A 72,089-nucleotide genomic window follows, 5' to 3' on the forward strand; every position below is an offset into this window, starting at 1 on the left:
ATTCTCGGCACCGCTGTAATAGTTGCAAGACGAAGTTCAGAGACGAAGAGCGCCTTTCACCTTTTGTTGAATTACAAGCTTTATTTCACCGTAAAATTTTAAATGAAATACTCGAATTGATTTAGAAAAGTTTAGGAAAGAATTCAATATTATAAACATGTATTTCTAGTTTCTTCGTAAGGCGCAAATCAAAATGTAATGAAAATTAGGCCATCTTAAAAACCTAATATTTTTCTATAATACGCACATTTCCGCATGTTAGTTTTCTGTCTGGTATGTTTTGATCCTTCAAATAAAGTACTCCACTAAAGCGTGTTCCAGCGTGCTTTTAAACTATTTGCTGTTAAAATTGTTAGTTTTACACTGCATTTTGATTCGCTCTCTGCTCCAATTCAAGGTACACAAATTCATTGTTGCCATCACATTGAAAGGGAGAGAACGAATTGCAGTAGGGGCAAGTATTTCTAGATGTGAGAGCGCTAGTCCCGATTATTGATGCTCTCTTTTGTCAAAGCACATGGGTAACACGTGTAGTTGAACGCACTTCTCGGCGGTGCCGCGCATGTAAAGGAGAGCAGTAGTTGTCTCTCCTTCTCTAGCACCTCCCTGCTCTGCTCAAGGACAACAATAAATTCCACATATCTATACATGGGGCTGTTGATTTATGTACTACATGATGTGAAATTATGAAAATCTTCCGGAATGACCCTTAATTGTATTGCATGTTTGATACCGTAAATACCTTTCAAATACACTTATGGGATGCTTTAGTTTGCTTTGCTTTCTTTTGTTTCTTTTGTTAAGTTCTTGACTTGAGTGTTCTGGGATTGGATGAATGCAAAAAAAAAAAAAAAATTGTACACACATCCCCACCCAAGTTGAGTAATTAGTCTGGTCGAGAACAACGAAATACTCAGCATAATGTAGCAACAGTGTATACTCAGTATACCATCGGACAAGCACTTACGTTTGGCTAATGAGGTGTCCACTGCGCGGATACTGAAAAGTCGGGAAAAGAAAAACCTGAGAGGGCATAAGTTCCATAATACTATCATAATTGAGACAGTAGATATCGAAAGATGCCGAGTGGTGTAGAAGCGTTCGACCTTGGGTCTTCGTCAGTTTTATTGTCTGTTTCCACAAAAGGAAATAGAAGTTTTGAGCAATTAAAATATTGAAACTGCATATGAGTGCACGGAGTTTCAGCACATCGATTTAATGACTTCGGGACATACTCGGCAAAATGATTATAAGGCAATAAACAAGCATTGCATAATATTCTTTAAATAAACATAATGAACATATTAAACAGAAATATCGTACAATGAAAAATAACAAAACAGAAATAAACATATCATAACTAAACTTCCGTATAGTGAAGTAACCTGCGATAGGCAGACGTGTATGTTCCTCGGGTTGTGTTGTGGATGTCCGTGTGGGGGGATGAGAGCCAGGGGCTTCAACGTTATTCAAAATCGTTTCCTTTTTTCTTCCTTCGGATTCTTCTAGATTACATTCATTTGTTGTATTAACTGACAAGCTTTAGCAATAAGATTTGCTTTTAGTGATGTAAGTATCACCGACCGGTATCTAACATGAATAATTAGTTACTGGAGGCTGTATATTCAGCTTTCCGTATACAGCTGTACTAGTATATTTTTTACTCCTTTCCATTCACCCAAAGCTGTCATTGCAAAATCGTCATAAAAACATATGGTGTTTGTTTGTTTGTTTGTTTGGTTTTTTTTTTTATAGTTAGTATTGAACTATTCTCCAGCGAAATACACATTGGGTGAAGTGATTTTGTGTTCGTGCGTGCGAATACGTACGCACATACTCGGTAGCAAACAAAGAGATTTTTCTCCTCCATAGTCACTGGGGAAAATCTCTTTGGTAGCAAAGAGTACAGAAGCGCACACAGTGCGCAAAGAGGGTCTAATCTCCCGATTTTACACGTACACAGGTGTAATACGCCATGGAGCCCAACGACGGCCATTACAGGAAGCAAATCGCGGAATTATCGCGAGCGCATACCGTGACCTAAACAAGGAGTGGATTCTGTCTCCATTTCATTTTCTCCATTTTAAGGGGGCAAACAGCGGTATAGTTTTATTCAAAACCTCAAATTTCCATTTAGAAACATCTTTTGGCCTAAAAATGAAAAAAAAAATGAAGAAATGCCTATTATTTTCGAATCTGTAGTCCCTAAACGAGCCATTGACACTACTAAACCGGCCTTCTCTCTCCACTCCTCCCTCATTCCCTCTCTTTCTCTCTTCTGCTCTTGATCTTTTGGCCTTATCACGCCTTGGGGGGGGGGGGGGGGGCGTGATCCCCTGGAATTTTTCAGGGGATCGTTCCCCTTGGTTTTCAACTTAGTATTCTTATTTTTCTTTTTTTAACACTACACTATATAGCACTTGTATTTGAAATGCGATCATGTTCAAAAGATTACAAATTTTGGATTGAAAATTCTCAAATATTCCATCAAAGGTGTACATCAAATCGTTGAATTTTAATTCTGAAAATGCATAGGCTCCCTCCCCGGTCCCTTCGGTCCACCTCTAATAAACTTACACATTGAAGACGCGCATACTATGTCCATCCATGCATAAAGAGGTCACGATCACATTTTCCCTACATTTCCTCTTATTTTATCAAAAATTACAAACATTCCACCAAAGCGTGCACAAAATCGTCAAGTCTGAGATTACAAAAGCTCCCTCGTGTGGGAGGGATCTCGACATCATCTAAGTCCCCCTCCCCCCCCCCCCCCGCCCCACAAAAACTCGACGTCCAATACAGAGTGCACCGTGAAGACCGACAACGTGGATGAAGAGGTGACAGACTGATCTGCCAAATCACGCATTGTCTCAGAATATTTCTCTTTGATAATAAACATTTCAACTATCATTCCACCAAAGTGGGCGCTCAGATGCTTGAATTTCTATAATATGAAAAAAAGACCTCGGATCAGACCTGGAGGTATTAAAATTTCTGGCCAAGAGAGACGATCTGACATGTGTATTGCGGCCAAGAAAGGCGATTAATGTACGTTTCACCGCCCCCCCCCCCCCACACACACACATGGCCACTTTACTCAGTAATATATTCTATTAGGGCAAGAATAATCAGCATTTTGTTGTAATTAACAAGATAATCAATTATGTTGTTTTTAGGCGGGGATCAGTAATGTGAAAATGGAAAGTGACGGCGACAAAATCACGATTTTGCCGATAGGTAAGATAATGATAACACTCACAATGTTGATGATAATACACTTTCATTTAATTTCATTTCATTTACTCCAGGTTCTACCCCGATGATATCTGCCCATATTAGGCAATACATACTAAAAATAATACCACTCATCCGTTTGGTCATGTTAGTTCAAATTCAAATTTATTTTCATTTTTTCAACAGAATGTAAAAAAGAAAATGTGGAATTTGACATGCGTGTAATTGAAACGTACACAGCGACCCAAGGATAACAACATCATGTCTATTTCCAGTACAAAAAAAGAGAGACATTTATACAATAACATTCATAAAATGAATTTTAAACTGGTGTCAACACAGTGAAAAGCTCACAAAGCGTATCAAGAAGTCTACATTACCCGATCCACGGTACTCCCCCTCACCAAAATAATAATAATAATAATAATACTAAAATAAATGAAATAATAAATCAATCAATCAATAAATAAATAAGATATATAGATAGAAAATAACCTAAAAGAAGAAATAAATGTTCTGCAGCTTTTCTGTAGAAGATCATTACAGAAATAATAATTTTATTGACCGCCTACAATGATTTCTATTGATCGTTCTAGGGAAAATCATTATAGAGTTGACGGAGAAAGAGAGAGAGAGAGAGAGAGAGAGAGAGGGAGAGAGGGAGAGAGGGAAGGGGATAGGGTTCTGAAGCTATGCGACAATCTCATGCATATCAAATACAGTGTACCATGGTTTAGATATCATATAAACTTCTATATAGGCTCGAATTTTGAGGGACTACAGATTGGATAATAAAGGGAATTTCTTCATTTATATTTCGTTCTGAGGAGGGAATGATACTTTTAAATGCCGCAATGAGGTCCGAAGTACTTCTTTTACCCTGTACGCCTCCATTAAAAGGGAGAAAATGAAAGGAAGGCAGGTACAAATTTGTACATGTAAGAGGGTCACGTAAGAATTAGCCTTTTGTCAAGGCCCTCTCGCTGTAACGTACGTGCGAACGGACGAGCGAAGCGAGTCCATCCGAGCGCGTCTCGCGAACCCACTCGGTTGGGCTCGCTACACCATACAGCGAGAGGGCCTTGACAAAAGGCTACGTAAGAATCCGCCCGCTATCGCTCGATTTGCTTCCTAAAATGGCGCGCGCCGGAACCTGCCCATGAGCGTGCTACAGAAATTCGAGAGTAGACCCTCTCGACCCTCTTAGCGCACGCTCTTTGCTCGGTAGTTTGTACACGCAGGGAGGTGACACGTACGTATTACACTGTGACTACACTGGCCTACACTATCCGGAATACATGTGAGTGGTCGCCCACCGCTAAGCTCCTCCTTCGATGTGACGTACCACCTATCCTCGGTTGGTGATTGGCTATTCATTCATTTTTTGAAGCGGACGTTTTAATTCTCGCACGTTTTGTGTTTACCATCGCCAGTGCTGCGACAGATGTCACCACGTCGTGATTTTATCATAATTTCTCAGGCTAAATTTCTCGGCAGTTTTCAAGATGGTGAAAGGAAATATCAAAGCGCCGCAGGAAAAGAATATCCAAGTAGTTGTGAGATGCAGGTAACGTATTCCATGTGTATTGTACACTGATTTCTTGTAGAAATATCTAGTTGTAACGAATGAGTGACGGCGTGATGTCGGCTCAGGCATTGTTGCCACATTCTACTAACTGTTGTAACTGTTGTGTACAGTGTATCATAATGGTTTACGCAACGCAGCTCCGTCGCTGGATACAACTTGAATACAAGTGTCTGAGTAGGGCTGATTCAGCTCAGTATAACTCACTAACTGCTTTAACTGTGTGCATCTGCCTTCGTGCAGGGCTTCGAGACTCGGTTGACTGTCGGTAGATGCTTATTTTTCATTCAAGTTAAGAAACTGTTCGTCACTCGTCAACATTGTTTGATTTGAATTTAATCGTAAATACCCTAACCCGAGAACCTACATTGCTAGACAGAAAGATCCGTCTGTCCGGAGGACTCTTTTATATTTTGCCATTAACGCTGTCCTCCGTAGGTGTATACGGAGGGGATCCGTGAAGCCAGACGTAGTCTCCGCGGAACATTCCCCGACGGACAGATACAGACCGATCTTTCGGTCAACTACATTGCTTGCTAAGGCGACGCACGGGTGCACGCGCACTGCGGTGGGGCCTATTTCACGATTTTGCCTTCTAATTGCTTGAAGTTGAAGTTGCACTTGCACTTGCACTAACTTGCTTGGCGATTGCAAATTGAACATTGTTCTAACGTTTAACGTAAACATTTTAGACCATCATCTACTAATTTATAATTGGTAGGCCTAGCCCTATAACATTTTTTTTTTTTCTTCTAGTTCTTGACTCTAGCTAGGCCTACCCCCCTGTGTCAGTGTGTTAGACAGAAAATTCGTTTGACGTCTGTCCGGAGTTTTTTTTTTTTGTAATTTTTCATTTCGACTCTCATGCAACAGCAAAGTAATAAAAAAGAGGGGATTCCGTGAAGCCAGACATAGACACCTAAGTTAAGTTATATGTTTTTGGGTCTTTGTGGAACATGTCCCGATGTAGCCCGACCAGACGCTGTTACGCTATGCGAAAACAGCGTCTGACGAGCGCGGCATGCAGCCTCAAAGTGAAGAACCTCAACACAACTAGCACTACAAAACTTAGGAAAATGTATACTTTTCTCCTTTAAACAGAATACTTTACTCACGTTAAATGCATGTTTCTATTACAGAAGAATAGTTCGCCACACTGGGTCCATGGAGACCACTTGCGATAAGTCCGTGGAACAAATAAATGACACTTTCTGGCGCAATTCCTGACCGTCGGTACGTCGCGACGTACCATGTACAGCGACTGGGCTGTGTATAGTTAGGCCTGGCGTGAAAAATTGTGTACCATGTGGACATGCTGGATATGATGATCAATTTCGGTAAGTTTCATTGCGTACATTTGAATACTGATAGCATCAGATGTAGAGTAAATATTGATAAGTATACTCGTTGAGTTTGAGGTGACGAAAATGATGTTAAGTACCAAAATTCAAAGCTATCGTAATACGATTACGTCGCTCTCCTAGTGGTTGGTGGTCGCGCGCGTACAGCCCTGTCGCGACGTACCATGTACAGCGACTGGGCTGTGTATAGTTAGTCCCGATGTTGACTGAAAGATCGATCTGTACAGTGGTCAGTGTATATCTGGTCGCCAGGGAAATGTTCCACGGAGACTACTACGTCTGGCTTCACGGATCCCCTCTTAAAGTTATAGTATACGGAGGAGAGCGATAACGTCAAAAAATAAAAGTCTTCTCCGGACAGATGGATCTTTCTATCTAACCATTAATCCCGATGACAAGATGAGATGTTACTTCTACACTGTACAGTCCAGACCAATCTTTCGGTCAAGTTTTACCACCACTGACTACCTACGGACTGTTGTAACCCCGGGCCGGGGTGCTCCCTTGTGTAGGCCTACAGTTCGCATTCGCAGATTCGGGCAGACAGATCTGTGCGTCTGTCCCGAGGAATCTTTTATTTTTTTTATGTTATCACTCTCCTCCATGAACTGTGAAGCCAGATTACAGTCTGATTGTGACCACTGTTGTTTTTTCCCAGCATCCACCAATTTACAGAAAATTTTGTGTATATATAACACTTGATGTACAATTGTATCTGTATTAAAGATGACAACTGGAGTTATCAAGTTGACAGACAAATGAGTATGATGAGCATCAACTTTGTTTCTTGCAACTCTGTCAGGCCCATAAATTCAGGAGAGAGGAAGCAGGGGTCCTACTCCGTCCTAGATGTCAAACCAGTGAAGAAGGAGATTTCTGTCGGCACAGAGGTTGCAGAGAAGATTACTTCCAAGACCTACACATTTGACAAGGTAAAGTATGTGTAGTCAGAAAGTTTCTACAAGTGCAATAAACATGCTCGCTTGTAGTACTTGTACCAGCTAACTCTGTTGTCTAGTTGTGATAAATGGTTACATCGTGATGTGGCAGATCTAGTGCTAGGAGCAATCTATATTGCTAAAGCATACTTTGTAGCTGCGGTAGTTTTTGTTCTGATCTGATTGGTAAAACTTGCTCAATAGTCCTATTTCCCAATGCAATAAAACCCACAGTTGGCCAAATAGACTGATTTAGCCCTTGGTACATTGTTAAGAATATTGGCCTTCATCAGGATGCCAGTTTGGACAAGTAGGAGTGTAATGCCCTGCCAATTCAACATTGGTACAACTGTATGTAATGCATGATTCAACCGCTATCCATCTTTTGAACTGCAGGTGTTTGGGCCCAAGTCAACTCAGATTGAGGTCTACAAGTCAGTGGTTGTACCCATTCTGGATGAAGTGCTCACAGGATATAACTGTACAGTCTTTGCGTGAGTAGCTACTTGTCTTATCATGTAAATGCTTTGATAATATGCAAAATGGAACTACCGGTAGTTCTGAAGAATTCCAGTGTAGAGTTGCAATAGGCCTCTTTGCAAGTCGCCATGCTATTTTCATTTTCTGCGTTCATGAAATTTCAGATCTTTAATTTTGTCCACAGTCTTTATGGAAAGATTTGTAAAATTGAACCATCATTTTCCAACAAATTCATGGCAGTTCTACAATTGCGTTTTTTCTCATGCAAAAAAAAAAAAAAAAAAAAAATCATGTTGTTGCCCAGTTTCAAGATGCCAGAGCAAGGTTGCTGTTTAACATTAGTGACCACAACTTACTTTTCATCAGATCAGGCATCTTTTTTTGATGCTCCATGTCATTTAGTGAGCTCAGTATCAAAATGTCGCATGATGAGTCACATGAAGCGCTGCAAGGTCCTGTATGAACAGACAACCGGGCCCTGAAGAGCTCTGAAGGTATGCCCCTGACTCTTGAGGCTGGGGTCAGGAGTGCTCTTGTATCGAACTATATGTCAAAAGGTGAGTTTTCTGAGCAGCCACAGAATAATTGTTTGAATCCATTCATCAATTTGTTCTGTTTTTTGTTGTTGTTGTTTTTTTCCCCAGCTACGGGCAAACTGGCACAGGCAAGACTTTCACAATGGAAGGAGAGAGGACCCCAGATCCTGATTTATCTTGGGAAGCGGTTGGTATTCAATAGATCAAATATCAACAAATCGAACCTGCTACTTTCCCTCCACCCCCCCCCCCCCCCTTACCCACACACACTGGTATACAATGTGTATGCCGAAAACACCATAGAATATCAGAATACCATTTGTGCAACAAATAAGAATTTAATCATGAGAGCTGTGTGGTAATTGTTTTGTAAACATCTCATACTGTGCTGGAGGTGATTTCAGCTATTTTTCGTTGTTGCTTTTTAAAAAAAAAGAAACTGGTCATCACCACTTGCTGCCTAATGGCTTTTTTCTTTTTTTTTGGCTTCAGATTCTAAAGAAACTGAAAAATTAAGTGATTTTGCCCACATATATGCCAACATATTCAAGTGGAACCAGTTTCCATGGATTATTTATTCACACCATCATTTGATAGAGTATGGACAATAGAAACTTTTATTTGAATTTATGTGGATTTTAATGCACCATTATATTTCTTGACACCTAGGATCCACTGGCTGGTATCATCCCCCGTGCCATGCACCAGATCTTTGAGAAGCTGCGCGGGTCGGAGGCGGAGTTCTCCGTGCGAGTGTCCTACCTCGAGCTGTATAATGAGGAGCTCTTCGATCTTCTCTCATCTCAGGAGGATGCCATGAGGCTGCGTATCTTTGAAGACTCAGCCAGAAAGGTTGGGACGTAAACCTTGATCATGTTGACCCGCACATCATGCAATGTATAGGCCGCTCCTGTTCAGGGGATATTTAAAACAGTCTTCAGGACTGGCAGTTATATCTTTTCGAACGAGCCAGACAAATGCATTGTCGAGTTTATAAAAATGTAGATGATGATGATTTTGACACAGATCTGCATTCTACCTTTGTTGGATCCGAAATTTCTTTTTTTCACTGTGTTCATTATACCTGGAATGCAATGTAGATTATGTGAAATTTACCAAGGGGTGCAGAATGCTTTTTAGAGTTGAGGTTTTTCAGGGGTAGTGCTTGTAGTTTGGTCAAGGGTCAATGCAGTGGATTTTGCAAATTTGATGAATCCTTTCTTTGCTACACTGTTAGAATTTCCCATTTAAGTCATTATAGCCCCGACATAGGCACAGAATATATAGCAAACATTAGTGTTACTCGACTACATTGCTATGATTTTTTCATTCTTCGGTATTTTTCACAAGCAGGAAATGCAGGACTCTGATAATGATAGCAGATGTCTAACTGTAGTTGCAGAGACATACTATCTGTCTATCTATCTATCTATCTATCTATCCATCAATATCTGATGCAGGGTTCTGTTGTCATCCAAGGACTGGAGGAAGTGACAGTCCACAACAAGGATGAGGTTTACGCTATTCTTGGAAAGGGCGCCGCCAAGAGGCAGACTGCAGCAACACTCATGAACGCTCATTCCAGGTATGTAGGTTTTATCTCCATTGTATTGTGTAATTTACTGAAAGGAAAATTCAAACAGCATTAGAAACACAATGATTGCCTCTCACAATGACTCTCTTTGACATATTTAACTCATCTTTGAATGCAATTGTGTCATTGACCTGAGGCATATCTGCTGCAGCACATTATCTGCTCACAAAATATTGCATTCCACATGCCTTACAGTACGTCTCCAGGGAGATTGAGTGGAGTCCAACCACTTACATTTGGAACAATTCTGTAGGAACATCTTGGTTTTTGAAAGTTATGCAATTGCAAGAAACAGTATTGAATAAACAACAAACAGCTAAGATTCTTTTAAATCTAAGCTATCAAACACCACAATGAATAGTAACAATTATGATAAAATTAAAAATACTTTACATGTACCAAACTTACATAGAAATCAGGTTTTAGAACTTAAAACGTAAATGTAACGAAACAGAAAATCGTTATGGTACAAGTATATATCTTATTTTGTTTTTGTGTATATGTGTGTGTGTTCCATTAGCAGTTATTCATAAAAGAAAAGAAAAAACAACAAACAGGATGGGAAACCTAAAATTCATATGACTCATGTATTGCTGTTGTGTCTTCCAGTCGTTCACACTCAGTGTTTTCAGTCACCATCCACATCAAGGAGAACTCCATTGATGGGGAAGAGTTGCTGAAGACCGGCAAGCTTCACCTGGTGGATTTAGCTGGGAGTGAGAACATTGGCCGGTCAGGGGCCGTGGACAAGCGAGCCAGGGAAGCTGGTAAGACCATCATGTTCTCTTGTTGTTCAGTGTTGAATGATGGAATTCTGTGTTCTTAATTCTCTGTTTTGGATAGTGAGGAGATCGTAATGCTCGTAACTTCATAATTTACGCCCCAACAATCCTTTTACACATTATGATAGCACATAACACATAATACTTCAGCAAACTGTAGTGTACATCATAAGATGTGGTACCGTAATGTATTTGTATTATTTTTGTGTTATTTATTTTCCATCACAGTAATGTGATGGCACTTACCCTGCGTTACCATTAGTCCCCACATCGCAGGGAAAGTCCCATGCGGTAAGACTTTCTCTTCCAAAACCATAGGGTTAATGCTTACTGGGAATTGTCCCCCATCCCTGCGAAGCCAGTCGAGCCCGGGGACAAAATTTTGAGAGGAGAGTGACCTTTGGCCATAATTGATAATGCCAAGCTGTGATCATCAAATGTGTGCATGCTCAAAGTCTAGTTTCAAATGGCAGGGCTCGCCCCAAGTCCCATTGCCCCAGCAGTTCGGGGACAATCGAGATATCAGTGTGGACGGTCAGTTGTTAAAAAAAGAAGAAGATAAGATCTCTAGTGACTATCCCTTCAACGTGGGGTCTAATATGAACGTAGTGTTATTGACACCTAATGAACCTGTAAGTCCACAGTTATTGAAATATCTGACCCTACCCCTTTCAATATCCTGTTACAATCCATGAAAAGTTAGCATCAAGTTACCATCATACCCTCGTAGAATCATGCTCATACTCTTGTGTAGTTCAGGATTTCCATGTGTCAGCTAGGGCCACTAATTAGATGACCCTGACTCTATTTCACTTTTATTCATTTTTCAATGTGTTCACAGGCAACATCAACCAGAGTTTGCTGACCCTGGGCAGAGTCATCACTGCACTTGTTGAGCATGCACCTCATGTCCCATATAGGTATAAACATTTGTTTCTCCTTCCCGGTCTCTGTGCCTTTTGTGAGCTGATCTTCTTCTGTTTTACATAGGTCTTGAATCAGCCAATGTTGTACGAGGTCATGCTACAGCACTTTGAAATTTCATAAATCCCTTTGACCATGTTTTTAGTTTGATAAATGGCACATGACATCGAAGGAAAATGTATCGGTCTGTGTATAATTGTTTTCTTTTTCCTCTCCTTAAGCCAGTTTGTACCACACACCCAAAGCTGAATAATATGGATGTTACTTTCCATCATGTTCCTAAAGCTTATTCTCATCTGATATTATTGTAATCCCCTTAAGTGTATTTATTGCTACTCCTCTATCCCCTATATCTCCCAAGCATGTGGCTATGAATTTCCATGCCATTTGATCAGCATTGATGATTTTGTGAATTCCCCATTCCCCCCTCCCCCCTCTATTAGGCCTTGATATAAAATTAGACCAGCAGTTCAAGCGGAATGATGTCTAAATCCCAAATGAAACCAAGAAAAAGACATTATGGGTGACAGGAATTATGTTACCCTGTTCACTGACAGGTACAAGTGTAGTTAGAAGACATCTGTCCCTGTACTGGACTGTGTTGATTGGTATCTCAGTAACTTTTACATACCTTTTTTCCCTTGCTGTTCCTCTCACTGCTCAGGGAAAGCAAATTGACGAGGATCCTACAGGATTCTCTTGGAGGCAGGACCAAGACATCGATCATTGCCACTGTGTCTCCAGCTTCCATCAATGTAGAGGTATTTCCACACTCGTTCCCATTTCTGTTGCAAGTAACACTTAGACAATGTGAAGATATCCATGATCCTTTCCTTCATGTTTATAGAGTTAAGGTATTGCCAATAGTTGTGCTTATGCAGCATTTATAATCAATTGAAGAGAGCAAGATGTTAATGTTTTGTAAAGGCCTGTATTGCCCAAGGTCACATCCTTCTGCAAGTATTCTTAAAAAAGAAAGAAAGAAAAAAACATACACAAATCATTATGTTGGTGTGTTTGTCCCAGATTTGACATGCAGCATCTCACATCTTCTTTGGTGGGAGCAGAAACCTGTGTTTCATCATTAGAATATGAAGTTTGCTTTTGCAAGTCTTGTCTATGATGTTGTGGTAGCATAAAAACCAAAGCAACCAGACTTAAGTAGAAATGCACGACTTAACAAGACATTCTTGTATTTTCCAATGTAACAACTGGGTGTTACTGATAGTGCATATAAAATTATTGTCCTTCACCATATTTTTGTGTTTTCTATGTTAACCTATGTACCATACAGGAAACACTCAGCACACTGGACTATGCACACAGAGCCAAGCACATCACAAATAGACCCGAAGTCAACCAGAAGCTCACCAAGAAATCTCTCATCAAGGTGTGTACTGCATGCATGCATGCATATCATCACAGGTCACACGAACCGATGAATCACTCGATTTTGGGTCAAATTTTCGATTTTGAGATTTTCAATCATTTCGATAGTAGATTAAGATATTCCATACTACATATTCTGAAATTCTCAGTGTGTAATTCGGTGTAATTTTTACGTAGTTATCACTTTCGTAGGAGTATGTAATTCCATTTGTGAAAATTATTTGTTTTCCCCATAGACGCGTGTGTTAAACAATCAGGCGATTCGACGGTTCGGTGCGCATTGACTTGCATGTCTAGCTGTAGTTTTTGAGATTCAACAGTTCATTGACCGCGCGCACAGTGCGCGTATTATGTAATACATGCGTTGACAATGACAATTGTCGCGATTTTCTCGAATTGTCATTCTTACGCAAACCTGAGGGATTCGTCGGTTCGTGTGACCGGCGACGATATATAGAAACTGATCCTAGATCATGACGATTGTGATGTACATGTATCTTACACTTACAACAACATGGAGCTGATAGTTGTCTTTCTAACACAATTTGTTGCACAGGAAATGAGCCACAAAATGCCTACAACATGCTTTAACCCTAACTAGGCCAGGCTATTTAGGTAGATGATAGAGCCGGGTTGGGGGGGGGGGGGGGGGGGGGGTAAACAAAATGGGGTAAACATAGCAATTAATATCATACTGTAAAAGTGGAAATTTTCATGGTGTTCAAACCAGCAACCAGAAACTAGAGCGAAAATAAAAGCATGCGAATTTTTTGCTTGCCATATGTTCCAGTACATTCTCTCTTGATTCTGCAGAATTAAAATCACACAAACACAAAACTCTTCTTACCGGGCCAATAGGGAAAAATTAGTTGCATGAAAATTTCCACTTTTACAGTATGGCACAGTCAGTGATACTGATAGTTATTTCAATTTGCTGAGGGATGAACTTTAGACTTTCATATGGAAATATATTCCATGTGCATGTGCGTTTTTTTAAAAATCAGTGCCAAAATGGTGTTTTTCAGTGATATCCAAGCATATCTGTAATATTTTGTACTGCCGGTAGTCTGTGTGTATGTGAATGTAACAAACAGTGGAAGAAACTTTCACTTTTTTATGTTATCCTGAAATTGTTGCTATCTAATGCTAAGCACATTTAGGACCTTTCCTTTATGCTATTAATCCAGCAGGACCACGGTTTCAATCCATTTATGAAGCTTTTTTATCAAGCTCATAAATGAAAGTGATATGTTTTATCACTTCCCCTCTCTCTATCATTAACCAGGAATACACAGAAGAGATTGAACGGCTGCGGAGAGACCTATTTGCAGCCAGAGAAAAGAATGGCATTTTCCTTTCAGAGGAAAACTACAGGTATGTAGCAATACATCTTCTTTGTCTTCTTCTTTTTTTCCTCTTCTGTTTTCATCTCCTTTTTCTTTTTCATTTTCTTCTTTTGCTTCTTTTAGCCTTCCCATATGTCATTTCTATCTAGGATCGTAGTGGATAAGATAAGACCATGTTGTGTATTTCATAAAATTGCACAAGCCAAACCAAAGAAGCTTGTTGTGAAACCAGTAAATGTAGATGTTTTACATCCATCATTGTGTTCTTCTAGATCTGAATGCGAAACTTCTTTCGTCCATTTCTCAGTTTGAGTGAGTGATGCATTCTTTGTGTTGCGTTTGTTTGGCATTGGCTATCTGTTGTGATGTCACAGGTCCATGGAGACATCCATCGTTTCACAGAAAGCCCTCATCAAGGACTTGGAGGAGAAGATTGAAGGGCTGACAGCAGAGATGGCCAAGGTAAGAAGCCACGAGTTTTATGACCCACCTGATGCAATCAGCAGTGTGGCAAAGGTGGAGGCCAGAGCCCCGTTTCATAGAACTTGTCATCAGTGACAAGTTGTCGTAGTTGTTATAGGCTACTGAAATCCTTGCAGCTGATTGGCTGAGAGCAAATTTGTAATAGAAATCTGGCAGTTATCACTGATAACAAGTTTTATGAAATGGGACCCTGGTGTCCACTCAGTGCTGTCACATGTCAAAGCTGAGCAATTGTCATAGCAACTTCTTCTGTTTTCCAGAATGATGTGTTCTATTGAAATTGGCCTCTTTATGTTTGCCCCATGTCACCAGGTGATCTCGGGTAATTTTTGTACGGGATTGTAGGAAACATGTCGGGAGAAATTAAGGAGAATGAGTTTACTTATTTTGCCAAAAGTATGTGAAATCGAACTCAATCCTCGCTGGAAAATTAATTCAGTTGCTTTCACACCCCCCCCCAAAAGCCTGCATTTTGTAATTATCTTCCCCCTTTGTTTTTGTTTTTGTTTTTTCTTCTTTTACTATTGACAGATTTTTTATGGAGTATTGATGTACATTCTTGTCAAAAGTATGCAAACTGTACATGCAATCTGTGTGTATCTTTGTGGTACTTTATTATCATATCACATAAAATGTCACAAAGTACTCCACTTTGATGGTATTGTCCCACCTATACATATCTGTGTGTAGGCATATCGTATGTTAATCTGGAGCAATGGTGGTGCTTCAAACCTTTACGGGGGTAAGGTGTGATGTCAAATTATTCGGCAAATAGCTTCCAACATGGGCTTTCTCATAGGTCTCAGGGAGTCTAGGCCAATCACCTCCTGGGCAATAATCCGAACCCTTCCCCTCACCCTAAACCTAATCCTGAACCTAAACCTAACCCTAACCCTAACTCTATGCTCTAAACCTAACCTTAATCTTTACTCTAACCTTATCACTAACAAGTATTTAGCCAGGAAGTAATTGAACTCAGGGGGTAGTTGCCCTGATACCCTCTCAGGGTGTGGCCATGCCCAATACATTCCTTTTTTCCCCAAATACCTTACTTTATTTTAATTAGTCCGTCAGCATTTTGTTCATAACTTGCACTATAAACTCCAAACTTAACATGCCTCATTGTGTTTGAAGATCAATGAACTCTTTGAGTTCACCAGGAAGGAGCTTGAAGAGCGGACAGAAGAACTTGAGGTCACCACCAAGAACCTTGAAGAAACAACAGACACCCTCCATAAAACAGAAAAGGTAATGCTTCAAAGACATAGCCATTTATTTACCCCCTCATTTTCTCTTTTCAATGATTTACATTTCTTTTTTTTTCTACTATATCACATTTAGTGAATGAAGAATCAAAGTATTTATTATTTTCAATGGAAATAAGATTGACCAGTACTCAAAAATTGTTCGATACAGGAGTTTCCATTTTTGATTCAGTGGACTCCTGTTATAATGAAGTCCTCGAGACTGGCAGATTTCTTTTGTTATAACCAAACAGATAAACAATAAAAATACTTAGCTTGGATGATGTTGCAGCCTGAATTTTTACTTTGTTGCAACTGGAATTTCGTTATAAGCGTGTTCCTTATAACGGGAGTGCACTGTATATTACTGATGTTCACTTTTCTCTGCAGGACTTGGAGGTCACAACCCAAGATCGCGATGAACAGTGCCACCTGGTGTCCAAGCATGTCACATCTGAAGTGCAGCTCATGAACCAGGCCAAGGAGGTGAGGTTGATAACTGTGTGGGCATTCTTATTCAATACTGCATGTCATGTTTTGTTGTTGTTGTTGTTGTTGTTGTTGTTTTTTTTTTTTTTTTTTGGTGTGTGTGTGTGTGTAATATGCATGTCTCTGTTCACCAATGGATGTTTATTATAAAGTCATTGCATCTTTCCAAATGTTGACAGGGTTATTTAAATGCCCAGCATAGTCAAAGGGAAACAACACTTTCAACTTTATCTGATCACAGCTCAAACTAATGCTTCAAGGAAACACCAAGAGCTTTTAGCTCAGACCTTGCATGATTCTAATTTTCTTGCAGTGTCTAATGTCTACTCATCTGCAGATGAAAGTAAATTGACTCATGTGCATTGACCCTCCATGGACCTTGTTCAGTAAATTCATGCACACTCTCACTGTAATTGGTCCTTCCCTGTAAGTATATTTTTCAAACTCTCCCCTACTTCATTTGTCTTTCATTCGTATTTCCCCAGCTCCTGTCCACGGCAGACAGCAGTGTGGCCGATGTCGGCGGCCTTCACGCCAAACTCGACCGGAAGAGGAGCGTCGAGTCCCACAATGTCTCGGTGAAGGACGTTTTCCGACAGGACTTTCAGTCGCACACCCAGGGCATCAAGAAGGCCCTTCAGCAGTTCCAAGGAGAGCAGCAGGGGAAATGCAGAGACATGGAACAGCAGTTTGGTATGCCAGTTCTCTTTTGTTTTTTGTTTTTTTGGTCTTCATTATACCCATGAAGGTTAGCAGAGGTCTCATGCTTTCAAAATGTCCAGGTGTTTGTCTGGATATCGAATTTTAATAATTCAGCGTTATGTAGTTCAATTTCAAGTTTCAGCAATATCTGCGATGTTGAAGTATGACGGTGATTGCTATACTACCAGTATAACATATTCAAATGTCATAGCATTTTCACAGGTCAAGGTCAAGTCAAATACAAAATGCAGTTGTTTTCTCTAGGAGTCTGACTTTTTTTCATCAAATGTGGAACGGATTGAGTGAAACACAATGCACTGAATTGATCAGATTTGAGGCACAAATTGTAGAGTTTTCACAATGGCCATCTATTTGTGACTCTCACTAAATTTTGGTGGTATAAGGTGTCCAAAATTTCTTACTAAAAGCAATGTCAAAAGCTATGATGGTGAAGGAGGTCTTCTTGGTTAATACTAAGGCCACTGCTTCTTTTGTGTTGGCAGCATTAACATCACTTTATCAGTCATGCAATATGCTTACTGAATAACCTGCTCTTAAACAATGCACCTCAAAATCATAAATTTTCTTGTGATTCTGTGCTTTTCATGATAAAGCATTAGACTTCTTTACCTTTTCTCCACTCATTTTAAAAAGAAAAAATAATATTACTGGTATTTTGATATTGCTGTGTCTCACCCTGCAGAATTTATGATAAGCCAGCGGACCAAGGAGGTCAGTGACCTGCGGTCTGACCTGGCCGAGATGGTGAGGTCACTGCAGGGTCGGACGGGGGCCATACTGTCCTCCAGTGAGAAGCAGCAGGAGGCGTGGCAGAGCTGGTCAGACAAGACCTGTGCAGAGCACAGCAGGTTCAAGGTAAGCCATCACACTTAGGATGCATTTTACAGACACTTCATTGGGAAGGCAGCAGGTTTTGGATTCACCTGCCTAAAAAGGTTCACACTCAAATCTCCCTCCTTTCGTCATGGTCAGAAATATTCTAGAAACTTGCAAATTTGACAAGGGCTGAAGAAGTGAGGATGAAGAAAAGCACCTGGACTGATATATGTTACACAGGGCATGCTAAGTTGGTAGTGGTATCATCTTTGCTTTGCAGTGATCTACCTACAATCATTGCAATGACTTTAGAATGCTCTTGCAGTTTATGAATCCCAAAGGGGTATTTATTTTAAAGAGGAGTAGTTTGGAGTCAACCGAGAGATCAATGAAATTGTGGGCAAAATGTTTCACCTGTGAAGAAAATGACAGTGACACTGCTGCTATTGAAATAAAAATTCAGGCCACAACATTATCCCTTTTTGCTTTTATTGTAAAATTGTTTGGGTATAACGAAATTTCGACATAACGAAAGAAAACTGCCAGGACTTTGTTACTATTGTAAACAAGTGATGCTTCAATTTCAGTCATGCAGCAACTACTTCCACTGATCTCTTCGGTTGACGCAATAACATCTGATTGATGACTGAGTCGTCCTGCTTTTGTTTGTTCCAGGAAGAGGAAATCGCCACCATCAAACATTTCCATGGCGACCGTTTCCTAATGGCAATGAAGGATCTGGAGGAGAAACTCACTGCTCACACAGAGGCTCTCAATGAGTGCAGACGGGACATCCAGTCCCAGGTATGTTCGCCTTGGGGTGCTCTTCTGACATTATTACTTTCTTTCTCTCACATATTCTTGAATTTTATTAACCAGCTACTGTTTTTAGCCTTGACGTCTACCAAATTCTACACCATGTTGTAACTCAAATTTGCTTTTTTTAAAGTAAAATGGGACCAACAATAGAATTGTAAAATGTCATCAAAATCATACATGAAACAAAAAAGGTCATTGAATGTAACCACACACGTAAATCAGTAGTGGTGGTTATATCATTTCCTCACAGTTCTCCCATCGTTATACAGCAGCATTATAAAAATCATGCATTCTTGGCCTTTATTTTTTCAATGCCTTCACCTTTAACCCGTTGAAGACTACCGGTAGTTCCAAGTATACTCAGGCAGGTGTCTATGGGAAATGAGTGTTGTAGCAAAATCAGCTTGTCCTCTGTGGGTCGAGTTTATATCTGCTTAGTGCTAGACTACAGTGTATTTCAAACCAACAGAAAGTTGATGCAAAGAATGCAATTTATCCCTATTGATTTCAGTATTTCAAAAACATGTTTACTGTAAAACATGATATATTGGCGGCATGAATTTTTCGCGAATTGGAGCCGGCGGCCTTTTTTGCGGCATGAAATTTTCGCAGACTGCCACTGGCATTCAATGAATATAGTGTAGAAAAGAACTTTCGCGAATCTTCGCACTCGCGAAATTTGCGAAATTAACATGCACGCGAACATTCCTCGTTTTACAGTAGTCGGTAGAAGAGCAGTGCTGAAATATGAAAGTTTTTGTCTCGTTTGCTTTGAGCTGTTGTTTTTCCACAGGATCTAACTACTCACAAAATCAGCGTGTTCTTTAATCAACTTGTTCAAGTGGAAGTAGCTTGAAGTACATGTTACATAGCAGATGATTTATATAAATCTTTGATGTTTATCATTTTATTTGTGTGTATGTATCTGTCTCTGTCTGCCTGCACTAACTAGATCCAGTCTCAGTCAGCAATGGTAGACTCCTATATCAAGAGTCACACACAGCAAGTTTCAGACATGGCAGCCACAGTGGAGGCATTTGCCAACAAGCAGCTCAATGATAACAAGTCCCTGCAGAGGCAGTTGGTGGAGCTGAATCAGAACGAACAGAGAAAGAACCAGGTATGATTTCCACTGTACTAACAGCTGAGATTGATTTAAGTCTCATATGGGACATGGATGTCTTCTACATTGTTTTTATCAAGATCAAGTTAAGAAAAAAAAATATAGACATGAATATATTAATAGAGAGAAAGAGAGAGCAATTGAAGTGGGCATGTGATGTCTTGTGTGAACAAGTAGTGTCTGGTGGCAAGACATCCCGATTGTCATTCTGTTGATCGAAATGATGAGCTCCCTTCTAGAAAATACACGTAGGAATTTAAGCTTTAGATTTTTGCGACGCAGACGTTTAGACGGGGGGGGGGGGGGGGGGGGGGGGGAATACTTGTTCTGCGCTTGCGCAGAATTGCTAATCAAAATTGATCTTGTGTCTGAGTTTTCATGGTTGGTTCTAGGCCATTTTTGTGCCTAGTCAAACTCACAACGCAGAGAGCTATTGATGCAATGATCCTATGGGAGCACCATTTTACTTTGTATAGGCTGTGTCTGGGCGTAATTTAAAGCTACTTTGCAACACGACACAGAGAGAGAGAGAGAACGGCCAACGCAGTCATCTAAACGTCTGCTTTGCAAATCTAAAGCTCCCTAATAGCTGTAAGTGCAGAGATTTGTGAGGACAAACGGAGTTCTGCCACACAATTGTGTGAAATGTAGCTTTTAATCATCATTTTTATTAAAAGAGATAGAAATGTTTCTGTATGCAAATAGTATCACTATATTTGCAATCGTACCAATTCCAGCACCCATTAAGTGATTTTGGATGTAGCAACTACCTAAATTAAAGATGTCAGTCACTGACTTGTCTACATCCATAGACCATTTCAGCCTGTCTTTTGATGAAGTTGATTAATGACAACCACAGTACATTTGGTATGATTATTCACCTTGTGTTTTGCGTGGCGAGAAATTTATGATAATACCTGTGTATCTATGTTTGCAGGAAATGCAAGAGGCTGTGCTTCAGTGTCTCCAAACCCTTGTGACCAAGAGAAACCAGGATATTGCTTCTGAGACGGATAGGGTAAGTATCATTAACTCAGTGGTGGTAACCAGAAAGAGCATTATCTTCATGCAAGTGCAATGACTTCTAATATCAGCTCAGAAAACCAAAGGGCACCATGCAATGCAGTTTTATACAAAGTTTGCATTTAGTTAATCAGACATCTATTCAGAATACATCTAAACTGACTTCAACTAAACCTATATAGAATCTATAAATGAGAAAGTGCATGTGATGACTAAGTTCAGAAAGAGCTGAATAAATGTACAACTGATTATATTGATACAGCAGCCGTTTGTCTGATTTAGGGAAACAGGCATTGCCCCTGCCTCAACTAATAGACTGGTCTATGATGCCGAAGTGCCAGGCCTTCCTCTAAAGATGCAATATTGCCCTTTTGATGAGGCAGCTCACGTAGACATCACGTCTGGATGAGCGTTAACCCACTCAGATTAAAAATGTGTCCCTCTTCACTTTCTGCAGAGTGGAAGGATGAAAGCAATTTTTGATAGTGGTCTGCAAAATAAAGTGGAAAGAAACGGAGTTACCAACCTGATAAGGATAAATAATCCACAAAGCAATCTTTATCTTCTCTAACTTCTGTGCAAAATGCGGACCTGTATTGCTCCTTTTCTGTCTCATTTTTTTTTTTCATCGCAAAGGCCAGAATATTACAAATTGGATAACTACAGTGTACTGTTATAAAACTATCATACAGTCTCCTGTATGCTTCATACAACCTTCAAACCGACAATTTTTAAGAAAATCTCCTTTTCAATACCATTTACACATACCTTACTTTCCCTTTTCCTCTCTTTTTTCATGTTGTTGTGAATAATTATGTTTTGATGTGAATATGAAATGATTTTTCTGTAAAATTTGACCATGAATATCTTTTTTTTTCTCTCTGTCTGCCCGATGTGTGTGCTTGCAGCTCAGTGGACAGGTGGAAGATGCCTCAAATAAGACTACAGCCATGAAAGGCGACGTACAAAGGTACATATTACATAAAACGTGCCCTTTTCTCTCAACCCTTTCAATGTTTTTTAAATTACTTAATTTTTGGTGCCAAATCACATCAGAGTCTTTATAGCACAAATAGTTTTCTCTAGTGTATAGAATCAAATATAAATTAGTATAATACATCATATTTTTTCATAATGTACCATTCACAGCACTAGTAAACATTTTCTGGTAATAGTAGAAACTTGTTAGATTTTGTTTTTGTAGCTATTCTAAGTTTGCATTTATTCAATGTGTGAAGTTTTTGATATTCTTTTATATCTTTTTCATAAACATTAGCTACTTTCCTTTAGAATAAAATATGTTTTGTTATATTCTCAAGGCTCATGGTTTATATGTCTACTGTAAAAGTGGAAATTTTCGCGGTGTTGAAATTTTCGCGCATTTTGCGCAACCAGAAACTAGCGCGAAAATAAAAGCACGCGAATATTTTTGCTTGTCGTGTTCCAGTAGTTGACGTTTTGATTCCGCGGTATTAATAAAAACACACGAAACTCTTCTAACCCCGCCAAGCGCGAAAAATTAGTCGTGCGAAAATATCCACTTTTACAGTATACAAAAAGTCTCAGCACAGTTTGTGCAAAGGGTAGATCTACTGATGTTGAGCGGCAAGGGTCAGGTCTACAACTCTTGTTATTGTTTTACAAATGCAGGGAAGCCACAGTATTGCAGGAAACCAGTGGTGCATTTGTCACCACCTACACAGAGTCAAAGGAAAATCTCTCATCCTCTTGCAATAATCATCATGAAAAGGTAAGTGATGCACACAAGTCTTCAAAGCAGCAGGGCTTGTAAAGCCGTGACATGACCTGGAAATGTTGTCTCTAATTTTTTTTTTTTTTTTCAAGGCAAGCCTAGATACATCTTCACTAGAAGTGCATTCCCTCGATGAAACTGTTTTTATTTTAGTTTTAGTTTTATTACTGAAATAGTTGTCATGGTTTTACAAGGCTTTCAAAAGGAGGAATTACCATAAAAAATTAGTTGTGCACACCTTTTTTTTTTTCCTTTTTTTTTTGTTGAAGAATTTGCATAGCTCTACATTATTTGCCCCTTTGATGTCCAGATTGAAAAGCTTGTGAAAATGGACTTGTTATTAAACCCATTGAGGACAGGCTGATTCTGCTACAACACACATTTCCCATAGATCCTTGCCAGAGTATACTTGGGACTCATCCTCAACTGGTTAAAATCATATGCAACTGACCCATACTTTATCATTCACATTCATTACTTCAGATAAGAATAAACTGCTGTGAATTATGTCAATTAGAAAGCATTTGCTTTTCCAGCAAGAGACCATGGAAATTAGAAAAAGGAAGTAGAGGGTAATCGTGCCTTGTTCTGTTCAATAAGTAATTTGTTAAAAGGTTTTATATTCAGAAATGTGCTCATGCATATGTTATCCATTGGAGTGTGATGATAAGAAGGTATTGCAGTAATTGGTTTCCTTTATGTTTCAAGGTATGATACTTACCAGTATATTAACAGCGCCTCATTTTCCTCCCCTTTGCTGCTGCCTTGCCCGGCAGAGCGTTGCCCAAGTTGTTGAGATCAGGCAGCGCAATGCCTCGCTGGAGGAATCAGTGGCCACCTTCACCAACGAACAGATGGACAGGCTGTCCAGCTACCAGCAGGAGGCGTGTGAGGTCGTCAGGGGTCACATGGGAGACATTGACACACACCTCTCTCAGCAGAAGGAAGACACTGAGGTGAGGATCGAGGAAAGCATCAGCATTGCCTCGTATACTGTCAAGCATATATTCGCAGCATGAAATTTTCGCGAAATGGAGCCGACGGCCATTCAACAGATTGATGGAAAGTCAGGACAAGATGTGTGTCTCACAGCTACTTTGCCCCTACACATCTTGTTGTTTGTTGTTGTTTTAAAGAACGAAAGAAGAGAGAGAGAGAAAATGGGGCCCTATACAAATAATTTGCCCCAAAACACATCTTCCAATATCAGAAAGTTATTCCCCAATCAATGTTAAAAGAAGAGTTTGTATTTGTCCTACTGAATCTTCCTACATAAGAGTATCACAATGACAATTGCATTTACTTTAGGGCAACTGCATGATGACTCAATTTATTAATTTTTTTAAATCTCTTTATTTATTTATTTATTTATTTATTCATTCATTCATTCATTCATTCATTCATTTATTTATTTATTTTCTGGCAATATTAACGTGGTCATCTCTGTGGTCTGCTTCCATCTGCTCACATTTGCCTTGGTCAATGGCCAGTATTCCACCAAATATCTTTTTGGTATAAATTTGCAAGATGAGCACTGAAGTTTGGATGAGATGAGATGATCATTTATCCCCACATGACAAGACAATTTATTAGGTAAAGGGTGAACTGAAAATTGTTTTGGAATTCTCCACATTATTTCCTTATCAGCATGAAGATATTTCTCTATGACAAAGATACACTCTGCTTTTCATTGGCAATCCGTATTTAAAGGTGGTGGAGGGTGGTTACATGGATTAGAGAATCATGACCTGTTGTGCTAAAGAAACTTGATAACCTCTCTCTGTCCAGGGGGAAAAAAAAGTTTAGGGTATCGTGAGCAGAGACACCAAATTTCTGATCTCGTTAAATGTTCACACAAAGTTCATTTCTTGGGCTGCAGTGAAGTGTGTACTCTTCATGTGAATTGCCTGCATGTCCAACTCCCTCTTGATCTCAAGGAGTGAAAACACTGATAAGGTTTCATGGAGTACCATACTTACACAACTTGTTTGCCAAATTATGACTCTTTGGAGTGTACAAATCTTTGCATAAAAGTAATGCATTTGACTCTTCATGCTCGAATAAAATACCAAAGTTTGTGGATGCCTTGTGCACTGAGTGCGTTCAAATGAAAACCTTCCCCATGATTCTAAAAGTGATAACGTGGAATTACCTGGTAAACTTAGGTCCAAACAGCCCAGTCACGGTTATGATTTAACATTTTGCATTCTTAAAATTCATTTGACTTCCGGGAAAATAGAGGACACTGGTACATAAACATATAGTTTTCTTTATTGTAGTAATTTAGTACCATCATCATTATCACCATCACATTATTACTGAATAATGTGGTGATGGTGATAATGATGTTGATGGCATGTGAGGGGGAAGAAAAATGTAGGGAGCCTTTGTTTCCCCATTATCAATTATTTGGGGCACTAAGGCGAACTGGGTAAACTCTTAACCTGCCAAGGGCTTCTTATGATTATCCATTGACGAGATGTCTTATGTACCCATGATGACCCTCTCAACTCGGGTGTAGAAATGGGTGAGTGGCAGTGTTCGGATCATGCAAATGAGAATGCTGTATTGAAGAGCAACATTTATAGCCACTAAAGAAACTAGCGAGGATCAGTTAAACAATATATTCTGTGACCATTCATCACAAAACCAACAACAAAGCACAGCCTAATATAGAAGAAATGTATAAACCTGATAACTGAGGTCTTGAGTAGATTCTCCCTGTACCAGTCTTCGTTTTGAGATTTTCGCATATTCCAAATTGTGACTTGTCCTGAACTAGTTTGAACAACAATGACCATTACGATTAAACGCCTTAAATAGTTATTAAAGGGCTTATGTTTTACAGGAAAAAAAGGGCAGGGAATCACAACTTACTAGAATCTCTCTTTGTTGTTCTCTTCATGCAGGCAATGATAGATGAGAAGGCAGTGGCAAGTGAAACGGTGTGTGCCACCATTGACCGCCAACTGAAGGAGTTTGACCAAACAGTCAGCGAGTGGACCATCCAGAGCAAGACTCGGGCCGAGGGCGTGAGCAGTTGGGCAGCCGAGATGGAGGGACAGGCCAACACCGGACTGCAGAGGGTGGAGAAATTCCTGGCTGAGGATCTACGAGAAGATGTCCCCACAGGTTAGTATCTCGACCACAAAGTGATGCGATATGAGTGCAGGCCACTGAAATAATGATAGAGTACTTGACACTGGCATTCTTCTTTCATTATATGGAAATTATGGGTGAACAAGCAATATCATGCAATGAATACAATTTGAATAGTGATGATGTAAATTATGTGACATGTTATGCACTCTGTTGGTGCATGACTCTCTGTTCAAATAAACAAAAAGTGTGCTCGTGTCAACATTTTAGGGAGCGCAAAATTGATAATGCTTGATAATTTACAGTGATAAATACATTTCAGATAATGGTGAATGTGCAAAACACATCTTGTTATGACAACTGGGGCAAATTTCAGATACCCACATTGAATTATGTTCTTATTCCATGTGTGTCAAGCTGAAGGTGTGCCACCATTTTGTTCCTGTTTAGTAATGAAAAATTCAGACAGACTTCTGAAGTCACAATATCGAAATGACTTTCACACAGGCACCACACCCCAACGGCGACCTTTCACCTACCCTCGTGACCTTGTAAGCACGGAGCCCCATAACATCCTTCTGCATCGGTTCCGCCAAGACCGAGAGCTGAACCAGGCGGCAGACCTCCCTTTGCCAGATGACAGCCTGTGCAGTGTGGTAAGCATGACAAAATGTAGCTACAGTAGAATCATATTATAACAAGAACTACTTGACCATGACAACAACCTTGTTACATGAGTTTGAAAAATATTCAGGGTTTCGTCCAGCATAATGACTTTGTCATACAGGGGAAACACCATTGTAACAAGGTTACAGCCCTAAAGGTTATAGCCCTAAAAAGACTGGGCTATCTTGGTAGCTCGAAAGACTGGGGGGGCCTAAAGGGCCCCCCTTAAGATCTCGGCCGTGGATCGCGCGATCGCCGCGGAAATTTGCACAATGGTAGTGTGCGATGTAATCTACAAGATCGTATATTTAAATTTTCCAAAATAGTCTTCTTTTATTTTATTTTGATTAATTATGCTAATTTATGCGAGAAATCAGACTCTTTGATCTAAATAAGTAAATAAAGCTCCAAAAGTGCTCATTTTTGGTCTAATTATTCTTTGTGGCATTCTTAGCAAATTACTTGAAAAAAAATTCAGTATCAAAATTAATTTCTTATTTATTTTATTGTTTTATGAATTTCTTATGTATTTCCTTGCTTTTTCGACCTTTTGTTTTTGTTGTTTTTTTTAAACAAAATTTGTGGCAGACACTTTTTGAAGCATAATACTCCTAAAACAAATTAATTTCAGCCATTGAGAGTAAAAATAAGCATATTTATATGAACCATGTGAAAAAAATCAATTTGCATTGACTTTGTACACAAAATCACATTTTTGAGCCATTTTCGGCCTCATGTGCATGTACAAAAAGTTATGTAACTTCAGAACCGTACTCCCGGGCGTCACAAATTTGGTGTCAAAATGTGCGGGAAACTCGAAAGAAAAAAGTCATAGAGCATCGCGGCGAGAGCATTGCGTGTTGCAGAGTAATCGCGCGAAATGTCGAAGGGGGGGGGCCTTTTAGGCCCCCCCAGTCTTTTAGGGTTAATGGACTGCCAATTTTAACTCATAAGCTGTAAGTAGTACATGTAATACCTGGTTGTAAACATACTAAAAGAGAGACCAGCTAAATACAGTCAGAAAATCAGAGCTGCAATCACCTGGTTGAAAACTGTGCAGTGTATCCTGTAGTATGCTGGGCCATTTACAATGAGGGTTTCCCTGTAATGGGCATTACTATTGCATTATGTCCAATCTCTTCATAAAGGGGCTCCACTCTATTAATTTACGTGTACACATGGTCATTACTCCAAAGTTTGATTCACAATTTACAAAGTGCTCTTGCTTGTGGCAATGACGGGGTAACTTTAAAAAGACAACAACAGAACTGAGCTTTATTTACTAATCAGCACATTATGGGCAAGTTCATCATACCCATGAGAAAATTACATACAAAAGACTGGTGGACGAATTATGGTCTGCAAGTCAAAGTTGTCTACCACTTGTGGAATTGCAAGGGACGTACTTAACCAATATGCCAACAACCTTTTGGATTTTTTCCAGAATCAGGCAGAAATTTCACGGTCTTCTGTGAAGAGCGAGGCGGTTGACCAGTCGGAGGGCTTCACCAGCGAGGTGGATACAGGTGCCGAGGACACGTCTCTGTCCAGGTCACAGTCCCAGCTCTCTTTAACATCTGAGGTGAGACACCTGCTTATGTGCAGTAATTGCATTATATGTAATAAAAAATACTTGCAATTCTTATTCATGAAACTGCATTATAAAAGTAGTGTGTGACAAAAGGCAATACAGACAAAATAAAAATACGGTAGTCTTACACATGAATAGTTTTTTAACATCATGTCAATGTATGAGACATTGATTGATGTCACTTTTGAAAAGCCTCAGCCAATAATTGCACCCTGCCTTTAATTTCAAAGAAATTACTCAATTAAATCTCAGAAATGAAATGATGGATGCATCATGAAACTGATATCAGTCTAATGAGGCATGGAAAATTTGATGAGACCATGATGTCATCACCCCACAATACACCAGTCTTTATTGCTAAATTTCTTAGGCTGTGACCCCATCACTTCATCCCAATCAATGTCCCAATGTCATGAAACTACAATCTCCCATGACACTTTTAGTGTTCTCCAATTTAAGTGAAACTACATGTATTACTTTTCTGTCGGATTTATTCTGTTAGAATTTTAGAATCATTTTTTGTTTTTTTGTTTATACATCTTTTAACAAGAAATGTATTACAAAATTTGAATTCAAATTGCAAGAAATCTGTTGTTTGCATCGTTAATGCTTTGTGATGACGCAGTATTTGAAAAATATATTTGTACATCAAGAGAAAAGGGGAAACAGTCCAAAAGCGGAAAAGTCCTCTGTTCATAGACCCATGCTAACCTTTTCAAACCTTTTTGGGTTTGTTTGTTTGTTTGTCCTCTTGCAGAATGACAGAGAGGAGACTAAGGAAAACTTCGTGATGCCCAAGTCAGTCACGATGAGCCGCGGCAAGAAACCTGCCCGTGATCGCGGCAAGAACACGTCGACCCCCAAGTCACGATTGCCGCTACGCTCAGCCAATGCCGCAAATTAATCTTAATTGAGGAATGAACACGTCGACCCCCAAGTCACGATTGACGCTACGCTCAGCCAATGCCTCAAATTAATCTTAATCGAGGAATGAACACGTCGACCCCCAAGTCACGATTGCCGCTACGCTCAGCCAATGCCGCAAATTAATCTTAATCGAGGAATGAACTTATAGAACAAAGTGAGAGTGTGAGAGACCCAGTTTTCATCAACCTTCTTTAACCTGTTGAGGACGGGCTGATTTTGCTTCAACACGCATTTCCCATAGACAACTGCCCGAGCATACTCGAGACTTGTCCTCAATGTGTTAATATCCTTCCTACATTTTTATTTTTCGCACACTTTCTCTCCATCTCTTCCTCTCTTTCTCGTCACTTTCTGTCATCTACCTTTGCAAGACAGATATTTAGTGATATTATTAACCCCTCGTGTACTGAAGTGTGAATATCCCCATAGATTTACTACACAGGCCTCCAGGTTCTCGTGGGGAATTGTTAAATGTATTGTTGGGGTATATATTAATCTCGTATACACATTACATTTTGCATCAATTAGTCAGAAAAACATACAATAATATGTCCACTTATCAATTACCTATCCCAGTATTTATAGGTTGCAATTAATTTTGTATGATACTTTTTGAAATATTATATGAAGCTCACAGTGATGCTGAGTAACCGTAATGTACAACTTACTCCCTATCAAATTTGTCATAATTTTTTTTTTTTTCTGTTAGTTCAGAAAGGTTGTGAGAGGGGACCTGAGTGTCCTTTAGTTCACATGAATGCTTCCTATGCTACTTCTATTGTTTTTAATAGCTGAAGCAGAATTTTACGGTTTGTTTGTTGAATTTGCCACACACGTGTATGTATCACATACATTGTATATGGAGGGTCACTTTAAAAATTCCCATTAGGAAGGCAGCATTCACTGAATACGCTATCACTGTGGAAATACAACCATGTACTGACTTGTGCTGCCATCTTAAAAAGATGGCTGCCTGAACCTGTTGTCGCCAAATGTCCATGTGTGGTGCGTTTTCATGTCAAGTAAGTTGTCCATTGGCATTTTATTTGTTTTCTTCACACATACAGTATCTGTCACAACAAAGTTTCACTTAACATTCAACATTAGTGATGTAAAAACTTTCTTGGCTAACATTATGTAAAGTTAGTGTTAGCTGACGGTAATGTTAAAACGATCATTAGCTTTAACAATAATACATTATACTTATACATGTACACTAGTTAAAGGTCCAGTTTACCTTTGGGAGCAGTGATTTCAAAAATGTTCAAGATATCACATTTGATGCATATGTGTAGGTCTGCTGTATCATAAAACATCCTACCATATGGAATATTTGCAATGAAACCTAAAATATAAGGAGATATCAGGGTTTTTCTTCATAAACCGTAACTGTATACGGTTTAGTCTGGAAACATCTTTATTATAACTATTGTTCACATTTTGTGTATTAAACAACACTTAACATCAATTATACGGATTCAAATTTTGACAGTGGTCGTTTCTATCCCTAACTCACATTTTAGAACTATTTTAAAGCACTAATGCTGGGTTTTTGTTTCATCTGCAAATGGTAAATTATGCCTTTAATGTTAGGTAATGTTAGCTTGACTTATGAGACTGCAAAACTACGCTTTAGGTGCTAGTAATATCATTCAATTTAACTTAGTGATGAAAAGCAAAATCGAGGCCTACAGTTACATGTGTTTGAACTTGAGGCAGCAGTACCGACCGATGCTACAGCTTTGGGATTGAGTATCAGTAGAGCACACAGTCATTAATAGTGAAACTACTGTATACGCCATTATTTCGCGAGTCTAAATTTTCGCGAATCAGGAATTCCCGACGATTTCGCGAGTGGTTAAATTCGCGATCGTGGAGTCCTGTACTGAACGGAGAAATGTAAACGCGTACGTCACATCCACATCGGGATCAGAGTCAATATTTTCGCGAGTCTTTAATTTCGCGAATAGCACCTGACTCACGAAATTTGCGAAAATAAAAATCTCGCGAAATATTCGGCGTATACAGTACATATATGTTTTACCAAATACAGTATCAGTTTTAGTTGTTAAAGTAAAGCCTAACATTCTGTCAGGTTAACTGATGACAACAGATATTTCAAGAACATCTTTAACCTCTCATAAAAGCTTCAATCTAATTTATGCAATTTATGAACACATACAACCTAATATTTGTAACCTGAGACTTTCAAAGATTACATGTAGCCATTCAAATGTATGCGTATAAATAATGAAAATTTCTTTGCACCTACATGGACTAGAAAAAAAAATAGCTGTAGACTTGAAAATCTATGTGCAGGAATATGCATAGTGGCATTAGCATAATCTGGTCCATGTGCACTGTACAAAAAGTTTGTGGGTGAATGCGTTGTAAACACCTATTATTAATAAATGTGAAATGTATTATTTGAAAGGTATATCATTGGGACGTACTATGTATATCACCTGTAAACGTATGCACAGAATGATGCTGGAATTATTCCTAAATCCAAAAGTGTCCCTATACATTGTATAAGAATTAATGGTGTCACCAAGGTACATGAAATCCCAAACACTAGTACATTTTACTATAATCTGAAGGTGGATATAATGCACACTACAACATACAAATACCTGTATATTATTCACTTTCATCCTGGTATATATATTCGGCAATGAAATTAATGAAAGAAAGATTTGTTTTAATGCTTTGCTTTTGTGGAAAAAGTTGGTGAGTGTCTGTTACTGTTTCCAGGTAGGGATGTTTGTTTTGTAGTTTGTTTTTGTTTTTTGTTTTTAATCCCTAGATTTTGTACAATAAATGTGCCAGTCCTTGATACCACATTTGGGTTTTATTCATATGCCTGCTTGCTTGAAGTGATTCAAACTTGCTTTTAGGCAGGATAAATTTTCTTAGTGCTTATTCTGATAGCAGAGATGAAGTATCTTCTGAGCGAGTCCACCTTCTGGTGTTATTCTATACCACTGACAGGTTGATGTAGTGTGTATGGTGTGAAAAAGAAATGGACAACAGGAGCAAAGTGGGTTTTCTTCTCTTTTTCATCCATTATTTGTTGCTGGTACGATTTCTTCTCTTTTTCATCTATTATTTGTTGCTGGTACATACATGTAATACAAATGTATTCTGTACAATTGTTTAGTGATTGTGAGCCGTAACCACTGAAAAAATGTAATAAGATATGAAAAAAAAAAGTTCTCAAAGCATGATAGCAATGGAAGGGGGTGGGAGAGGAATCTAGGATTTCCAACAGTATCGTACAATTCTATGTCACTTTTCCATTTTCTCAGCCAAATATTTTGACATTGCAAATGGTGAGTGGAAATGAAATAGTTGTGAAAGATAACGAATGCTAGAATTATGCACAGTATAGATTGAGAGTTCATTTTACATCAGTGCATGTATCTACTGTGTAAACAAGAATGCATTGCTCGTCGTAAATTATGTGCTCTCGGATCCTTTCAGGTACCGAAGCACCATTATTTTGTGCGATTGTACATAAGAGATTCATGTAAAAAGTTGAGTTGTGTTAAGAATGTGTATACAATTTATTATTTAATTTTACATGTATACACGCTTAGGTGTAAAGCTGTGAAGAGACTCGGGTTTCCTTATGAAATCGAGTTGGGTCATGGTTGTAATTCATACATACATGTCTTTTAATCCATTATTTTCTCTTGCAAAATTTGCTGGAAAATCATGCACGTTTTTAAAACATGCCGTTCTTTATGTGAACAATAAATGTAGCCTGTGTTCTTACTCGATGGGAAAAGCGTGTTAATGTGCCTTCAGTCTGTCTCAAATAGGTCTCAATTTTTCTCAATACTGTACTTTTGTTTCAAATAACTTTTTCTTTGTGTGTGTGTGTGTGGTGGTGATGGTTAGAATCAACATGGTCTTAAAGGGATAGTATAGTTTTGGTTGAGTTAGGGCTTCAGGTTTCCAACTTTTTGTCAGATAATGAGAACCTTTTATGAAATATGGAAGAGCATACAATTCTATTAAAAGAGGCAGTCAAAGTTTATTGATGAAAATTGGTTTTGAAATGGCTGAGATATTGCAAAACAAAGTGGTGCTCATACAAAAGTGGAGCCCTCCTTTTATTAGGACCACTTTGTTTAACTTTGTTTTTGGGTTTTTGGGTATATTGGCCGCTTCAAAACCAATTTCATCAATACATGTGTATAAGCTTTGAATTCCTCTGGAGAATCGCATTTCATCAGTGGGTCCTAACTATCCTTGCAAAAAGTTTTAACCCTATTCTAACTGGGGGGGGGGGGGGGGGGGGTAACCCTATTCTAACGGGGGGTCAAATTGAAACCCCCCCCCCCCCCCCCCCCGCAACGCGCGAAGATTTTGCCGCGGCGTTTTGTGACTTTTTTCATTGAAGTCTCCCGCATATTTTGAGACCAAATTTGCGACGTCCGGGTACACCGTTCTGAAGTTACGCAATGTTTTGCATATGCATGTCAACCCAAAAACAGCTCAAATTCATGATTTTGTGTGCAAATCCAATGCAAATTGTGTTTCTTTGTTTTTTTTTTATTGATATGAATTAGATTATTTCAACTTTTAACCATTGAAATTAATCAATTCTAATGTAGATCAGCTTGGAAAAGAGCCTGCAACAAATTTTGGCAAAAAAAAAAAAAAAACCATAGAAAACAAAAGGTCGAAAAAATAGTAAAATACATAAGAAATTAACAAAACAATACAAAACAAAAGAAACTGACTTTGATTGCGCTATTTTTTATAAGAAAATTGTTTGATATGTCTTGAGGAACTCTGACACAAAAATTTAGCAATCCTTCAATCTTTTTAATGGAGTTATAGGTGAAAATATGATTTCATGCGTTAATTTGCATAATTAATTTATTAAAAAATATAAAATCAAATTTTTTTTCTATTGTATGACCATATAATCTTGTAGTTGACATCCGGCTATATGTAAAAGCAAAATTTTGCGGCGATCGCGCGATCGGCGGCCGAGATCTGAAGGGGTGGTCAAATTGACCCCCCCCCCCCCCCCAGTAAAAACTTGGTCTCAAATAGCCCAGTTAGAATAGAGTTAAGATCTAAATCCCTATCTCAAAACTGTGCCATCCCCATCAAAGTAGTAACTGCATTTGCAAATTACATGTATATGAGATGACGTCATGGCCTCACCCTTGCCTACACCCTAAAAATCACTTACATAGTTTGTTCTGTTATGTTTATGACAATCAGGAAGAAAAGATTTGATGCAGTAACCGATCGATGAGGACTATAAGCATTGTAACTAATTATCCCTGACATTATCGACTAAAACATGAGTTTTATAACACACGTGCTCACACCTATCACAGATCTCCGTGGTTGTTGATATCAACACCTCATCTCAACATTGTATTCATTGTGTGTTATGTTTTTGCGACATCAGCATTTGAGTAAAACGTGAAGTTGAAAGATTGCACAACTCTTTTGTCCATGTTAAATTTCACATAAACTTCTCCAATTCCGTTGGTGTTAAAGGGACTGTACTTGTGTACAGTACTGGTTGAGGTGGGGATTCATGTTTTGAACATTCCTAAGTGAGATAATAAAAAGCCTCTTATGAAATATGAAAGAGCATGTAATTTTAAGAAGGATTCAACGTGTTTTTTTTTTTATGACAATTGGTTTTCAAATGGCCGAGATATCCAAAAAAGTGCTAATAATAAAAGGCGACATGCCACAACTTTATTAGGATCTCCTTGTTTCACCTTGTGTTGGGATATCTCAGCCATTTCAAAACCGATTTTCATCGAATAAACTTTTGATACCCCCTAGAACTGCATGCTCTTTGACATCTCATAGAGTGGTTTCTGAATATCTCGCAAAACGTTAAAAGCTAAATCCTCACCTCGACCAGAACTGTACACATCCTTTAAAGGGATATATAGTATTGGTGGGATGAGAATTGCAAGATATCAAGAACCCACTAATGAAATAGTAAAGGACATACCATTTTAAGAGGAATTTATAGTTTGTTTGATGAAAATTTGTGGGATTTCTGAGACATCAAAAAAATAAAGTAAAACAAAGCGTAATTAAATGTGGGTCCCACCGTTTAGTTGGATTGCTCTGTTTTGGATACCTCGGGCAATTCAAAACCAATTTTCATCAAACAAACATTGAATTCCTCTTGGAATTACCCACTCTTTCATATTTCACTAAAGGTTTCTCATTATCTCGCACAAAAATATCAGAAACCTAAAGTCAGCTCTCAACGAAAACTATATGATCCCTTTAATAATCATTGAAAGTCAAAAAATCAATGATGTGGAATTATACTCTGACATTACGACATGAGACCTAAACAATATAATGTGTATATCTCGAGGTATGAGATGTGGAAACCTGTCAACATTTCACCTCATTTCTACTTCTTTCTTTTCTCTACACGTACTTTCATATCATAAATAATGAAGTACATGATATAATTCATAAATTCTGCCTTGAATCCATTCAGTAAATGTACCGCAGGCATAGAAATGTATACACTTAGGCCCGCATTGATAATTGTTGATAGGCCTACATGGAATATTCATAACATTGCATAACGAATAATCATAGTCAAATACAAGATAAATACACTACATGGCTGAAAGAGCAAAAAGATTCACCTTTTTTCTTGTTTATTCGTAATTCCTTGCACTTGATATCCAACTTATGAAAAAAAAAAGTCTTTTTAGTTTGAGAGCAAATTTAAGACCGAGTTTGTTCATGAACTATATCAGTAAATCTTGTCAACTGAACTTACTTGCATTTTTGGAGCTCTGGGACGCTTCATCGGGCCTATACTGATTTCTGGCAGCAATTGGTTGTTGACCGGTAACAGGGTCGGGGAATTTCAGTAAAAAACGCCGAGGAACACCTGGATGACTGAAAGCATTTACCATGTTTACAGACACTAAGTTTGTTCGTTTTTTAAAGATTTTTTTTTCTTACAAATTATTATACAATATATATATATATATATATATATATATATATATATATATATATACATGTATATTCTTTCAAAGTGATGTAATTTCTCAATAGACCTGTAGACTCCAAAGCTTTACCGGACGACGCTTCCCGAGTGTCTATAGTTACAATAAACATATAAGACTATCAGTGATTTTATAGATATTTATACGCGAAGAGAAAATGGCGTGATGATACTGGAACGGATAATAGCGAGTCATCGGATACAAAAGTCTCCATTATTCAGCATACATTGCACTATTATGTGGTACAAACATTTTTGAGGGCGTTTGATATTTTGACATTAGTCAATCATTATGCCTTTTTGTTCACATGACCAGATCAGCAGATGTTGTGTCACCGTTATATTTTGCATTATGCTTCATGGATCAATCATTGTTTGACAGAATCTCAAGTATCGGTTTTCTTGAAAGTAACTTTGTTGGAGACCTCCTCTCTTTATAGAAAAAATTAAAGTAAATTTCAAACAGTTTTTCAAAGTGTTTTGTTTAGTTGGTAAAGTAATAATAATATAACAAATTTATAAAGGCATGAGAGTTCTCAAAGTTTATTTCATGGTCTCCATCGAGTTGTTGACTCATGGTTTGGATTGTTTACTTTTCCAAGTGATGGGTAGACTCTTGAAGTCAAAGAAAGAAATGATACTGTGTAACTATACACATGAAGCAGAATACTCGACTTGCTTGTTTGCGGGTTTGAAGATATTTAGAGTGTACACAAAGGTGATGCATTCACACTTCACTTTTAATTGTCTTCTTGTGCAAATTAGGGACACATACAGCCAACATGGTTCCTCTCCGTCAATGTCCATATCTGAGTTAACTTGTGACACGGCCTTTAAGGCCGTGTCACACTAGCCTTGCGTGCGACTTCCGAAGAACACTTTTGCTATCCGGAGGTCCCCGCAGATGACCCGCACATGATAGTACCTAGCATGTATCTCAAAAGTAGTTGCCCGGAGGTGCGCACGCTGGCTCTATTTACCCGCTGCCAAAAAAGGCCCTGTCACACCAGCTAAGCGGGCTTATTGCGTATGGGGATTTTTCAGCACGCAGAATAATTTCTGCGGCCGGACAAGGTTCAGGGCGAGTTTGGCGTGGGTATTACATGATAAACGCGTGATACCTAAGTCCTTCTTGCGTGTATTCCGTTGAACTGCATGTTAGGCGCGTGGGTGTCACGTGATAGCTTCATGATAGCTTCTTTTATGTCAGTTACGGGCGACGTACGGGCTCTGCGAAGTACCTGCGCCACAACTGCGTGTTATCTGCGTACTAGTCGCCTGCGAGGTGAGTGCTAGCCTGAACAATAGGCTGGTTCGAGTGGATGGGCAAACAATCATTTGTCAACTAGCTTTCAAGAAGTGAAGATGCCCCGTAGACGGAAAGTGCACAAGGGCAGAGAACGTCCAGTGGATGGACAGCCACAAAGCCCGGAAGATTCACAGCAAATGCATCAAATTGCTGCTGAAGTCCATTCGGCGGATGAAGTCCTGTCCGAAAGGGACCAGGTAGTCCTCGACGCCACAGAGGACAGAGGACAAAGAAGAGAATGAGCGCACAAATGGCACGCACTCCCTTCATATAGGCATAGATCAGCGGGCAACTTACCTACTTCAAGTGGGTCAAATGCCTGTGAATTGCGGCGGCTACGACCCTCCTACGGGTGTTCTGCGTGGAACTCTTCGGGCAATCCTCGCGACTCATCCGGAAATAGTTTTGGTCATGCTCAAAACTTTGCTGCGGGAAAATTGGACTAGCGTGCGCACCGTCGGGCAACTAAGGACGAGATAAGTGCTAGGTACTGTCAAGTTCGGGCCAACTGCGGAGAGCTCCGGGTAGCAAATTTGTTTCCCCGCAAGTCAAGCCGCAAAACTTCCCCAGATACGGTATGACAAGGCCTTGAGCATGCTCAAAACTTGTTCCCGAAGAGTCAAGGGAGTTGCCCGTAGAGGTACGCGCAGAACACAAGTAGGAAACCCTTACCGGTAGCACCTTACAGGCAACTCCAAAGCAGGTACTTCGCAATCCCCGTAAGTCGCTCGTAACAGAAAATGGATCGGTTTCAAAGCTCTCACGCGAGTTACACGGAACTCACGCAAGTAGAAGCTAAGTAGCACGCGTCTAGTAAGTAAGAAACAAGTGCGAAAATTGCAAACATTCTTGTCCGCCCGCGGAAAATCTTCTACGTGCTTTAAACTACCTCCTCGCCACAAGCCCGCGTAGCTTGCCCGGACAGGTGTGACACCGCCTTAAGCGATCGGGGAAGGTGCGTGCAGACTGAAAGAACGATGAGAGCTTCCATAGAATATATATTAAGAAGTATTTTAGGAAATTATATGGGATTTTATATCTTAACTGCTTTTCAAATTACAACGAAATCGGTGTGTGTGTGTGTGTGTATGTGTGTGTGTGAATGTGTGTGTATGTGTGTGTATTCGCTAAGAAAATGACAATAATGTTGGACATGACACACACACGCGCGCGCACACACACACACATACACGTACATGGCCATACGTATGTATAGGAAAAGTGGGGGTCCAGTTGGGGAGGGGGGGGGGATATTCTAATGATCAAAATGTGGGGAACACTCAAGCCAGGGAGCGAAAAGTCCGAGCCGGGGAAAGGAGGGTGCATTCCCCCTCCCTGACTAGGGAGATTTTCCTTTTTAGCACTGAAAATCAATGATCGGGTGGACACTTTTTGGGGAATAACTTAGAAAACTTTTAATCGAAAAATAGGGAAAATTGATATTCAAGGACACGGCTTAGTGGTACATACATTCCTCTTCAACATATATATTTTTTTTTTTGCATGAAAATCTATGGGAAGTGGTCCAAAGGGGAGAGTGTTGAGCTTTTGCACTTTGAAAGCTGAGATTCAACGATTTTTGCACACTTTGGGGGATGATTTTGAATAATTATTAATCAATCGAAAAGTGAAAAAAGATAAATTAAATAAAAAATAAACATTCAAGGCAGCGTGAAGGGCTAAGGTGGTATTTGTCACATCGTTTTCAGTTTGCCGCGTCTGAGTCATAACTCGGTCTACGGAAATGGAAATATGGGGATTTTGCCATTTTTAGCACTGAAATTCAACCATAATTATGGAGCATATTTGGGGAAAAATAAAAAAAAAATAAGTAGATTTTGAATAAAACGCTTGAGAAGCAACCAATGAGCCATTCATACACACATGACTAGATCAAATTTTTGCATCTGTGTCTTTTTACTGTGTAAATAGTTCATGGCGGTGGAACTTGCAGAGGGTGGGGGTGGGATCCGCTACCCCACCTTCGCAAGGGAGCGTTGAAATTTTAAAATTAACATTCAACGATCAGATGCACTCTTTTGGTGGGATTTCGAGAAATTATTCATTCAAAATAATAATAAAAAAATTGAGCATCCCTTCGATTCTTGCGCGACTCACCAGATACTCTGCCACTCTCAAGGAGACGTCGCGTCGCGGAGAAATCGCAGAAACGTCTCCGCGGCAAGCCGACAAGCAAGACTCGAGTCGAAAGAAGGTCACACTTTCATTAAGTCTCCACGCCAATGAGATACAGTACACGCCTAAAAGGTGATATGCGCCGACCGCGCACAGCGAGCTTTGTGTACATGATTGTATTATTTGTATTAAAAAAAATACGTGAATACACATGACATTATTTCAAGTGTATTTCAATAAAGACTGAAGTTTGAAGTGGGTGGAGTTAGGTGATTACAGAGTAAACCCAAACAATCATCTCATGAAGAAATGCTTTTCTGATGGAACAGTCATAATAAATAGAACTCGTGAGCTGCATTTTGATTCAGAGCCGAATAAAAGGAGATGTAGAGGCACTGCTGGTCAGATAATTAGCAAAAATCACATCAGAGCACCTACATTTTGTACGACAGTCATGGCTGGAGCTACTCTGTCACGCCTTCTGCTTGTCGTGTGCCTCCTCTTCACCAATGTGCATATTCGTAAGTATTCCTCGAGATAATAATAAAAAAAAGGAAGTTGTGATGGTTACCGAGCGATTTAGCCGATTTTGTTCCCCCATATTGACGCGGAACGGTACACAATCTTTATTTGACTCTTGGAGCTACTTTGACGAAATCAACGCACAGAGAAAACATTATTAGCTAAAAACAAATGTGAGATGTTAATAATCTAAGTTACCTGTTTCCACATAGCTAAACAAATTAATGTCTTTTCCGTGCAGGCAATGAATTCAAAGTTGCTGCGAATGAAAGTGCCACGCATCAACAAAACATCGATGTAAATCAATTATGGGCATCCTCCTATCCTCTAACAACAGAACAGCACTACGTAGGATAATGCGGCAGTATATTTGGAAGATGCGTATTGATAAAGCATTAAGCCTAGTATAGAGCAATACTCTCTATATAGACAGTGGTTATTCATGTTGTATCAACTTTGGAAAATGGAGGATTTTTGCCATCTAATGTCCATGCGTGCGAGCAGTTGATTGTAAGTCATTGCGGCTGTCATGGAGCAGATTGGTCACTGGTGACTTCTTACTTAATGCTGTGATTGTCTCCCGCATTATGAAAGAGACAAAGCTTTTGCGGGAATGAGATTGATATTTCTACAGGCACTGACTAAATCGCCATTTTTTGTTTGTCTGTTTTTGTTGTTACTATAAGTTTTCCAAAATTGTTTTAACACTGTTTTATAGTAGAACAGACTGAAAACCTATAAAATGCGTTTTCTGCTTTAGAAAAAATACTGCTGAGCGGTAGAAGGCTTCACGGTGCCCCACGTATTCTTTCTAGGGCATGTGTGTGGCCTATACATATACGCTAGAAAGAATACGTGGTGCATCGTGAAGCCTTCTATACCACCCAACGTTCTACCGCCACGGAAGCCTTAAAGGGATCGTATAGTTTTGGTTGAGACCTAACTTCAGGTTTCTAACATTTTTGGTGAGATAATGAGAAACCTCTTATGAAATATGGAAGAGCATGTATTGTAATTCCATGAGGAATTCAATGTTTATTTGATGAAAATTAGTTTTGAAATGGCTGAGATATCCATAACAAAGCGATTCTAATAAGTGTGGGACCCACACTTTTTTACGATCGCTTTGTTTTACTTTGTTTTTGGATGTTTCAGTCATGCCAAACCCGATTTTCATCGAATTAACTTTTAATTCCTCTTAGAATGGTATGCTCTGTTCTATTTTATAAGTGTTTTCGTGGTATCTCGCAAAAAGTTAAAAGCCCAATTCTCATCTCCACCAATACTGTACCATCCCTTTAAAAAATTTCAAAAGATGCCACAATACAAATTTTGTTTTTTTTCTTGTGAGTCCTTTTAGTTAAATTAAGGCGGAATTGGGAAGGGGTAATAGTATATGAATTTTGGGTGGTTTTTATCCTTCCCCTCGCTATGAGCTCGCCTAATATCTCCTTGGTCTTATCATGGACCTACAGACAGTCCATGGTCTTATAAGCATTACAGTAAACTGCTACGTGCCACGCAGCATGAAACTGCTTCATGACGAGCAAGCGAAGAGAGCGATGTTTATTTTTTACATTTCACAGTGACTGTTAGAAACCTAAAGGTCTTTGCATTATAAAGAGAAAAACAAAAGTACGTATATTTGCGCGTAGTTCTTTCTCTGAAGGTCATGAGCACTGGGACATGACGTGAAGTTTAATGTGTGCCGTATTGGGCTAAGGTATGATAAATTGTTCGTTCATTTTTCCATCAGAGAAGATGGCTGGATAACCCATATTCAGCTACGTTAAGCTGGTCTTCCATGGGGTTTACGATTGATCCATTCATCCAAAAATGATGTCTCTCTTATGTCTTATGCACGTTCAACACATGATGCTAGTCTGTGTTGTGATGTATGTTTAGTTCCCTGTATTTTTTTAGTACTCATTCGATGTTTTATATGTAATGTAATTTGTTATTTCTCTGTTGTCAATATGTGTTTATGAATGTGTGACAAAACCAAATTTCCATGCCATGTTTTTTATACATAATTTGGGCAATAAAGAAATGAAATGAAATGAATGACATGAAAACGTGTCACTAAAATGTTGTTTCAGTGCATATATCGCTCTTTTTTCTTTTTCTTTTTTTGCAATGAGCATGTGAACAAAACAAGTATTCATAATATGGACAATAAATGAAATGTTTGCAATTGATTAATTAAATGACATTGATCTGCTTCCTCTCATAATAGTAACTGCACAAGGTTTGCTTGATACAAGGTGTGGGTCGACTGTATCCCTTGACAGCGAGCATCCTGTACGGCAGCTTACTCTAAGCAGCAGACAGGGAGAAGATTGCCTTTGGTTCATTCGAAGTCCCCCTCGCACCACGATACGTCTGGAGGTGGTGGAAGTCGTCGGAGAGCGGGAGTCTGACTTCTCCGTAGTTGTGGTTGACGGTCGTGGACACCCCGGTGATGACGGAGTGACACTTGACTGGCGGACTACGACCACGTTCAGGTCGCAAGGTCGCGATGTTACATGCAAAATACCCGATTACTCCAGAGAGCTCAACCAAGTGATTGTACGAGCAACATTGGAAGGTACAAAATGTTAACTTGACTAATAACAATTGTCGAAATTTACTCTCGATTTACATCGCAATTCTCGAGCAATAACATGCAGTTTGATCCACTTCTGTTCTGTAACTTTTTTTTCGTAAGATCCATAGTGGCCTTATCAGCATTCGTACGTATTATAGATCAATCGTTTGGACACCCGTTTCCCAGTCTTGAAGTTTTGAAGCATATATGCTTTTACACACATAAGTGAGAAGTCTTTACAGAATATCTCCACGAATTACACGCGCGTACATTTTAATATAGTTCACTTAACTGTTCACTGTTGATGAACATATAAGGATAGTGTGGAATGATTATGACATTAGGAATAATCATATAGAAAGGCAATTTCAGATGAGTCAAGGGCAGAAATGTCTGATCAGCTACTATATCCAATACAGCCCATTACACAATTCCACCAATGTGTTGAACAGGTTCAATTATACCGATATATACATGTACTAAAGCGGAAGAAATTAGAAAACCTGCGGGTTGTATGGAATTGCTTGACTTGAACGTGATCCAAAGTGAAATCATTTTTACTTTGTTACCCATGTATCTGGGAGAAGCGGACCTACAACGTGAGACTCACGAAACTTTGTTAATTTCGAATTTCCTTCTTTTAGTTCTGTTTTTCCTAATTGCATCTGATGTGCATGTCTGTTGCCAAACACCGCATTCTGCGAACCAAAATGCATTAAGTCGTAGCTCATGAGAAGCGCATGCATTTGAAGTATACGGAGAAACGGACTGGCAAAGAGCAAGTGTTAATGCCACCTGCAGATATATCATTCCAGTCGGGACAAGCGATCGAATAACCTCAGCTATAATTTTTTCCCTAATGAACAATCGCAACAATAGTCATGATTCTGCACCGTCGAAGATAAAAAAAAAAAAAACCGCATTTTTTTTTTTTCACGTTGAAAATGTCGGGAAATGCAGGTGCTCCCTCCCCCTTCACACAAACTATTCGAAAACTATTAAAATCAGATAACACTGTCACTGATATGAGTAATAGCTGAATAGCGTACGATTAGTTGGAGGTGATTTGAATTAGAAAACAGAAATCAGTTTCATGAAATTCATGATTGATTCTATCGTTAAGTTCCAGATTTTGGTCAAATTTTAACCCTCTTTACAAAACTTGGACTTTACAGAACCAATGGTGTGTATGTAAGTGTATGCTCACAATTATCCTAAACAATTGACATAACTACCACCTGCTCAGAGCGCTGAAGCGGACTTCCGGTCTCTACTCCAAGGTGCATAAATGCTTTATCAATAATTCATTGCCTTAGGCACTGCTAGTCTGAATTCATGGTAAAGGGTGAAATGCATGCACATGAAAAAGGTAAGGACATGCTTCCATGTGCTTGCATACGCTTCATTTCAGGATGAATATATACTAGCTGTGATTGTGGAATTTCTCATGAATAAAAATCAAGCTTCAACCAGGGAGGTGCTGGGAGGTGCACCTCCCTGCTTCAACCCTGATCATTGTCTTGGGCACTGAACCATACACACCAATATCGACCCCTGTGCAAAGTTAAAGGTTTGTACAGAGGGTTGAAATAGAGCAAAATCTGAGCCCTAACTTAAAAATGGAATCTTGAATTTAATGAAAGTTATTTATGTTTTCATGTTTAGATTACCTCCAACAAATTGCACACTATTCAGCTATTGCTCATATCAGTGTCAGCGTCAACTGACATATAGGGCCTAGTTTATGAACTATTACGAATCAAAAGAGGAAAATAATCTGTAACAACTAGTACCTTGGCCCCGCCACACATTGCCTGCTGTTATCATATCTCTAATCTCTACGAAACATATTCCAGCCTGTTACACTGATCTGCCTGTCCTTCATCGTTTTGCCTTTTTTATTTATTTATATATACCTATTTGCATATTCAGAACAAACACCGAGCGCCTCCCAACACTATGCCTCGGATATCGAGGAGTGTGGTAGCACCATACACCTCGATCCAGCCAACCGGACCGCGTCCTTGATTCTCGATGATGCGCTAAACGGATATTTCTACTGCAGGTGGTTCTTCCATAGCCCGAAAGACACGCACATTGTCATTACAATTCACGCTGGACACGAAGACAACCGGTTCGACGTACAATTTCTGGCTCCCAAGGAAGAATGCTCCTACACGGGTTTAATCTTCGTGACGATTTTTATCCAGTTTTCTCCGATTCGTACGCTGACATAACACTGGATTTATATACGACTGTGACCAACACATTGTTCACTCTTGATGTCACCTACATAGGTACGCCTTCTATGTCTCAATTCTATTCGACATGTTCACTTCATAGCATTTCAGAATCGTAACATTTTTATATTGAATGTATCTCTAATAACTTGTATGAAACGAGACTATAGAGACGTTAAAAAAAATGGTGGATGCTATTTTTTTATTATATAAATGGCTGTGTTACGACCAAAATCACACTGAGAATGATCGCACACAAGAAACAATCAACTAATGTTCAGGCGGTTTATTAAAGGTGATATTGTGGGTAGAGACTCGTAATCAGTTTTCACATCAGTACAATAATGGTCAATAGAAACAATTATAAATCGGTAATGGAATCACCTTACACGTATTACAGCCAAATCTTAAATCACAAGGTCCATGTAATCCTCTGGAAATGTCCAAATATGATGCTCGATGCACAGATGAATGATCCGCGATTCACCGATGAATGATTCCTCCGACGTAAATCCAGAGGCGCAGGTTAAACTTATCCACGGTAAAGATCCAGGGTAAAGATCCGGGGTAAACGTTCACAGCGAAACGTGCAGGATCCAAACGTTATGACGACTGAGTCCAGTCGATGCGTTGAATGATGATTCACACAATAATGTCCAGCTAGGAATCCAGCCCGCGACAGCTTTGCCGTAGCAATGTCCATTGACATAAAAATGGAGTCTATCTCCAATGTAGGCAAATTAATTCTCTGCAGGCAAAATGTCTCCCAGGCTTTATCTCCACAATTACAGCAGGTCAGCAGGTAACACAGGACTGACTATAACAAGTCGTTTCAGAGCCAGAAGTGACGTAACTCTCAGAGCAGTGGTGTTGGATACTCTGCCTACTGCAGAATTTCTCCGGCTTATATACTATCCATTCACCCCTTTCTTGAACATTCTGTAATTTGCTCAAACCTGGGGCCACATTCTTCTACCTACTTGCACATACTTCTGTTCCAGAAATCCTAGCTGACTCACTGCCTAACTATGTGCATAACAGCCTACCAAAAATAACCACCAATCACATTGGGCTACAGGGGCAGTGCATCACTCAGCCAAATATGTAAGCACTTCCTAAAACATTCTAGATTCGGTAAGATATAATTCTAAATTGAGTGAGCTACATTTTGTATAATGTTAGTCCACTGCCTGGACTGCTTTGTGTGATCATTTACCGCGCGCACAAACCGCTACAGCACGCGTATGCCCCACCGTACGCTCGTGTATTAATTTGCCGCGCACGCACGCATCTCGACCTCCAAAACAGTCCAGTCTGGTTTGCCAAATGCTTCGAGTCTCCCCGAAAAATTTCGGGGAGAGTTGCCCCCCCCCCCCCCCCCATTCATTTCGAGCATCCTGATTGGTCGATGAGATCGCGTCAATCATTTCCACCAGGCAATTTGCGGGATCGAAAAAAGTCGATCGATCTCTAACCTTTTAGCAATATAACATACGTATTTTACGCCAATATTTTGTATTAATCTCAACATAAATTATGGAGGTCGAGATGCGTGCGTGCGCGGCAAATTAATACACGAGCGTACGGTGGGGCATACGCGTGCTGTAGCGGTGTGTGCGCGCGGTAAGGCGGAGCAAGAGCTGAAATACCACGATGTAGTCATTCAATTATCTATGAATATTTCTTTTTCTTACTTGGTTTTTTGATAGGAAAAAAAAATCACCAAAAGTGTGCACCAGATCGCTGAATTTCAGGTCTGAAAATGCAAAATCTTCCTCGTGTGGGAGGGGGGTTACCCCCCTCCCACACCCTCCCCCCGCTAGGTCGCTCCTTAGTTTGCAGGCACAAACCCTTGTTGGTCGTATAGGAGTCTGCATGCGCCAAGACTAATACACGCGCCACTACACTGCAGCCTCTGGAGAAGCTTCAACACAGGGCCTATGGGACAGTGCCAAAGTGGTGCAAGTAGTAGTCTTGGCGCAGACTCCTTTACGACCAACAAGGGTTTGTGCCTGCAAACTAGTCGCTCCTCTCCTTCGCACAGATATACCAACTCAAAGTCCCCCACTCACCATCATTAAAACTTAACGATGCCCCTGGGATGATTGCTTTATTGACTTAAATCAAGAAAACTGAAGAATACAATTAATTGCTACAGGAAAATATCTACTACGTCATTGCATACAAAGAAATGGATATCCATATTACCATTTTATTGAATTTATTTGGGCACTCTTCAGGGCTGCGCTACGTTTTTGAAAGGGAGGGGGTATCAAAATCGCCTGTCAGTCACGAAGAAAGAACATCAAAAGACAAGAGAAACAACAACAACAAAGTCTTCATACTGTTAAGGTCTGATTTTCTTCCGAAAGTCGGCTGACAAGCAAACAAACAAACAAACAAACAAAACCAAGAACAAAATGTATTCATATTTTTGCAGCCACTTCCCTCCCATTTTGCATGCAAAAGACTGGGACATTCGATCCCTGTAAAGTGTGTGTCGGGGGGGGGGGGAACCCAAGCTTCTCCCCCCCCCCCCCCCCAAGGGCTGCGCCGGTCTGGTTATGGGCTTGTAATCATGGTGATGGTGACTATCGCCGATCATCCCCCCCCCCCCACACACTCCCCAGTACGGATTTACGCCGTTGGTTATTACGTACGTAGCTTTCAAACTCAGTGGAAAATCTGTCAGGGATGATGAACATTGTGATCTGCCCACTGCTGAATTGCTACGACTTTCTGTTCTATCGTTATCATTCAAACCTGAATGATTGGATGTGAATTTCGTAGTTTGGATATGAGCAACCTGACTTTCAAAATAGGATTTATAAAGTGGAATTTCATGTTCAAGAATTTCTACTAACGATGTAAAATAAATAATCAGTTGAAATTAAACTCACTTGTTGTGACGCTTCGCCAATTATCAATTATCTGTCTACTTACGCTGTGCTTTTTGTGAAAATTCCATTTTAATATTTCAGATAACTTGTTTGCAAGTCACCAACGACCACTCCTGTCCTCTGCTGGGATTATTGACCTCAGTGAAGACACCTCATCGGTCACCATCATATCGAACAACTTTACATCCTTTGATAATTGGGATATTGTTGCTTGGTGGTTCGTTACCAGCCCTCCTGACACTTTTGTCAGCGTGTCTTACCGAAACTTGGTCACAGGAATAAGTGGCGGCTTTTACGTATCCGAACTGTACGCTGGAATTGAACTGACAATTTCTCGGTTTTCGGACCCGGTACCCTTGCCTCCTGAGAGGACTTTCTTCGGAAACAGTACAGTATTCTCACTGTACGGCTATGGCTGGGGCGAGGATATTTTTGTGGGAGAGGTGGAGTTCACAGTCAGCATATCACGTAAGTCCTCGCACGGCCCCATATTTTTCAGCTTTCGTTATAATTTCACTGGAATTTCGATAATGGCATTTATTCGCGTCAGACTTAAAAGTAAGTGATTTTGCAATAAATGGTTGGCAACTAACTTACCATGTTCTTTCTAAACGGAAACAAACTTACACGTCCCTCTTTTCTACTAAGTATTTTCATATTCATTGACAAACATTGTGACTCATGGTGCTCACTTTTAACTTTTTTGTTTGTTTGTTTTTGTCTTTTTTAACAATTCAGTATGCGTTCCTAAATTTGCTGTCTTACAGATGCCCCAAGTACCTCAGGTCCATCCCACTGTGGAGGATTAATAGATCTGAACCGTGCTGGACCAAACATCACTATCAACTCGCCGACATACTACTATCCAACTTTGTCCGGTGTCCCTACCTCTGGCACACGGGAATGCTTTTGGTACCTATCGCCCATACCTGGGAAGGATATCGCATTGTTGTGGAGAGATGTCGACTGTTCCTATCAGAATTATGTCGCATTACACGCCTATGATATCCATCCAGACGGATATAGGCCATATGGGCTTTACTTCCATGAAATATCATTTTTCTCGACCAACGTTAGCGTCGAGAACCTATCTCCTGTCCTGTCAAGTGAAGGAGGATTTATGCTGTGGTACTATCAGTCTGATTACGACGACAACAGTGGAGCAGGCTTCGTGGCGGACGTTAGTGCAGCAGGTAGAGCACAGATTTTATGGACTTGGCTCCATTCATACAAATTATGTTTTATTCTAAAGCAATTGAAAGCCGCTTACAATTACGTCCATATTTACTATTGTTTTCATCATAATAGGCATTCTTCATTTTCTTTATTTGATACAATTGTATTATTAACAGAACTGTTCTGAACAAGGAGGTATACATACCTCCTTGGTCTAGACCTCTTATCTGCTCCCCGTTTCTCATTCACAAAAACTGATTATTAATTTGCTACTTAAAACCACACAATATTGCTTTTATCTAATTTTGATTTTTGAACACATATTTTTTTTTAACACATATGACATATTACTATGATTAGGCCTACTAGGTGTTTACTATGCATGAATATTCTAAAATTGACATTTTGTTTGTTTGTCATTGGTAAGGTACAAAAACTTTTGCATTTTTCATGTAACTTGATATGAGAAGTATGAAATAAGTTGAATTCAATTCAAATATCGTTACCCCTTTTACAAAATGTCTATTTCGTTAAGAAAGACTGGGTGACTGTTTCATCTTTTTTAACGAAGACTTTTCTTTAGATTCTTTGTATATTTTTTTTCCTTTGGAACTGCTTTGGGTAGATTGATCGGACCAAAGTTTCAACAAGCAGCATTTACCAGTAATCTATACGAGTATCAAGTTGTTACCTGCACTGTTTCTCTAACAAACGCCTCTTGTATGGAATGGTGGAGACACAATGTGTCTGAAAGTGATACAGCTTACATCGCTTAGTTCTCCATTGTCACGAAGCGATGATTCGTATCGAAGTATTTTCTATCCGAACCTCTGCCTTTTTTCTCATTTAATCAATATTTTCTCCTTTAGTCACTTTGCAGTCTACACTGGTATTTTCTCATCAAAACCTCTGTTCAGACTCAGTAAAGTGTAGGAACAACTCAATTTCGTCATGCATTAGATGTATCTACCTGGGGAGATGAGGTCTTGAATACCTGTGGTAGCAACATCCACCTTGACTCCTCCTTCCCCTCCATCACCTTCAGTACGCCACATTACCCTACCATGGAACACTCAGCATACTGGTGTACCTGGTACTTCACATGCCCTTCCAACTACAGACTCGCATTGGAATACCACGACTTCAATACACATCCTTATTCCTCGATATATATCCATGAGGCAGTCTACCCATATGACGATGATTACATGCCACCCTCTGTCATATCGTCTGCTGCTCTTCCGGGTACATCTGTGTACCACTCGCTTGATAACCTAATGTCAGTAAGCCTATCACCATACACGTCCAGGAGTTACGTCGCCGTTTCAAGAGGAGTTCTGGCCAGAGTTTCGATGGTGCCGTTGAGTATGTGTTTTATTTCTAGTCTCTCTTGTCTGGATCTGTAGGGATTAAACATATTCTTTATGCTTCAAATCGTTTTAAAAACTTATTAAAAAATCGCTATTGATAAAGTCTCACAAAAATTGTGTAATTAGGATTCAATGTATTTCTGCAGACGATTATTCGTCATTTGGGTGGCATGAATATTAAGGTACACAAACAAACAACAGTAACAACAAAAATGTACTTGGAGAATAAAGGTAAGATAATGTGTATGATTAAAGAGTAGGTTACGGCGAATTGATAAACCAACAACAACAACAACAACAACAACAAAAATAGCTTCTGCGTGCCGTTACGTGTGAGATATCTGATGGTGACCATTTATTTTTGATGATATTGCTGTCAATTGGCATTGATCTATGTGTACCAACGCATGTTACCTTTAACAAGTCAACACTACTTTTACAGCTCTGCAATCATCGGGTGATTATGACCAACTAGTTATTTTACTCAAACCAGATAAAACTTTGTTTCATTGTTATCTTTTAAAGAGATATAATTCAGGGGGTGACAAAGGAAGCAGTCTTTCGTTGAGAAATAGTTTAGCTTAACACTTTCTTCCGCTGTTATGCATGTACTGTAGCCGAACCAGTTTGGGATTCCCGTGAACCGCTGTCTACCTGTGGTGGCGCTGTTCTCCTCACCGACGAACTACGAAGCATCACACTTACCACCCCAGACTACGGCCAGAATGTCAATGGATCTCACTTCGAATGTTGGTGGTTTGTTAGAAGTCCTGAAAACGTGAAGATACTCCTCAAATTCAATGACTTTCAGCTTGTCGACTCTGCTTTCCTTGAAGCCTTCGAAGGCCCGAATGACTATGGTGAAACTCTACTGCGTGCAGAAGGGTCCATCTTACCAGGACCGGTTCGCTCACCTGGCAACAGCATGACCATCAGCTACGTTGCCGACTCCAGCGTCGGAGGACGAGGGGCCAGGTTTACAGTTAGTAGCGTGACGACGGGAAATAGTACACGTGAGCCTTTTGATACTACATGTACATTCATTTTGAAAGTGTTGTATACGACCTTTGAATAATGATAAGTTAATTATATTATGACAAAATATCTTGTCATCTTTAAATCGTATGTTACACAATAATCATTGCAGGTTAATACAATTGAACACCTGTTGAATAAGAGGCCAGAATTTTTGAAAGCTTTCAACGTTTAAGTCTTTAAGCTTTATTTGTCTGATCAAACAATAGATCTTTTCTCTCTCTCTCTCTCTCTCTCTCTCTCTTCTTTCTTTAAGACACAAAAATGGATTAACAAACATTAACGGAGGTGTATGGGATAGAAGTATGGAACACAACATGAAATAATAAAGCAGGGAATATATAAATTCATTGAAATGAGCTTCAATGGATTAGATGTGATTCTAACATACACATGTTTAAGCATAATATAAATCGAAGTACAATTGTATTCGGAAGTTGCTGTTCTGTTCCAATATTTAATAAGGAGAGTTGTGACAGCAATATTTTCTATAGGATGTCTGATAGTCGTTGACGGTCGCTGTCAGGCAGTCAATGAACAGCCTTGATTCTAGAATACACACACACACACACACACACACACACACACACACACACACATCTACAGTCAGAAAAAAAAATGAGAGGAAAGTGCTTACAGGGTGCCATGGTTTTAAAGGAGAGGTTAAACGGAGACGAAAATGTAGAGATATTAAGTCTCTGTTAGGCTACTATTTTCAACATTTGTGTATCCCACAAAAAAAAAAAGAAAATGCTAATGGCACTCTAGGTGGGTGTAATATAAAAAATACAACCTTATGTTTTTTATATCTTTGCACCCATAAACTACAATTATGTTTCTACAACTGAATGGAATTTTATGTGATATCGTCCAATAATCACAAAGATATGAGCATTTTTTTCATTACACATCAGGAAACCTTTCCATCCAAGTTTTGTATTAAGTAGTAAGTGTAGCCAGGTTCAGCTATAGTCTGGGTGCCAGAGGCTGAACCTTGTTTTACCGTCCACCAAATGTTTTTTGATGGTCTTGCCCTATTTCGGGGGTGCTGAATCCGAATCTGGATGATCCAACTCTTTCATCCTTGAGGATTTTGAGATATTCAAGATGGCCGCCAAAATGGCCGCCAAAATGGCCGCCAATATCGGAAATTCCCCCGTATTTCCTTTAAATGGTGAGAAATTGAAAACAATTGATGGTGTTACCCTATTTCGGGGGTGCTGAATCCGAATATGGACGATGCAACCCTTGCATCCTTGAGGATTTTAAGATATTCAAGATGGCCGCCAAAATGGCCGCCAATACCGGAGCCACGTACGTGTATTTCCTTCTAAATGGTGAGAAATTGAAAACAATTGATGGTTTTACCCTATTTCGAGGATGCTGAATCCGAATCTGGATGATGCAAATGTTGCGTCCTTGAGGATGTTGAGATATTCAAGATGGCCCCCAAAATGGCTGCCAAAACCGAAATTCCCAATTATTTCCTTCTAAATGGTGAGAAATTGAAAATAATTGATGTTTCTACCCTATTTCGTGGGTGCTGAATCCGAATCTGGATGATGCAACTCTTGCATCCATGAAGTTTTTGAGATATTCAAGATGGCCGCCAAAATGGCCGCCAATAAAAGCCGGAAATTCCCATTTATTTCCTACTAAATGGTGAGAAATTGAAAACAATTGATGATTTTACCCTATTTCGAGAGTGCTTAACCCGAATTTGGGTGATGCAACTCCTGCGTTGTTGAAGACTTTGAGATATTCAAGATGGCCCTTAAAATGGCCGCCCAAAACGGAAGTTCCCATGTATTTCCTTCTAAATGGTGACAATTTGAAAGCAATTGGTGTTTCATTCTTATCCTATTTTGAGTTTCTTGTATCCGAAGCTGCGGGATACAACTCTTGCATCCTTAAGGGTTTTGAGATGATATAGATGGTCGCCAAAATGCTCGCCAAAACGGAAATTCATAATAGACCCCATATTTCCTTCTAAATGGTGTAAAATATAAAGCATTTGGTGGTTTTACCCTATTTTGAGTTTGCTGAATTTGAAGCTCCAGGATACAGCTTTTGCTTCATTAAGGGTTTTGAGATGATAAAGATGGCCGCCAGAATGGCCCCAAATGGCCGTCAAAATTGAAAATTTACATGTAAGCCAGGCTGACACTTGCACGATTTTGTGGCACGACTCGAGTCGTGCCAGTGCGCAAACTAGTCGTAAACTGGCGTGAAGTGAACTGGCGTGAATGTGTAATAAATATGATCCTGATTTATAAAGTGAAGGCTAAACAAAAAGCAAGAAAATAACTATATTTCGACTTAAAATATGCTACCCTAATTTTACTTTGTACCTGCATTTGAATTATATCAATAATCTCATTGATTATGTATGAAACATCACGAATAAGTATTACACTTCTCATAAATAGCAAATACCAGGTAACATCTCTGCCAGATTAAATACATTCTGGATCGGAAGAAGAACGGTGTGTGGTAGCGTATCTGACGCATCAAAAGTTCCGTTAGCATACGTTTCAGACCAAACACCAATCATGCCAATAAATTCATTTTAACTTGTAAGAACATCACAATGTGACTATTTTCGTTAAAACACCGCACTTCTAAACGTAAACAAAAATGATTTCGTCAAAGGTAGAAGATTAGATAACCCTTCGACAAACCTTTGAATAATACGTGAAATACGAGAACCAAACAAGCACAAATCCACAGCACTTTTTATCTGATATAGTTCCAAAATTTTGTAATTACATGGAAGACGGTAAAAATGAAGTTGGAAAAGATTTCTATGCATATGATACGCCCAAAATTCAATTTTCCTTTGTTCCTGTCCGTAATAAATTAGGTCTCACGAATCGACAAACGATGGTAACGTATCTGACAAAGCATTTATGTTTATTGACACATTTAACTACCGATTTACATGTACATCAAACCCAGATCACTCAATCATTTGATTAAAAGAAACCTGATGCAAAACGTTAGACGTCATTAATCCTATAGTCATTTTCAGAACATTGTGCAACCAAGGAAGTGCTCTTGACTTTTAACCATAATGCTGAGCGCATTTTATGTAGATAAGATGCAAAATTATAATGAACAAAGGTATAGAGCGTTCATGTAGCCTCGTTTGCTGTGAAGTTTACAGCATAAGGTGGGTACCAGACTTCAGCCCTTAAAAGTCCTAAGTTGATTTCTACAGACAAAAATTTATTGTGGTATCCAAAACGCTCACACACACACACACACACACACACACAAAACCTCAAGAAAGCATAAATAAAATGGATTTCTAACATATATCTGACGGCACTTTTTGTAAATGCCATAATTCTAAGGGATAATATTATAGTTCTGGTTTAGATGAGGATTCAGTTTTTAACTTTTGCAATATAATCAAAATCCACTGATACTTACGAAAAGTTTATTTGATGAAAATCGGTTTAGAAATGGCTGAGATGTCCATAATAAAGTAAAAGGAAGATGCTCAAATAAAACTAGATCGGCCATCACATTTTGTTAGGACCTCTTTCTTTTACTTTATTTTGGATATCTTGGCAACTTCAAAACCGATTTTTCATTAAATAAACTTTTAATTCCTTTTAGAACTGCATGTCTTCTTATCAAGTCGTATTGACCGATTCTGTGACGCGCTATGTGTATTTTTGGCATGGGCAGCGCCATTACTGCGTTGTATCATCCGACCCCCCCCCTCCTCTCTCCCCACCCCTCTCACGCGCGCAGAATGAAAAACTGATGCATGGTTGTTTTAGCCAATGGGCATCTCGTACTGAGTGCGCGAATGCTTGCTTAGTGCGCGAACCTTTGTTACAAGTGCGCGATAAACATGTTGCCCTGGGGGTGGGGGAGAGCAGGGGGGGTCGGCTGAGACACCGCAATTTGAGCTCATGGCTGCGCCCAGTGCCATAAAATGTCTGCTGCTCTCAACGAACCCGAATCGGTCAATAGAGCACAATGTCAACCGGTTTAATCCGCGCATAAAAGCGCGTCGCGCTTACCTTTGCTGCGCGATACATTTCATTGGTAACGTATCTGACATGTTTGATGGTAACGTATCTGATGGGCTGTTACCGTTCTCACACTATCATTTACAAAAGTATCTCTTGAGCAATTTCTGCTGTGTGATTAATTATTACCTTAAGTGTTCAAAAGTACGGGAGCTTTGCTTTCATATAACAGCATACTTTTTTTCTAAATGAAGCAAATTTTAAGTATAAGTATCTGATATCAGCTCATCGTAACATTAGGTTTCCACGGCTTCAACGGCCACGCTGCGACGCGCATCAATTCTTGAACATGTCGTTAACTACTCGTGAACTCGACGTGAGCTGTTCATTAACTATACGTGACAGTCGTGGCATGGCGCGCACTGCCACTCACTGGCACGCATCTTCCCGCATCGTCCCGGCGAGTTCACGACGAGTTCACAAACAGTTTGCGCATAGTTCACGACCCGGTCGCGAAATTTTGTCGTGATCAAAATCTTGAACATTTCAAAAGTCTCGTCCCGACATGGCACGCAGTCACGACGGGTTTACGCACACTTCACGCCAGTTTACGACTAGTTTGAGCACTGGCACGACTCGAGTTGTGCCAATGCTTAAGCCTCCCCCCCCCCCCCCCTTTTCCTTCTAAATGGTGTAAAATTGAAAACAATTGACGGTTTTGCGCTATTTCGAGGGTGCTGAATCCGAAAATGATTGATGCAACTTTCGTGTTTTTTGTGTGTTTTCTAGGGTTTTGAGATGTCCAAGATGACTGTCAAAATAACTGTCAAAAATTGGAAATTTTTAGACCCTATTCAGCACCCTCGAAACTTGGTTGTTGAAATTTGTGCATTCTTTAGGTTTTTAGATGTCCAAGATGACCGCCAAAATAACTGAAATTCTAATATTAATATAAATTGATGGTCTTACCCCCATTTCGAGTGTGCTGAAGGTCTTTGAAGGTTTTGGGACATCTATAAATGTCCTGTATAAACGGAAACTCCTTAATATTTTCTTATACTTAAATGGTGAAGTATTGTGCTCTAACGCAAAGCGGGGAGATTAAACCCAGGGTGAAAAGCAATAATTCGTATTCTTAAATTCAAATCAGTTGAGCGAATTTGTCAAATCAGCCAAAAGTTATTGGCATTCAAAATGGCTGTCAGAATGGTATTGTAATATACTGAGATATTCCGATATGTCTCAAGTGGAACTTTAACACGTACTGGAAAAAAGAAATGATATTGACATCATACTGAAACATACAAACACAAAGATACGACCGAAAATTCATTTACGCATAATTGTTTTGAAATAATGCTTGTGGTCGAAAATAATATGGCTCCACAGATGTGAATTAATCCTTTTCGGCTATCAATAGGATAAAATTAAATTATGGCATACTGGTATTTGGTGTTGAAACTTGTCTTGTATTCTGATGAGTCTCGCCTCGTATCCTTATGAAACTTGTCGCATATTCTGATTACGTCACTGGAAATGTATCTATGACCACTATAATATATATCAATAAGGGTAATTTCAAAAGCACTCTGTGCGATTATGATATTCGTAAGTACTGGGTTATCAACTATTACCTTACATGTTGTCGTTTGTTTTTTATTCAGTTTTTTTGTTAACGGCGCGTTACCTGTGATTTTTCCATCCCCTCGTGTGTGTTTGTAAAAAAAAAAAATGAAGCATAACTATAAAAATGTTCCAACTCGTGTCTTCAACAATGTCATTAAGACCAACAATATAAACCAATTAACCAATTTCAGTGATCATGGATGAAGAGATTAAAACTGCTCATGGATTAAGACAGGTAATGTTGGATAATCTCAGTGAACTTCTCTACATCACTATCACAATATAATTAAGATGGGAATGTCTTGTCCATTGATTGTTATTGTTCAAAACGTATCCATGATATTATGTAGAGGAAACAGTGTAATCTTGCAATTATTCAACCGCATCTGTAGTCTTGCAGGGTTCATTGCTGGCACACGTGCATCGTACCAACTCAAAGATATCCGGTAGAGCTGGTTTCACTGTATATTCAGCAAGTTCAAACTGTGCCATTGATGAAAACCTGAAATCGTTCAGCACAAAAAAGGGCAAAACCATCGATTGTTATCAATTTCTCACCATTAATATAAAAAGGAAATACATAAGAATTTCCGTTTTGGCGGCCATTTTGGCAGCCATCTTAAATATCTCGATGTGCATCATCCAGATTCGGATTCAGCACCCTCGAAATAGGGTAAAACCATCAATTGTTTTCAATTTCTCACTATTTAAAAGGTAATACATAGGAATTTCCGGTCTTAATTGGCGGCTATTTTGGCGGCCATTTTGGCAGCCATCTTGAATATCTCAATACCCTCAAGGATGCAAGAGTTGCATCATCCAGATTCGGATTCAGCACCATTGAAATAGGGTAGAACCATCAATTGTTTTCAATTTTTCACCATTCAGAAGGAAATACACCAGTACATGGGAATTTCCGGTTTTGGCAGCCATTTTGGAGGCCATCTTGAATATCTCAAAACCCTCAAGGATGCAGGAGTTGCATCATCCAGATTCGGATTCAGCACCCCTGAACTAGGGTAAAACCATTAATTGTTTTCATTTTCTCACCATTTAGAAGGAAATGATATGGGGATTTCCGGTTTTGGCAGCCAATTCTGGCGGCTATCTTGAATATCTCAAAATCCTCAAGGATGCAACAGTTGCATCAAGATTCGGATTCAGCACCCTCGAATTGAGGGTAAAACCATCAATTGTTTTCAATTTCTCACCATTTAGAAGGGAATACGTGGGAGTTTCCGGTTTTGGCGGCCATTTTGGCGGCCATCTTGAATATCTCAAAACCCTCAAGGATGCAAGAGTTGCATCATCCAGATTTGGATTCAGCACGCCCGAAATAGGGTAAAACCATAAAAAAAAAAAACATTGGGTGGACGGTAAAACAAGGTTAGGCCCAAAAAGTGGCTTTGGCACCCAGACTACTAAGAGGATTTGTTATCTATTCAAGTGGCGCAATATCTATTCACGTTCAGCCACGGGCGTAAATCTGCAAGGATTCTCTTTTGTTCAGGACTTGGGGATGAATTATTTATTAATTCCCCTCTGATGAATAGAAATTCTTGCATACTTACACCCGTGGATTCAGTGAAACATGACAAACAATAGAGAGATGCATTCGCTGAAACAGGGGTCTCAAATTCTGACCAGTGTAGGCTATCATCTTGACCAGGACACATCTCATAACATACCAAAGATATCATGGCAATTTTCTTAAACTTTTTTTTAAAATATAAATATAAGTATAGGCCCGCAAGTTGTGGGCCCAAAATGTAAAAAGGGAGATAAAATAAGAGTTAATGGAGACTTAAGTTGACTACGTACTTTATTCAAGGTTATAACGAAACTTCGATTGAGAGGTTTTCAGATGAGTGCAGAAAGAAGGCTCACATCTCTGTGTTCAATGGACCATATTGCATAAAACATAAGCCAGTTGTATGAAATGAATGCTAGTTAGCGATTATAAAATTATATACAATATGATTTGGTAATTTTCAAATTATACTCATTTAGAGCGCCATTAGCATTTTTTTTTGTGGGACACGCTGTATAGTATACCCTTCTAAAATGACGTTTGACCTCCCATGCACCACGCCTGTCAGCCTGTATAGCCACTTCTGTGAGCTGTATTGTGGGATAACTGCATCGCGCATCAAAATTTAATACCCTTATCTATCACATTATTAACCCATTTATTATCATGTCTGCACCTCGAAGGGAACTATCTCGGGTTGCCCGTCGGTCCGTTCCATCCCTACGATATCAGAAAAGAAAAACAATAAAAAACAAAAATCGAAATGAATTTTCTAGGCCCTTGACCAAAATATGCTATAAAGAGTTAACGAGCTGATAAGAGTTTTAGGCAAATTGTCTCACGGTCACCGGTCAATGGTCACAGAACTTTGGCTAATAATGACATCTTCAGCTGTAACATTATCCAAGAATGTCCAGTAGTGGCATAATTTGGCAGAAAGGGTAATGCATAGATAATAATTATTTTCAAAGAATATACTTATGATATTTTAAGGTCAAGGCAAAAGAAAATATTCGTGCTTTTGCCCCCCCCCCCCCCCAAAAAAAAAAAAAAAAACCAACAACAACAACAACAACAACACAACAAAAACAAAACAAAGATAATACTTTCCAACCATTGCTTCCGCAGTAATCATATACGTTGGTGTATTAGGTAAAAATATGTTGATATTAAATTTTGTTAGCATGTTAGCATGTGCATAACTATAGTGGGTATACGTAGAGGTTCAAGACGGAAGGTCAAATGGGAAATATCATACCATATATGAAGATAGAAATAGAATACACAATTGCCTGGATTGAAAGGGGTGAAGGTCACCCAAATCTAGATGTAATGTTACTTTTCAGCTAGAAATATCGCAAGGTATAGGTAAAATAATAATGATATTACGTGATATACATACATATACACATACATATGAAGAGAGGGTTAAAGAAGGTCAGTCCTCATCAGACGGTCAAGATTATTCAAATTGATGAAATTATTCTTCCATCGAGCTATTTTTTTAATAATTAATTGAATTGCCCTATATCGAGGTAATTGATCATCGTACGGACGTTTGTCATTTTTATCGATGTAGGGCAATTTGTCAATCAGTTGAGGAGAAGATTATAGTAGAGAACTTCACCAGAATGTATGTAGATTAAAGGACATGCTCACACGACACGATGTATAGTGACTGAGTGGGAGGCATCCCACTCGACTGTGTGCGCTAATCGCATTGTCCTCCTTTCAATATTGCAACAGATACGCCAACAGCTACCCACGTTATCTGCAACGGCTCATCAATGACGGTTCTTATCGACAAAAATCTAATCCACGAAGGCAATGAGAACAACGTTCATTTTGAGGATCAGTCGTGCAGTGGCTTTGATTATGACTCCCACAAGGTAGCGCTTTACACAGCCTATGACATGTGCCTGACTAAAATGACGGTGAGTTTGTCGATAGGTCCTCTCAAATTGAGGGCGCTGTTTACCAGAAACAAAAATGCATGTTTAATTATGTTGATTGGGGGATGCAACGATATTGGCAGAACACATCAGCGAAGTTTGAGGAAAATCAGACAATACGTTCAAAAGTTATGAGTTTTTCAAATTTCGGTGCCGCTATCGCTGGATGAGCAGATTAGGGTAGCCTACATTTTTTTTTTTTTTTTTGGTGACACCTCGTATATGCAATAGTATGCAAATACACACACACACACACACACACACACACACACATATACACTCACACATATATTCAACCTGTTTTCACTGTTGTAGCATAATAAAAGAGCACTCGAATTGCCTTTTGAAAACGGGGTTTAACCCCCCCCCCTTGTGATATGCTTGAAAAGCGCCATCGTGTGTCCAGACCCAAGCAGTATGTTCCTAGCACTGCCAATCATTGTAGAGGTCTTTTTTTGCTCACCCCCCCCCCCTTTCACAAAAAAAAAAAAACACTATATCCGGCCCAGTAGCCCTTTTAGTAAGTTTTACATTAGCGCCAAACATTATTTTTACAAGGCAAGTCAGTACGATGATATTGCACACTGGTAGTACTGAGAACTGCGTATCAACAGGAGTCTAGCCCCCCCCCCCTCGAAATTATATGCCCCACCAATGATGAAACACATACTTGTAACATAAGAAATATCGTCAGTTTATCACTTTGGTTTCTCCTTGAATGTTAGGTGACGGACGACGAAATCATCTACTCGAATGTTGTGACGTACTACTCGACTCAGGCCATCAACGGGACAGTTATCACGCGCGATAAAAACCTACAAATATCTGTACAGTGCGAGCTAGATCGACGTCAGCTTCTCGAAGAAAGTTACCTTCCAGTCATTGGCGTCATTACATACAACGAAGCTGGTTGGGGGAACTTCTCTCTCAGCCTCGATCGCTATAGCGACGATTCCTTTGACACGCCCATTACCGACGACCAGTCCGAGGTCGAACTGGGAGACCCACTCTACTTCGCTGTCGATCTGATGTCCGTCGGAGGGCTAGCTGTGTTTATTGAGAACTGCTGGGCCACCCCGACCCCGTACCCCAACGGCAATAAACGCTATGTCTTTCTTGCGGATGGGTGAGCTGTCAGTATCTCACTCGCTTTTCGGAGTCAGAATAAAATCAATTCTGTTTAAAGTGGATACATGCAATTTCAAGCAATCATCCAACTTTGGACATAATCCAATACTGACGGTTCAGCTGGCAGTGTAAATCGTAACGGAAGCAATTACGAAATTTTAAGTACGAAGAAAAAAGCACATAGTCCAGAAATTTCAGTCGAAATAGAAACAAATAGAAACTCCCCTACAATTGTGGTTGATCGGATTTTGCACTGCTATCAAAATTAGAATGTTTGGCGTTCAAACCCTTCCAAGGGTCTTTTGTCCGTTTGTCCTTGATCAACACACCAGATGTAGTCCACAGCGTTTGCTTTCATTAGATAAACTGATGACTTTTTGGTATAGAAAGGTAAACTTTCATACCGATGGATTTAATTCAAATGCATCTTGCCCAAAAAATTTATGGAACTGAAAGTTTGAAGCCTGGACGGAATACCTCATAATTATGGTCTGCAATGCTGGCACTTTAATGTGCAGTTTATTCAAAGTTACTGGGTTCTAGTAGGCTCTACATTTGTGCATATTTATTGTATAAAATATATTTTTTACTATACACGCAGTATAGTGACATTGCCAAAAGACCCTAGATAAAGATCAATAATCATTAGTACTGTCATCACTATTACTATCTACATCCTTGCCGTTATCATGCGTCTATTTTGTATGTCAGATGTGCAGAGGATCCTACACTACAGATTCTATATCACAGCGATTCTTCATTTCAACCATTCATCATCGATGCATTCACGTTCATCGAGGAAAACCCTGAGGTCAGTAGAATTACGGTACCGGCTTTTAAAATGGGACAGCGAGAAGTTAACGTCTCAGAGCCCACTTGACACTGGAAAACTTCCATGCATGAAGTTTACTGTTAATACTCAATCTTCTTAAATAGCTTAAAGTAAACAAAATTGATGGTAAATTCTGTCTGGCTCTCATATCACTTGTAACATTTACGTTTATGCACATTTTAGTAGGGCAGATTCTATATGAAGCAAAATTGGTGAAGATATTCAGATCCGGCGGAGAGTGTGAATTTTTGCTTATTGGGTATTTTGGGGGGGCTGATTTCAAAAATTGCCGGATCCGAGCCATTTTGAATTTAAATATGGCCGCCTCGACAAAATGTACAAAATCCTATCTCGAGTTCTGAATGACGAGTGACACTGAAATTTTTTGCAAAGAGGTATTTAAACATGTTTGGTTAAAAAAAATGAAATAATGTGATGTGATGTGTGGCACAAACACTATGCCCGTCATTTTGAATTTAAATATGGCTGCCAAGACAAATATCACAACTAGCATTTACGGGCACGCAAAAAAGTGCAGCGAATAGAAATAAAGCATAATGCACTTTCACTGACGTCACAATGCAAATACAGTGACACGCTCAATCAGGTTGCTTAAATTACAATTTATTTATGCCAGCCACAGATTGCCAATTGTGACTAATAGATATGAGTGAATTGAACATTGTGATCGAGTTTGTAATATATTGTATGTAATTTCAAAAGACTCGGCGATGAAATTCACACATGAAATAAATTCACTAAGTCCTAGTATAGAATAAGATCAAACACTAAAGGGCTTTTTACCCTTGTAAATTTTTGCTTAGTCCCGTACCAACGGTGGAGCTAAGGGGGGGGGGGGGGGGGGGGCCTTAGCCCCACCGTTGATACGGGACTATCCTTAGCCCACTTTCTGTTTACACTCGTTTTTGCCAAAGTGGGCTAGCTCCACCCATAATCCCGTACTACCTGGCCCTGCAAAATAGCAGGGTTAGCACCGCAATTGCGGTGCCAAGCAAGTGAGTGTAAACAGAACGAAAAAATAATCCGGGGCTAAGCGACGGAGACGAAGTCCGACCCCCACTGACCAATCAGAAACGAGGTAATCAAGTGCTGCCGGTGCGTGCGTGTACGTGTACAGTGCACAGCGTAATCATGAATATTCATGTGGTTTGGAAAGTACCGGACTAAGAAATACGAGTGTAAAAAGGTCAATTTTCTCCTTAGCCCCGGACAAGAGCTTAGTACGGGATTAATTGGCGAATGTAAAAAGCTGAAAAAAATTGGTACGGGACTAACGATAGTCCTGGGTCAGAGAAAGTACGGGGTTAAGAAACACAAGTGTAAAAAGGGCTTAAGATGCCCCGATAATTCAATTCCTGAAATCGTAATGAGTTGATGAATTTAGCCAAATTTTGAAGCTCTGCAAGAAATGATTATTGCCTAATTTAGATTGTTTTATGTTAATTTGTATTTACAACATATTGCTTTATATTATTGAAATTGCTTTTATCTGTGTTATTGTCGCCCTGCTATCTAAATTCTGTTTTTGTTTTTGTTTTTCCTGCTTTTTTTCTCTCTCTCTCACTCTCTTGGATAATGCATCATTCTGTATATTCTGTAAATTACATGCATTTTTCTTCATTCTTCATACACAATTTACATGTCATGACTCATTTTATCTGTTCAGCACGATGTTTGTTCAAATTTTCTTCAGTACCCATACTTTGAGTGACATAAGAAAAAAAAAAGCATTCATTGCCATTGTCATTGTCATTGTCACAAACCCCAGATAGAGATTTTCAACACTCTTGAACACTTTTCAACAAATGGCAACCACGTAGGAAAATTCAAATTGGTTGTCGTGCAGCTTTTCAGACATGTCAAAAAAAGTCATATTACCATACTTTTATGTATCAAATTTCAATGGCCTAATTGTCATTCAGAAATCAAGATATATATAGGAATCCATTTATGTTGCTTAGGTCTTCATTCACTGTGAGGTGCTCGTGTGCGACAGCGATGATCCAACCTCGCGCTGCGCTCAGGGATGTCAGTCACGACGCCGTCGCAGCGGGCGGCAGTCCCGCGGCACGAGGTCCGCTTCACATCTCATTTCGAACGGACCTCTCTCCCTCAGGAGGGAAGGCATCTCTGGCACGGACGAACATCCAGCAGGTAGAATTTGGTATCTGCTTCTTACTGCGGTTTCAGTTGTTGCAATCATGTTGCCTTGTATTTTAGACTTTATCGCGAAAACTGTATAATTATGATATGATGTTTTGTGGTAGAACAGACCTACACATGTGCATTAAATGTCGTATCTGAAGAAAAAAAAAAATCACTATTACCAAAGGTAAACGGGACCTTTAAGCATGCTTCTTGTCCAGGCTACGGATCCGTTTCGGACATTGGTATACCTTTTAGATTCGATGGGTGCGGGTTCTTCTCACTATGCATTATGTCTATAAACATTGATACTGGAACTACTGCATTATGCATTTCTTCCTTCACTTAGACCCTTGAAAAACTCTATAACAGGAGCAATAAGTTAAAGTAATGATGGTCAGGACCATTAAGTATGCAAGACAAGATATCACGTTCACTTTCAGGTCCTTTTGGATTCTGCAAGTTCGTTTCCTAATGTCCCCTTCGTCATCTTTATCTTCTGACTTTATCAAGGTCATGAAGAGTGGATTCCGAAGAAAGGAAAACATGGAGAGGTTCTCAAATCGAGGCTTCATTTCCTTTTAACTAATATTTGCAAGAATGTATTATATCCTGTATAGCTGCTAGGTCACAGTTCTCATTCATATAATCTATATGCATGATAATATTTGCCATCATAATTATGAACCATCAGTCTTGATTTTATTGGTCTTGGTTTTATTGCCCTATAGAGGCGCAAGTTATTATGATGTAAATTATAGTATCATGTTTTTAAACTCAACAACATCCAAATCGAAATTTTCCGGACTCCCCTTTATACTCTAACATCCCAGGATTTCAGTTTGCTGGTCTGATGGTTGGCGCAGCCGGAGGAGCCGCGGTTGTCTTGGTGTGCATGATGGTGGTCGCGGTTGCGGTCTTCGTCTTCGTAAAGTCCTATCAAAGACCTGCTTCAGGCGGCTATCTACGCCTACCCGTGGATGACAACGATAATGACTAACGCTTCCCTTTAATATGAAACCGTTCTCTTCGCTTTACTGTCATAAACGTGTGTCAAAAACCTCTTGACAGCAAAGATAATAGGAGAACATATATGTTGGAATTCACTGTTAAACTCTATAATTCCACTAGCAGACAATGGCAGAGGGGCGGGATATGAGATAACATGATAGCGTGCCTATAGACACTTTGCGTCTCCCTCACATGTCAGAAAAGTAACCACACAAAAATCATGAATGAGATAAAAAAGCAACCTCATCAAGCTTGTGTATTAGAACAGTTTTTTTAAAGAAGTTTTTGAAAAGTAATACCCCCTCTTTGTACCTCACAAGAATATCAAAAGAGCGAGAAATCGCTAATGCTGCAAAGGAAATCATACAGATAAATCTTGGTATTTGTTCTCAAAACATTTGATGTTTACTGCTGTGTTCTTGTTCTTAATATTTTATTCTTGCTAACCAATAGACACGTCATGCAAACCTATACGCAACCACACATGTCCGGGCACACACACACACACAAACGCACACACACACACACACATCTAGAAACACAATGATTCTGGTTTCGTTGATTTTTATGACACAAATGAGTAGATCTGTAAAGTCTGAAATTCACGAAAGTAATCACGGAAAGGCGTTACCCAGACTCCAAGAACCAAATTTTTAATGTATTCACTTACTTCATTCATAATTATTTCTATTTTTTTCCCAACGCGACCTTCGGTCGGGATATTTCACCCCTGTCAATAAACTTGTTACTTGCGTATAGCTTATCTAAATATTTATGGGTTTTGGTATTAAAGTGTTTGGTAAACTATATTGAACCATGAATGAAATCTCAAAATGACGTGTGTCTAATGAAATTTAGTTTCGAGGAATATGACGTGAGACGTTCACATTGAGTCAGAAGGCGTAGGCAAGTTACTTTGGCTAGATATTAGTAAGCTCTAAGATTGCAATAGTTTGAGCTAATCTGTCACGCTTTCTGCGTGTCATCGGCCTTTTCTTCATCAGTGTGCACGTACATTATGTATTCCACAAGAATGACGTTGTGATGGTTATCGCGCGCAAAGAAAATCAAGTATTATGTGTCTGTGCATGCATACGTGTGTGAGTAATTAATTTTGCTGCTTACGTGTTACTCTTGTACGTTATTTTGCGAATGTTTGTGTATAATCAGGCCTATTTAGGTTTATGTTTGACCGATTTCCTGCAATAATAACAGAATAAATTCGTCTTTACACAACACTTCCGACATTTCCAACATTCTTGTTACCATTATCATATGTAGTTAATTTGCCTTTGATAGGAACAGTCAAGGCTAGTCATTTCAAGCCCGTTGCAGAACAGTTTAAGACATTCTTTATTGCTGTCATTCATCATTTTCAGTAAAAAAAACAAACAAACCGTAATGATTGATTTACCTAGTCTTTTTGTGATGGATGCCTTTGCTCAATGTCGTTTTCAATAGGTAGAAAACAGAGAAATTTGTAAGATATTTCAAACTACCATTGATTATACATATATATATATATATATATACTTGCTTTTCTTACGTTTTCTGCTCACGTCACGTTTCCGGTCACGTATTTTGCATCATTTACAATAAAGATTTGTTTGCTTTGAGATATTCGTCCTGAAATGGATGGATTTTGCTGTTTTATTTTCCTCTATCGCTCTGGGTTTTTTTTTCCCTGAATCTTTCTTTTACTTTCTCCATCTACCTTTCAATAATTCTCTGCGTCTACTAATCCGTGTTCCGCTTTATCTGTGTATGACCAAGTTTTTCTAAATTCTCTCTGCTCTTTCCTCCTGTCCTTAATGATAAGCGTTGAATGCTAAAGGCAATTCCTATACAACCTTTCAAGCGCACTCTCTACGCGATTTTGGATAGTGATGGAAGTGGCAAAAATCACCAAACTTACTAACATAAAAAGAAGTCAGATTTTCTGTATATCATTATGATCAGACGGCTTCCGTGATAGAAATGCAATGCATGCTCTTACATTTCTAATAGACACCAGTTTTGTCTCTTTGCAATTACAAATTTGATCCGGAACTTTAGTTCTGTTTTAAAAGTATTTCTAACTTCTTCCTGCAAAATAGTCCTACAGGCTTTTAGTAAGTTGCATGTGTAAGTTCGCCACATCCGCTTACAAGTTTCTGGTTAACAGCAGAAATGATTATTATCGATGCCAAAAGCATGAATTTATACACAAAGTGTGGCACGATGTTGTCACGGTTTCTTCGGTTTTGGTGTAAAACCCTGCCGTATTGATATGTTATGTGCGTAAATAGAATTACTTTGTTATGTATCAATTCCATGATTCTTTGTCATATACGTACATTTTGATGTGTTTCATAGACGAGAATTCGTCTCGAAATTTTTGGGGATTGTGAATGATAGAACTGTGAAAACATTATTGTGCGTTGAAGAAACTAAATGACTACACTAAAACGTAAGGCAATTCATTGTAATCATATCTACAAGGGACAAAAGAATGTACCTTTACAGCAAGATTTAAAAATAAACGATTTACGTAAAATGCAGTTCGTCTCCCGAATACCCATGTAATATTTTTACGAACAATCTGAAAACGAATAATTACTATTACCTTCCATTAGTTATTATAAACAATGTACTACTGTTAAAAGCAATTACACAGGAAAACTTAATAAAACGAATGTAGAAAGTTGCTACCAGGACGTTGTTCTATCTGGTTTCTTATATTCTCGAGTTTACGACCAGCCGAGGAGTTATCAGATTCCTCCTTGGGCCAGGTTTGCCTTTGACTGCTGTCCGTGTGCGTGTGATACATACAGTATATATATATATATATATACATATATATATATATATATGATATAAAATATAATATATATACATTGTAAATATGGAATGTAGCAACAACGTATCCATGAACAGGCTCCCCCCATTGTGAGTCAAAGATAAAAGGATGATTTTAGTGTTCAACGAAACAAGATCAACATGAATCACTGATAGCTGTTCATTGGGATTTTTCCAACGTCATGTTTCGATTTACTGTAACGAAGATTAACCAATTTGTGAACGGTTCAGAGACCCACCTCATCTTGTCTTTGACTGACGCATCCTCACCCCCGGCCCTATAGCGTCACACACACACACACACACACACACATATATATATATGTATATATATATATATATATATGTATATATATATATATATATATATATATGTATATATATATATAATATATATCACAGATACAAGCACATACATGCACTGACAATAATTATTACATTGTATATTCACATGAAAGCATGACTGTCCATACAAAACCAAATGAGCAACAGCATAATCAAACGGTGTCAACGTGACGTCAAATCATACCAAATTCATTTTGCATATCGACAGACATAATTATCATGGTAACATATAAGCATTGCAAATTAATACGAGGGTATGCGTGAGTCAAGAACAAATGGAAAGTAAAATGTACATACTTACGGTTTTCATTTTCTTGATTTACTACTGGTCCGATGGTATAGATCTGTCCTGAGAGTGGTGTGAACCATCAAAGCTGTGTGCGTAGAGGTCTCATGACATACTATGCTCCTGCGACAGTTGCTACTATGAAATAACTGCACGCTAAACCTAACGTAAATTCTACCCACAAACATAACCCTAACCAAGCTAATTCTGTCTTCAAACTAAGCCTAAAACCCTATCACATCCCTTACCCTAACAGTCAGTCCGCAGCACGTATGCTAATGAGCCGATCCGGCAAGATTTATTCAGCACTCTCGTTGACGATCTTTGCGTTCGAAAGGTGTCTCGTCGTGCGAGATTTTGCGAGACTTTGATAGGGCTATGGTTTTCACAGTGTAGCGACTTGTACATACATTCGTCATGGCTACAAGTCACGGTAAATTGTTTTCCAGACTTTGATCTTTATTTTGATACTAAATTTGCCTATAACATCGGATCTTACCATGACTATATAATCAGTTGAATTTGCGTAAATTTTACCTGCTTTTCACGGAAGATTTTGTCATCTAAAGTTCTTTTTTGGTTCCTGACCGGATTAAGAAACTGTTGTTTCTGATTTTGGCTTTTTCGTAGAGAGGAAACTTAGATACTCATCATATATTGGAGTCAAGGAGACGCAAGCATGATTTATACTAGTTTTTCCGTTTTGAAATGTCTGTAAAATTCACTCCTAAGCCAGAAGTATGCTCCGCACAAAGTGTACAGTGGTGCGAAAGAGCTCTCTCATTGGACAGTGCGTGCGTTCAGCGCTTGAACTACACGCGTGCCAAGAAACCGCAAGTGGCATGAAACCGTTATGTAGCAGCGTAATGACGTAATGCAAGCGCTGAGTGCAGGCGCTGTCCAATGAGAGAGCTTACTCTTGAGATTGCACGGTTTCAAGCTGATCAGCGCTGACATCGATGTATACTTTACTGGTTCCTGACCGGATTAAGCAACAAATTGTCAAGATATTTACATGGATACAAAGATTAGGAGATGGACTACCAAATAAAGCATTTTCATTGAGACGCAAGGTGAATTTGGTATTTTTTTGACGTCTTGAAAGTGTACTGCACGAATTACTTTTTTCATCATTTTTCAAGCTCAAATTACGCTATGATATTTTTCATTTACAATAATTTGAGTAACATGTGACGATAGTTTACATATTTTCCTTGAATTTGATACCAAATTTGTGAACATAAGGTGTATTTTTGTAGCCGAAAGCCCAAGGACAAAATCCCCTTACGCAGCTCATTACGTATGCAAGCCTAAAGCGGGCTTGCATACGAGTTGAATAAATACGAGCGAATTATCGGGTGCTGCGGACTGACTGCTAGCCCTATCACCACCCTTACCCTAACCCTATATGTCTATGGAGAAAATAAGATCGAAGCAATTGTCGCAAATGCAAACATGGACGTAAACAAGAATCCGTTTCTTTTGAACTCTTTCCTGCCTTCCTTAACCATACAGGGCCCATAATCCATTCCACAATTAAATAAGTGAATGGTGGCGCTGGTGTGAGTGGATCAGGAAGCAGATCAGACATCTTCTGGGTCAAGGCAGAACGACGGAATCTTTTGCAGGTGACGCATGACCGTATGTACTTGGACAATCTGCTACTACCTCCAAGGATCTAGTGCCCGCTTCGTCTGATCTCATTGAGCATTGTATCCCTTCCCTGATGTGCAGTCTGCTCCTGGCAATGACGAATTATAATTTTAGTCGCATGGTGCTGACGAGGAAGAGTTACTGGATGTTTCTTCTCTTATGGCTCATCGCATTTGCGAATGCGTCCTCCAACTCACAGAATTCCTTGATTGTCTAAGCTGTACGTTTCAAAAGAGGAATAGTCACCACACACTGGACATACCCACTGGTGCTAGCTTCAGCACATGATGATACTCTGCGGATTTCAACTTTCCGAAGTCAGATGTCTTGTAGCATCTGCTGATTGATATGGTAGGGAGTGTAAACAGATCGCTTCTCCACCTCTCCCATCTTACCCTTAGTTCATCATGTAGGGGATCTTCCCAGTCAACTGATGAGCCGCATAGCTCATGTAGAATCCATTTCCCTTTCACAAGCGGAGCTATCAGTCCCGATGGGTCAGATATGGACATGACTTTGAACAACACTCCGCGTCGGATGAGAGGCTTGTCTTGCAGCGTCAGTCTGAAGTTTAATATATCCGACTCGACGCACCACTGTACATTATAGACTCTCTCAAGATGTAAGTCATTATGCTGGAGGTTGATCTCTCCCACGTTCTTGGCACTGTCCTCCGGAATAGCATTGGACATTTCTCTGTTGTTGGATACAAACATAATATTATGTATGAAAGTGCAGACCTCCCTTCTTGCACAGCAGCTTGGTACAGGTGATCAACTGCATTACGTATTCTGCTGTGGGCATTGACTGTAGCCCATCATCTCGAGGTCTTGATGTATGAAGTTCTTGACATTATCTCCAAAATCTTGAGCATGATCTGTCGCAAGTCGTCGTACACTTGTAGACCAAAGTTTGCACAACCAGGTTAGACCCAGCCCCGAAAAGACGCATCTTCATGCGATACACACTAGGATCCTCTTCAAGGTTTCCGCTTTTCCACCAAGGAACACGGACGGCAGCTCGAAAATGACAATGCCGATTTGATGTCAAATGCATGTTATTTTTTAGTTTTGTTACATTCATTCCTAAAACGGTTTTTGTATTGATTGTGTATTACAAAGCTTAAAGGGGATGGCTAGTAACTGATCAGCGGGAATCAGTGGGAATGGTGGTGGATGATTGTTCCAATCCTTGTGCGATAAATTTAAGAGTACATTATATATCTATTGTGTGAAAATCATTTGCTTCAGAATGGTCTCATATTCAAGTATTGTGCAATAAATCGTTAACGATCGCCCCGTCACTGTACAGACATGCTAACCTGGAAACATTAAACTGCAAATAATGTTCACACAACAATACATAATGTACTCTTAAATTAATCGCACAAGGATTGGAACAATCGTCCCTAGCATTTCCACTGATTCCCACTGATCAGTTACTAGCTATCCCCTTTGAAACAATTTATGTAAAGATAATAATACCGCATATTGCTGCAT

General features: G+C 39.3%; 1 protein-coding gene across 1 annotated transcript; it reads left to right on the forward strand.

Annotated features, from left to right (window-relative positions):
• The first annotated feature begins 4,661 nt into the window (after positions 1-4,661).
• LOC140238005 (kinesin-like protein KIF11) lies at positions 4,662-32,705 on the forward strand. Its single transcript, XM_072317937.1, has 26 exons — positions 4,662-4,804; positions 6,986-7,115; positions 7,518-7,615; positions 8,246-8,324; positions 8,807-8,989; positions 9,598-9,722; positions 10,341-10,498; positions 11,355-11,433; positions 12,102-12,198; positions 12,732-12,827; positions 14,112-14,200; positions 14,547-14,634; positions 15,790-15,903; positions 16,290-16,385; positions 16,874-17,081; positions 17,794-17,966; positions 18,603-18,731; positions 19,699-19,866; positions 20,807-20,887; positions 21,801-21,862; positions 22,543-22,642; positions 23,422-23,601; positions 25,555-25,777; positions 26,252-26,400; positions 27,855-27,992; positions 28,759-32,705. The coding sequence occupies exons 1-26, from the start codon at positions 4,743-4,745 to the stop codon at positions 28,903-28,905; spliced, it is 3,252 nt and encodes a 1,083-aa protein (XP_072174038.1). The 5' UTR covers positions 4,662-4,742; the 3' UTR covers positions 28,906-32,705.
• The last annotated feature ends 39,384 nt before the right edge of the window (positions 32,706-72,089 follow it).

The sequence above is a fragment of the Diadema setosum genome, chromosome 2 (assembly GCF_964275005.1).
Source record: "Diadema setosum chromosome 2, eeDiaSeto1, whole genome shotgun sequence".
Taxonomy (NCBI): domain Eukaryota; kingdom Metazoa; phylum Echinodermata; class Echinoidea; order Diadematoida; family Diadematidae; genus Diadema; species Diadema setosum.

Bases quoted from the DNA above. Each gene is read 5' to 3' on its own strand.
- LOC140238005 (XM_072317937.1), top strand. From the start codon at position 4,743: ATGGTGAAAGGAAATATCAAAGCGCCGCAGGAAAAGAATATCCAAGTA. The intron at 8,990-9,597 runs GTTGGGACGTAA...TATCTGATGCAG, and splicing joins TTGAAGACTCAGCCAGAAAG to GGTTCTGTTGTCATCCAAGG. The intron at 10,499-11,354 runs GTAAGACCATCA...ATGTGTTCACAG, and splicing joins CAAGCGAGCCAGGGAAGCTG to GCAACATCAACCAGAGTTTG.